The sequence below is a fragment of the Lissotriton helveticus genome, chromosome 6, assembly GCF_964261635.1.
Source record: "Lissotriton helveticus chromosome 6, aLisHel1.1, whole genome shotgun sequence".
Taxonomy (NCBI): Eukaryota; Metazoa; Chordata; class Amphibia; order Caudata; family Salamandridae; genus Lissotriton; species Lissotriton helveticus.
Window position 1 is genome coordinate 71,765,118 of NC_136067.1, and position 72,089 is coordinate 71,837,206.

The following is a 72,089-nucleotide window of genomic DNA, read 5'->3' on the forward strand; positions in this document are numbered from 1 at the left end:
GCGGATATCTGGACACTTATGTGATATCTGTGCTGGGACTCCTGGTTTACCAGGCCTTGTACGTCAATCCTGCCTCTAGGCCTACCTGTGGCAAACCAGTAATATGGTGCAGATTTCAGCCAAACTGTTCAATGCAGTGAAACACATGCAAGTTCGTAACGGACACCCCAGCAGCCCCTGGGGTGCGAGGTGGCGCCCAGCCTTCTATGCACAAAGGGGGGACCACCCCTCAGCATGTCAGCTTGAGTGTATGGGTATTGGCAGGGGTCCGCTCACCATCATTTGCATGGTAGTCCCACAAGGCTTCCTTATGCCACTGAACAGATGCACCTTTCATTAAATCACTACGGGGCAGATTTACAATAAGTGGTGTATCCCTGCATATCAGCAGGGATGCGCCAGTCATTGTGCGCCGCAGCTCCGCCACCCTGGATGCGCCGCATTTACTATGCGGCGCACCATGGGGCAAAAACAGCACAGATGCGTGATGCATCTGTGCCGTAAAAGCGGCGCATTGCTGGAGCTGCGTTGCAAGCGCGACGCAGCTCCAGCAATGCTCTGAGGGGCCATATCTCCACAATGCTGCGTCAATCCTTACGCCTGCTTCAAGCAGGCGCAGGGTTTTGACACAGGATGGGCCCTAAAGTGACTGAGTGAAATCTTGTAGATTTCACTCAGCCACTTTTTCCTGCGCCGGAACGCCCCCCCTACGATGGAACACATCCTGCTGACACAGGGCTTTACAACGTGACGCATCTGGGAGATGCGTCATGTTGTAAATACCCCTCACCATGGCGCATCTTTTGCGCCGCCGCTGCGTCACAAAAGTGACGCAACAGCGGCGTAAAAGAGGCGCAGGGGGCTTGTAAATCTGCCCCTGCAAGTTTACACAGTGAGTGAATGCCCATTCCGATGACAAGGTCGGCACAGGTCAGCACCAGCCCCTTAAGGACCCCACCTGCAAAAGGCTGCCTGTGTGCAGATATCAGGCTGAGTTAGATGGTAGTCACACATGCTTAACCTGCACACGTGTGTACACACATGCACATGTGTTCATGTGCAACCACGTGCGCCTCACCCTAGCTGTGGAGCAGCAGGCCTTATCTTAAAATACTGACACTCCCGTCAGCACTCCCAATCCATTTAACAAAGCTTACAGTGAGTGAGAATCAGTTAGTGAGATTCACTCATGCGAGAAGTGCAAAAACTGGGTAGCCTAAAAATCAGACGTGGGGGCAGGGAGGGTGAATACATGGGTCAGAACCCATTTCCAACATACAACTTCTAAAAATGTGTTTCCCTCTTGGCAAGATGCTGATGGCTTGCAGTCAGTGGTTTCCTGGCTCTTGGAATTGCCTACCTGCCTTTTTTGATTAATCTTTAATCTTAATCAATTTTGTCTATTAATCAAAAGCTGGCTGTTTGCCTCTGCCTATGCCTGGGCAGAATTTCCTGGTTCTCTACATTGCTACCCGGTAACACTAAGAAACTAGCACAACATATAACGCATAACATATAGCATAACATACACCATTGCTTATGAAATAATAACATATACCACAACATATAACATATCAAATAACTGATCATGTACCACATTATAACATATGAGTTGTAATGTTATAGCATATAAAATATCGTGTAACATATAACATAGCCTCACATATAACATAACTTATAACATGACCCTACACTCCGGGAGAGTTTAAGCCCCTCAAAGGGGCTGACCAGCAAAACCGAAGACAAACAAAACAAGTTCCAAGCCAAATGTTCCGTTGAAATGCAGTGGCCTGACTGGGTGAACATCTAAAGGATGGTAAAAATGTGATCCGGTCAGGGCCTGAACAGGGTTAATTGAGAGGCGAGAAAAGGGCATGTCACCTAGTCCAACTCCCTGGAAGTGTGACAAGATGGCGCCGAGGCAGTGTAAGGAGCCAGCACTGATGGGGAATCTGAGGAGCCTACACTGATGGGACATGTGGGAAGGGGGCACTGGTGAGCAGTGTGACAAGCAAACACCAGTGAGCGGTATGACAAGCAAGCACTGGTGAACAGTATGACAAATAAGCACTGGTGAGCAGTGTGACAAGCAAGCACCAGTGAACTGTGTGACAAGCAAGCACTGGTGAGCAGTGTGACAAGCAAGCACCAGTGAACTGTGTGACAAGCAAGCACTGGTGAGCAGTGTGACAAGCAAGCGCTGGTGAGCAGTGTGACAAGCAAGCACTGGTGAACAGTGTGACAAGGAAGCACTGGTGAGCGGTATGACAAGCAAGCACTGGTGAGCAGTGTGACAAGCAAGCACAGGTGAACAGTATGACAAATAAGCACTGGTGAGCAGTGTGACAAGCAAGCACCTTTGAGCTGTGTGACAAGCAAGCACTGGTGAGCAGGGTGACAAGCAAGCACTGGTGAACAGTGTGACAAGGAAGCACTGGTGAGCTGTGTGACAAGCAAGCACTGGTGAACGGTGTGACAAGGAAGCACTGGTGAGCAGTGTTACAAGCAAGCACCGGTGAGCTGTGTGACAAGCAAGAACTGGTGAGCGGTATGACAAGCAAGCACTGGTGAGCAGTGTGACAAGCAAGCACTGGTGAACAGTGTGACAAGCAAGCACTGGTGAACAGTGTGACAAGGAAGCACTGGTGAGCTGTGTGACAAGCAAGCACTGGTGAACGGTGTGACAAATAAGCACCGGTGAGCAGTGTTACAAGCAAGCACCGGTGAGCTGTGTGACAAGCAAGCACTGGTGAGCGGTATGACAAGCAAGCACTGGTGAGCAGTGTGACAAGCAAGCACTGGTGAACAGTGTGACAAGGAAGCACTGGTGAGCGGTATGACAAGCAAGCACTGGTGAGAAGTGTGACAAGCAAGCACAGGTGAACAGTATGACAAATAAGCACTGGTGAGCAGTGTGACAAGCAAGCACCATTGAGCTGTGTGACAAGCAAGCACTGGTGAGCAGGGTGACAAGCAAGCACTGGTGAACAGTGTGACAAGGAAGCACTGGTGAGCTGTGTGACAAGCAAGCACTGGTGAACGGTGTGACAAGGAAGCACTGGTGAGCGGTGTGACAAGCAAGCACCGGTGGGCGATGTGACAAGCAAGCACCGGTGAGTGGTGTGACAAGCGAGCACCGGTGAGCGGTGTGACAAGCGAGCACCGATGGGCGGTGTGACAAGCAAGCACCGGTGAGCGGTGTGACAAGCGAGCACCGATGAGCGGTGTGACAAGCAAGCACTGGTGAACAGTATGACAAATAAGCACTGGTGAGCAGTGTGACAAGCAAGCACCAGTGAACTGTGTGACAAGCAAGCACCAGTGAGCTGTGTGACAAGCAAGCACTGGTGAGCAGTGTGACAAGCAAGCACTGGTGAACAGTGTGACAAGGAAGCACTGGTGAGCGGTATGACAAGCAAGCACTGGTGAGCAGTGTGACAAGCAAGCACTGGTGAACAGTATGACAAATAAGCACCGGTGAGCAGTGTTATAAGCAAGCACCGGTGAGCTGTGTGACAAGCAAGCACTGGTGAGCAGTGTGACAAGCAAGCACTGGTGAACAGTGTGACAAGGAAGCACTGGTGAGCAGTGTTACAAGCAAGCACCGGTGAGCTGTGTGACAAGCAAGCACTGGTGAGCAGTATGACAAGCAAGCACTGGTGAACAGTGTGACAAGGAAGCACTGGTGAGCGGTGTGACAAGCAAGCACCGGAGGGCGGTGTGACAAGCAAACACCAGTGAGTGGTGTGACAAGCGAGCACCGGTGAGCGGTGTGACAAGCGAGCACCGATGAGCGATGTGACAAGCAAGCACAGGTCAGCGGTGTGACAAGCGAGCACTGGTGAACGGTGTGACAAGCAAGCACTGGTGAGCGGTGTGACAAGCAAGCACTAGTGAGCTGTGTGACAAGCCAACACTGGTGAGCAGTGTGATAAGCCAACACTGGTCAGCAGTGTGATAAGGAAGCACGAGTGAGCAGTGTGAGAAGCAAGCACTGGTGAGCTGTGTGACAAGACAACACTGGTAAGCATTGTGACACAAAAGCACTAGTGAGCATGGAGGAGGGTGTGAGTGATGAGGTGGGGCCTCTCAAGCTGGCTACTAGGAATAAGGTGGACGCTATGATAACATTCCCACCAACGCTAAACACCAGCTATATAGGAGTGGGTAGGGTGATGGACACTCATACTTGTACTGGATCCCCCTCTAATGTCCTTCTGCCTACTACAATCAGTGCCGCCAGAGCTGAGACTCGTAGATCCTCAATTGGGTCCTGGAATGTAGTGGGGTTGGGGTCTAAGTTAGACAACCCAGACTGGGGAGAGTTGATGGATAGCTTTGACTTGTGTTTGTTCCAAGAAACCTGGCTGCTGTTTGGCCCTGCTAGGGTGGGCTTCACAACATTCTATTCTCCGGCTGTGCAGGGCCCCAGGGGAAGACCTTCGGGGGGGGTTGTGCACCTGGGTTGCCTCACATTTGGGGTGCTCAGCTAAGATAGTAGATTCACACTCTCCGGACATTCTTTGTATTATACTCAATTTTCTGGATGGTTCAATGGTGGTAGTGATCAACATATATTTACGCCCCATACCACACCAGTTGGGTTTATCTACGCTATAGGCCCTCGAGGAACTCCTTCTTTTATTTCCCCCACCGACTCCAAAAATTATTGGGGGTGATTTTAGTTGTCATTTTGAACCGCTTGCCGGGATCCCGTCTGTAACTTCTGATGAGGATTCCACCTGGCATATTCAGGAGTGCACCATGTACCCGGGAAAGCGCCTTCCGCCTTTGACTCTACAGATTAATAAGCTGGCAGTAACTCACTCCTTTAGGGCCTGCAATGGTAGACTCCCTCCCGATGTACTTGGTACATGCACCTATAATAGACTGGGGAAAAGCACAACCATTGATTACATCTTGGTTAATGTGGAATTCTGGGCCCAAATGAGAGCCTTTACTATGGTGAACAACCGCTACAACGAAACTTTTACAACGCACTACCATTACAACGCGGTCATTACAACGCAAACCATTACAACGCATTGCGCTGGGGGGCGCTCTAGGATAGGGAATAAGTTTAATTTTCTATCCAACACCTTCCCTAGTGTCCACGGGGACTGGAGTTGGAATAGAAAATTAAACTTATCACTATCCAGCACCTCTAAGCGCTATGCGTTGTAAAGGTTTGCGATGTAAAAACCACGTTGTAAAGGCAGGCGTTGTAATAGCCTGCGTTGTAACGTCATACATCCCTTTACTATTATCCCAAGGGTAGATAGTGACCATAATCTTTTGTCACTTGAATTAATCTGTACACTGGGACACCAAAATGAACCGGGGGTATTAGAGACTCCTACTAACTCGAGTCTAGTTACAGCGGTGGGTGGCAGACGCATTAGGTGGGCAAAGGTCGCGCTAGCCCCAGATAAACTAGCCGAGTTATACCAACACGTTGCATGTTCTTTGGTGGAGGCTCGTGACCTATTGGGTCCAGATTCTGACATGGCCTATTTCCAGGACTTACAGCATATTCATAATAGGCTCCTCTCCACCTTGGCCGATTACTTCTATACCACCGATAATATGCAGCCGTGGGTAAAAAACCAGGCCCATTGGTACAACAAAAATTGTAGGGCGGCTAAAACTGCCCTTGTAAAGGAGGTAAAATCTGGATCCATGTAGAGCATTAGAATGGCTGGACAAATCTATAAAAGAATGATTACGGAGGCTAGGTCGGAGTGGGAGGCTCTAATGTGGGAAAGTATAAAAATTGCTCTGGACGGTCACGACTTCAGGGCCTTTTGGAACTTAGTTAGATCAGGATCAGCAGAGAGGTCGCCTACCTTAATTCCTAACTTAAGTGAAGAGGTCTGGCTAGCCCACTTTAAGCCCCTCTTCTCCCTCACTGACCCAGCATCCCCAGTAGATCTAGCTTTCTCAAAGAGTACATCTGAACAAGTCCCTCTGGATGCAATGGGTCTTGATTGCCCACCCTGTACCTTGCTTGAAATTCAGGCGGCCCTTAAAAGTTTGACACCTGGAAAAGCTCCGGGCCTAGATAGGATCCCCGGAGATCTATACCTGAGTGAACAGAAGGTATGGGCTCCCTATATCTGGCTTTATTTTAATGCAATTCTGCAGGGCATGGAGATCCCCCAAACCTGGTTGGGTGCAGAAATCATCCCCATCCACAAAAAGGCTTCTCCTCTCGACCCGGCAAACTACCGTCCCATTAGCCTCATCGACGTCCTCCAGAAATTATTTGCCTGCTTTTTACTATCGAGGTTGCAGAGCTGGATGGATGAGCATCACATCTTAACCTCCCTCCAAGCGGGCTTTCGAGCGAAAGTCTCCACCATCGACCAACTGTTTAGATTACAGTTGGTCTACTGGAAGAGTGTATCCTTGGGGGCTGGTAGCTTGTATTTGATCTTTGTGGATCTTCGATCCGCATTTGACCTGGTCCAGAGGGACAAGCTTTGGGCAATATTACAAGAGATGGGTGCCTCGGTTTATTTGTGTCACCTTTTTAAACGTATGCACCAAGGTACCTACGCAAGGGTATGGTACGGGAGGAATGGGGAGCTTTCGGAACCATTCCCAGTGGAAAAGGGAGTGAGGCAGGGGTGTGTGCTGGCTCCCACGCTCTTCTCCCTCTTCCTTAACAGGCTGATTGAACATCTAATGGGAGCGAGGGATCTAGACTCACCTAGTTTAGCAGGTCACAAGATACCAGCCCTGATGTTCGCTGATGATACCCTTCTGTTATCAAAATCTTCCATGGGTATCCAGCGCACACTAGAGGCGTTCTGCTCCTTTTGTAGATCGAGGAACCGGGAGATTAACCTCTCCAAAACTAAGTTTATGGTTTACAACGCCAAATCATCCAACTGTCCCTACCCCCATTTGGATGGCTCGGTGTTGGAACGAGTATCCACCTTCGACTACTTGGGGGTAACATTAAATGATAGAATGGATTGGGGGTCCCACATGGCTAAGGCAAACCTGAAGTTGGCCCAATTCTCCGTCGGTATCCTAAAGGTGTACAACAAGAGCTCTCTCAAATCATTGGGACCGCCTGTGGAAGTTTACAAAGCCCAGGCAAGGGGTGGTGCGCTCTATGGTGCAGACCTTTGGGGTCATGCCTCTGCCACTTCTCTATCCTCTACCGAGAATAGTTTTATTAGGCGCCTTTTGAAACTCCCCCAGAGCGCCCCCCTGACCCCATTACGGCTAGATCTAGGCCTGGCTCCTATACAGGAGATCACTTCAAACCATCCCCTGCTGTACTAGAGGCGACTCTGGTCCACCCCGGAGCTTTCAAGCTACAGGGAGGACCTAAGGAACCTTTTGTCCAGAAGGGGGGTGGGAAAAATCCCCTGGTTAAAGTATATTAAACAGCTTTGCCACGCACTTTGGTAGGGGAGACGTGTGGTCCTCTCCTGAGGAAACATGTGCCTTGACTACCATGAGGTTGATGAGCGTTGCACTGAAGCGCTATCGAACGGAACTTACATTAGCGAACCCCTCTTTGGGTAGGCTGACTAATACCTTTTTGGATATCAAGGTTATACCACATTTTGAGAAATTCCTGGACAATATCCAGCCCCTACTGGCCAAGAAACTTTATGTCCAGTTCAGAAATGGATCACTGCCACTAAGGGCCGTGACAAACAAGTGGACAAATGCTCCTCATACATCGAGTTCCTGCCCAGGGTGTGAGGGTAGTGAAGAGACAGATCTGCACGTTCTGCTCTTCTGCCCCTCGTATTCTAAGGCAAGAGCCAAATGGATCATCCAACTCTGCAAGTCCAGGGGCCTCAGGGATTATAGGGAGGTATTTAGAATTTTAAAATATGATACCGCCCCTTTGATTGTGTTTGCGACTGCTAGATTTCTACTGTCTATGTGGTGTACCAGAGGCGCGAAAATTAAAAATGCCAAGCTGCCTCTCCCGTGCTAGCACAAATACTGCAACATAGAAAGCACCTTATAAATAATTTGCTCAGGGACTATCCACCAATTGCTCTATCTTGAATTGCAAATGAAGTATAGGTTACGCACTCCGCAGTTGTTGGTGTGAATCGAGTTGAGGTGTGCACCAGAGATATCACTCCCCGACCAGGTGTGGTAATCAAGAACACAGGTTGCAACATTTCGTGTAAGTGTCGTCTCTCCAAGCACAACCAAATGGACGTGAGAACGCCTAGTGAATTCAATCAAAGTTTCGAAAGTGGTATGGTTTCCATCAAAGTTTTATTCCATGTTTCTTCACATGAACAAATTAAGTAGATGATTGTTATTTAAACATCCTTGAGCTTCCCATCATTTTCAAAACAACAATTGAGGAGTCACCCAATGCATTTCGGACTATTTAAGTCCTTCGTCAGGGGTAATCTGAAAATGATACAGACAAGGAAAAATATATGTACGATCTTTTCAAGTGTCATATTGTTCTACAATGTCAACAAAAAATAACATGCTATGACAACATTGCAATGGAATCTAGACTATTTAACCAGAGTTATATTCTGATCATAACTAGAATAATACAAAAGTGAAAATATAAAGCTTACTGGCCGAAGAAGTGAAAAGATAATTCCAAAAAGTCTCAATCGGAAAATGAACAGTGCGTGTTGTGCTCATCCAGATAGAAAAGCGAATATCGAAAGGTATACGTGAGTCTAGATAGACCGAAAAGCAGAGCCCAAGCGTGTCCACAGAAACAAGAGTTATCAGGTGAAACGAAGCTTTAAATTGCCGAGAATAGTGCCGAAATCAAAACCAGAATTAAAAATGTGGACCCAAATAATGCAGCACGGAGTGCACATGCAACAATGTAATCTGTTAAATGAATATGCTGACAACGAGTGAGTCAAACTTACTTGATAGCCCAAAAAGGAACAGCGTGTGAGTGCGGTTCAGCAAACAGTGCGATTGAGCGTGTTAATGGAGTCAAAGAGATAGGGAAAGGTGAAAGGTCATTAAGGGGTGAACATAGAAAGAGGATACATTGTGTAGCGGCCATCTTGTAACGGTGTATCCAACAGATGAAGGAATAGATTAATTTACCGTTCTCCCAATTGCTTCGGATTAAACGAATAGTATCTGAGACCACCAAGTTCGAAGAGCAAGCAACCACCATGATCAAACGATTTGAACAAAGAGGCTATCCGCAAACCATTCTCAAAAATGCCAAGGAACGTTGCGATAAATTGAGCCGTCAGGAGGCTTTGACATCCAAGAACAGAGACATTAACAAAAGACCTGTGGTCGTATCAAAATACTCTGTCATGTCGAAAGCATACAAAACATCTATACTCAAACATTGGTCAATTATAGGTACTGAACCCGATTTCAAGCACATTTTTCAAGGTCCACCTTTATTTGCCTACAAAAGAGGTCATAATCTCAAAGAAATCATCACCAAACCGAAACAAGCTACCTCTACCACCTAAAAGGGCAACCAACCTTGTTTCAATTGTCAAAATTGTAAAACCTCATCAGAGGCTCTATCTTGAAACATCCCATGAAAGGCACAGACATCAAACTGAAACTCAATGCTACATGTGACACTGAAAATCTGGTGTACATCATAAAATGCCCTTGTGGATTGATTTATACAGGGAAAACCTCACGCAAACTAAAGACACGCATTAACGAACATAAAAGCAACATCAGGACTCAAAACCTCAAATCTTCCGTAGCAGCTCACTTTAAAGAATTCAGACATAACATCAGCCAATTACGATTTGCTGCTGTTGAAGTAGTGCCTAAGCGCGATGACAGAGACAATAATAACTTTCTTCTGCAAAGGGAAAATTACTGGATAACATTTCTACAGACGTGCAAACCTTTGGGTTTAAATGATCGGATGGAGTTTTTGTGCTATCTATGAAGTCAACAATGGCCTGTTTTCATGATATCTGTTCTGTATATACTATATGCATCTTTCATTTATATTTATGTGCGAAATTAATCTATTCCTTCATCTGTTGGATACACCGTTACAAGATGGCCGCTACACAATGTATCCTCTTTCTATGTTCACCCCTTAATGACCTTTCACCTTTCCCTATCTCTTTGACTCCATTAACACGCTCAATCGCACTGTTTGCTGAACCGCGCTCACACGTTGTTCCTTTTTGGGCTATCAAGTAAGTTTGACTCACTCGTTGTCAGCATTTCATTTAACGGATTACATTGTTGCATGTGCACTCCGTGCTGCATTATATGGGTCCACATTTTTAATTCTGGTTTTGATTTCGGCACTATTCTCGGCAATTTAAAGCTTCGTTTCACCTGATAACTCTTGTTTCTGTGGACACGCTTGGGCTCTGCTTTTCGGTCTATCTAGTCTCACGTATACCTTTCGATATTCGCTTTTCTATCTGGATGAGCACAACACGCACTGTTCATTTTCTGATTGAGACTTTTTGGAATTATCTTTTCACTTCTTCGGCCAGTAAGCTTTATATTTTCACTTTTGTATTATTCTAGTTATGATCAGAATATAACTCTGGTTAAATAGTCTAGATTCCATTGCAATGTTGTCATAGCATGTTATTTTTCGTTGACATTGTAGAACAATATGACACTTGAAAAGATCGTACATATATTTTTCCTTGTCTGTATCATTTTCAGATTACCCCTGACGAAGGACTTAAATAGTCCGAAATGCATTGGGTGACTCCTCAATTGTTGTTTTGAAAATGATGGGAAGCTCAAGGATGTTTAAATAACAATCATCTACTTGATTTGTTCATGTGAAGAAACATGGAATAAAACTTTGATGGAAACCATACCACTTTTGAAACTTTGATTGAATTCACTAGACATTCTCACGTCCATTTGGTTGTGCTTGGAGAGACAACACTTACACTAAGTGTCGCAACCTGTGTTCTATCTTGAATTGCACAGGTCTCTGCTATGTTTGTATCACTGTATCTTTTAACCATTTTTATATCCATAGGCCGTTCTATGAATGTACCTTATTGTTGTTTAATGACTTGTTTTTATCTCTATTGTCTATTTATACGCTTTTATGGTTTTTAACCGCTAATAAAGCTTTTTGACTGACTGACTGACTAGTGATCAGTGTGAAAAGCAAGCACTGGTGAGCAGTGTGACATGCAAGCACTGGTGAGCTGTGTGTCGCCAGCACTGGTGAGCAGTGTGACAAGCAAGCACTGGTGAGCAGTGTGACAAGCAAGCACTGGCAAGCAGTGCAGCAAGCAAGCACTGGTGAGCTGTGTGACACCAGCACTGGTGAGCAGTGTGAAAAGTTTGCACTGGAAGGATGTTGGTGGAAAGTGGGAAGAGTTCGGACTGGTTAACACTTTGAGTGGCAGGTGCATGTGGGCAGTGCCACAGTCAGGCACTGATGTGAAATGTAAGAAGCTTGCACTGGTCATCATTGTGAGGATCTACCAGTGGTTGGTAGTGTGAGTAGCTGCCTCTAGCAGGGAGTCTGACAAGTAAGTATTGGTGAGAAGTGTGGATGGCACGCTCTCAAGAGCCAAATAATGAGCATGCCCTGGTGCATTGTAGCGAGATGATAATCAGTGTGAGTAGCTGGTACTGGTGACTGATGTGAGAAACATGCACTGTTGTGAAGCGTGAGCAGCAGGTGATGGTGGGCTGTTTAAGGCGAAGAAACTAGTGTGCAATGAAAATTACTACCAGTAGTCAATGCGTGGGGGGTAGCTCTAGTGGGCAGTATATAGAGGCAGCACTGGTGTGCAGTGTGGGAATCTGAAGCTTAGCAGGCAGTATGAGAGGATGACACATTCGGACAGTGTGAGCAGCTGGCATAGTAGGGCAGTGTGAGTAACTGGCACTGCTTGAACGTGTGAGCAGCTGCGACTGTTGAGCAGTTGTAGAAACATACACTGGTGAGCAGCAGGAGGGGAAGCACTACTGGGCTGTTTAGGAGATGCCAATAGTGGGCAGTGTGGGCAGTATCAGTGAAGGACAGCACGAGGTGCTCCTATTGGTAGGCAGTGAGGACCTGGCATTGATTGGCAGTCTGAAGAGCAGGCACTAGTTGACAGTTTACGGGAAAGAGAACAGTGACTGGTTAAGGAGACACGCTAGTGAGCATTGTGAAAAGGTTGCACTAGTGGGTAGGCAATGTGAGGCTCTTGCTCTAGTGGGCAGGAACTGAAGGCACTGCAAGAAGCTGACACAAAGTGGCAGTGAGGAGTTGTCACTGATGGTCAATACAACGAGGTGCTGGTGGGAAGTGCAAGTGAACAGTGGGGGCAGAAGGTGCTGGTGGGCACTCTATAGATGTGCCACTAGCGGGAAGTGTGAGAAGGTGTCATTGTTGGGCGTTTAAAAAGACGGCATTGGTAAGCGACGTGAAAGGCTTAGTCTGGTGGACCGTATAAGGAAGCTGCACTAGTGAGTATGAAAATCCTAAGTGATGGACAGTGCAAGGCTGGCATTAGTGATCAGTGTCAAAGTCATTGCTGATGAGCAGTGTGTGGCGGTGAAATGAGTGGGCATTAAGGAGCGGGCACTCACTTCTTCTACCGTGAGCAGCTCACACTTATGTGACTGGACACCCAGCGCTCCTAACTCAGCACTCTCCACAAGGCGCTACATTCACTCCTAGTCAGGTTTTTAAGTGGGATGAAAAAACTGGGGGGGTCTCTCAAAGGGGCGTGACTGACTTACTTAAGGCCGTGGCTTAAAAACGCGTAAGCGAAAAATCTGGGCTTAGCATAGTGTGCCGCCCAACTTGTTTTTTGCTGTTTCTGTCATTGCATCCCGATATATAATATAACAAGTAACATCTATTGGCTTTGTTAATGGTTGTTAGTTGCATAAGATAGAAGCGGCAACTATGGCTTGTATACAATATTGAAAATGCTTCCACTTAAAGCCCTGGTGACTCCACAACAATGTTTGCTGCTCCTGAGTTTCAAAAAGAGAAGGGAAATCCAGAGAGAAAATGATTCTCTTTAAAGGATTTCCCTTCCACTACAACGCTCACCTGGCATGACATCATGCCGTAACTTCTCCACTAGTGAGAAGTGAGCAGTGTGAGCAGCACACATCGATTTGCCTGCTGTCACTACAGTCCGGAAAAAACGGACCGCCAGGACACAAAACAGAGCCTGTTAGAGACATCCGTTTCGAGGCCCCCTTTAAAAAAACTGCTGGTGCTCAGCACCGGTGAGACCCGGCCCACTTAAAGCCCTGCTCCTAGTGTTCCCTCATATGAAGCTTTGTCCAACCCAGGACGCCTGTGAGGGATCAAAGCGCTTTCATTGGATGTTGGATCCCGACCAATGAGCTCATTCGCTGGCGAGGACACAGCATGCTCCAATAAAGATGCAGCAGGAAACCATGTACAGACCTCATCCTTTTATGGGGAACGTGAAGTTACTTTCGTGTTTTATAGGCTTTTCCTTTCTGACACAGGCGGTGATAAACCCTTTGTTCCCTCAGCGTATCCTTGCTCGACTGATGGGAACGGAGCAGGCCTGCCTCTATTGTTTGCAGGTTTTACAACTCCTAATTAAAGATGCAGTATGCACGAGACAGCCATTTACCCCTTGATCCGCTTTTAATCGTAGCTATGAAAAGGATCTTATCTAACTGGAAACAGGCAAACGAGCTTTCAGGCATACCTCGCGGGCACGAATCACGGATATCCGCAAATGCCACAATGTTATTGTATTGTATTGTATTGTAATTGCATTTATGTTTATGGCAGACAGTGGGTGGGCTGCGGGTCCTTTGCAGTATTTACATCGAGAGTCGTTACATCACAGGTAGAGTTTCAGTATTTCACTCCAACAAGCATTGAATTCAGTCGCCTGCCTAAGCTTATATGCGTATATGTATATGTGTGTGTGTGTATATATATATATGAAAATATATATATAAGCGCTATATAAATGCAAACCTTTTTTCCTCTTCTATCTCTCCACTATCCTTCAGAATCAAAATAACTGACTAAAATGTCCACCACTAAAATTACTTTCATATTTCACTATACTAATTCACCACTAATCCTTTAGGGGTTCCGGAGTAGCGTGCTACTTGCTGAAAAAGCACGTAGATGCTTGTCAGGGGTAGTAAGCATCATATGAATGCAATTACAACACAATACAATATATATATACATATTTATATGTATATATATATTCCAAACGTTTCCCCTGCTGAGGCCTTTTTCTTCTTTTTGGAGGAGAGTTGTGGATATCATTCAGCGCGATTTCCAGTGTCGCGCTTAAAAGGCCCCCGCATCACAAAGAGGCTTTGGACACGCTGGTTGCCGCTTCGGTGGATTTTTTGGGATTCTTGGGGACAGGAAAAACCAAAGCCCACCGCTTAGCCCTAGAGGAGATGGTGCGGTGTTGATGTCATTACCATCACGCTGGGCGAGGTGATATTGTAGCCTTGCCCCCGCTATATGGATTCCTGCGGCTTGGCGGTTGATGCGGTTGGGGACCCGAGGAGGTATTCAGTTTCGTTGACTCCTGGACATTGGGGTTCTGTGTAGCACTGATCCACCCCACGCATTACCTACCAGCATTGAGTGATGCATGCTGGGACCTGTAGGCGCTATCCATGAGGCGTCTGCTAGGAGGCAAAGGCGATTGGTACTTACCTTAAGGGGCGGAGCAGGCCGTCACGAAGCAGAATGGGGCAGGACATATAATCTGGGATACACACCTGCTTCCTGACAAACACACCCACGGCGCTGAAGAAGGCGAAAGACGCCGAAATGCATTGGCCACAGCGGGTGTTACGAACTTCTTTGCCATCGGTTACGAAATAAAAGTGCTTCCAAACGTTTCCCCTGCTGAGGCCTTTTTCTTCTTTTTGGAGGAGAATTGTGTATACCATTCAGTGCGATTTCCAGTGTCGCGCTTAAAAGGCTCCCGCATCACAAAGAGGCTTTGGACACGCTGGTTGCCGCTTCAGTGGATTTGTTTGGATTCTTGGGTACAGGAAAAACCAAAGCCCACTGCTTAGCCCTGGAGGAGATGGTGCGGTGTTGATGTCATTGCCATCATGCTGGGCGAGGTGATATTGTAGCCTTGCCCCCGCTATATGGATTCCTGCAGCTTGGCGGTTGATGCGGTTGGGGACTCGAGGAGGTATTCAGTTTCGTTGACTCCTGGACATTGGGGTTCTGTGTAGCACTGATCCACCCCACGCATTCCCTACCAGCATTGAGTGATGCATGCTGGGACCTGTAGACGCTGTCCAAGAGGCGTCTGCAAGGAGGCAAAGGCGATTGGTACTTACCTTAAGGGGCGGAGCAGTCCGTCATGAAGCAGGATGGGGCAGGACATATAATCTGGGATACACACCTGCTTCCTGAGAAACACACCCATGGCGCTGAAGAAGGCAAAAGACGCCGAAATGCATTCGCCACAGCGAGTGTTACGAACTTCTTTGCCATCTGTTACGAAATAAAAGTGCTTCCAAACGTTTCCCCTGCTGAGGCCTTTTTCTTCTTCTTTTTGGAGGAGATTTGTGGATGTATATATATATATATATATATATATATATGCAAAGATATCCTTCTCCATTGAAAAAGATGAGGGGACACGGCAGGGCTTCAAGGATTGATTTTTTGGCATGGCGCATTTCGGCGGTAGCCTCATCAGATGCATCAGTTGTTACACATTTCATGGTTTTCCTTCTATTTAATATGCCCCTCCTTCTGAAGTAGCGTGAGGCACACCTGCACCATATCTCGTCACAGAGCACTCGGCCAGTTCATGGTTACGGACTGCAGATCCCATCATGCAGTTGGTTCGCAGCATGGACGAATGCCCCCCACAGACGGATTTCTTTCGCCTCAAAGTGAGTGGCTGAATTTGGAGAGGGGTCGGCTTGTACTGTACTGGGCAATAATTGATTCCTGGGCCCTGCACTTCCAACCTCACATTCCCTGTGTTGGCAAAACTTGGAGACGCTGTTAAAGTAACTCCGTCTCTCCGTGTAGGTCACAAACTGTCAGCTGGCAGCAAGAACCTCTGCCTCCATTGGATGTGGGGTGGTCCGGGTTGAGCCACTGAACCCTGAACACTTTTGGAAGGGTCCCCTTTGCGTGTCACTGGCAGCACGCTATTTATGCAAAGATATCCTTCTCCGTTTAAAAAGATGAGGGGACACGGCAGGGCTTTAAGGGAATCATTTATTGATTTGTTGGCATGACGCGTTTCGGCGGTAGCCTCATCAGATGGCTCCGTTGTTACACATTTCGTGGTTTTCCTTCTATTTATTATATATATATAGATATATATATATATATATATATATATATATATATATATATACACATACATTTATATGTATATATATATATATATTCACTGAAAAAACCATAGGTTTCACACCAGTTATAGTTAGGAATTAGCATTTAAAAAACCTATTAAATTCACTGAAAAAACCATAGGTTTCACACCTGTTATAGTTAGCTGGAAGTTTTACTCGCATAAAACCATTGAAATTCCCACGTTATAGTTAGTTGGACTCACTATAACTTGCGCGTGCAATGCACTGCTGATGACGTCACATATTACATCAATCATGACATGGTCAGTGACATCACTCATGACATCACTGATGACACCATCCAGTGAATGTGTGTCTTTCTGAAAAATAAATATGTTTTATATGTGTATATGTAAAAGTTGATGGAAGAATAAACGTTTAAATAAGGTTTTAAAAAAATTGATTGGTTCACTGGCTTATTAAGTGTATCTTAGTGTATACATATATTAGTGAGTAATGATTACATATTTAAATATAAGGATTAGTGTTTCACTTTGTGTATAAGTGGCTGCATGGCTTGGTGAGTAGCTACATGTGTATGTATATGGGTTATTAGATGTTTTTCTTAGTATCAGTATGAGTGTTTGTATGGTTTGGTGGGGGTATTACTTAGCACATAGATGCATGAATGACTGACTCTCTTTGTATGTGTTTTGAAGACAGCATATGTGCAGGACTGTATGGGTGGATGAGTGTGTATGTGTGTGTGTTAGTGAGTAAATGACTGTCTCACTAGTGTCTTTATCAGTAACAACATATGTTTTAATCTAGTATATGTGAATATTGATGTATATAAGTGAGTATATGTGAGAGTGAGGGATTGTAAGAGTTCCTGTTTAAATTAGTATGTGTTTCTATAAGTGAGTATGTGTAAGTTTCCTTAGAAGTAAAGTGGTAGTGTGTGTATAGCTGTATATGCAAATAAATGGATGTTCAATAGTTTCAATAGTTTAATAGCATGTGTGAGTATGTGTGAGAGTAACTTTTGGATGACTGTCGGTGTGTAACAGGATGTATAGGTGTATCACTACATATGATGAGTGAGTATATGTATGAGTGAATATATAGAACTGTTGGTGAATGAGTGGATGTGTATGTAGATGGTGGAATTATTGAATTGGTTGTTGTAACTGGTATGGGTATCTCCATTTTTTTGAAAATTTTAGTTTCTCTTTTTGAATATTTGTTTCAAGGATTACATTACAGTGAAAGGAGGTCTGTCACTCTGTCACAAGGATGGTGTCATCAGTGATGTCATGAGTGATGTCACTGACCATGTCATGAGTGATGTAATATGTGACGTCATCAGCAGTGCATTGCACGCGCAAGTTATAGTGAGTCCAACTAACTATAACGTGGGAATTTCAATGGTTTTATGCAAGTAAAACTTCCAGCTAACTATAACAGGTGTGAAACCTATGTTTTTTTCAGTGAATTTAATAGGTTTTTAAATGCTAATTCCTAACTATAACTGGTGTGAAACCTATGGTTTTTTCAGTGAATTTCAATGTTTTTTTAATAGCAAATATCTATAGGTATAAAAAGTAAAAAATGTATAACGAATTTTATATTGTATAATTATGTAATTTTTTAAATTTTATTATTTAAAAAAAAAAAAAAATTTTTTGCCCCCGAGCGCTCCCGGGGCGCATACCGATGCGCTCACGGGTAAGCGCAGTGCTACGGCGCGCCCCAGGGCACGTACCGGTGAGCGTCCCGTTAGCGCTATTGCCGCGAACGAAAACAACATTGTGACGTATCGCGTAGTCGCGTGATGCGTCATATGACGCACTGCGTAAGCGCACCCGGAAGCACGCGAGCGCATACGATCGCGCAACGTCTCGACGCCCTTACGCTACGCGCCCCGGGGCGCGACTACGGGCGCGCCCCGGTGCGCGTAGCGTAAGCGCGTCGGGTCATGTGATCTGAAAATAACACTTTTCATTGGTGCAGATCAGTTTTGGTTTCCAAATGATGAAAGCCTGGATCATGTGACTTGAAAATAACACTTTTCATTGGTCCAGAACAGTTTTGTTTTCCAAATGATGAAAGCCCCCACCTTTTTTCCTTATTCTGACTTTGTCCTTTGACTGAGAAGTGGAGAAGTGTGGCTCACTGGTTAGAGGAGGCAGACCTGGAAGCAGAGGTCAGCCCGGGACCAGGGTTCAATTCCCGGCTCGGCGGGGTCTTGAGTCCTAAAATGTCCATGGACTCGATAATTCTCGCACCGGTGCCTACTCGATTCACGGGTTCACACTCTGCGACTCTGGGCAATAGCTTGCTTAATCTCCACAACGGCCCCTCGCGGCGGGATGCCTGGCTTTCATCTTGCGGATACCCTGCCGGGGTTATCTCACAGGGGAATACCAAGACGGGTTCCCTAAGCAAGCGCTTAGAGACCGCTTGGTGATTTGCGCTATATAAATTCCTGTACATTTACATTACATTTACATTTACTGAGGAAGACCTGTTTGGAGATCTGTCTTGAATATTTTCTACTTTAAAATGGCTACAGTAGCAGCAGCAGCTGGAGCATCTGCACCACCACCACCACCACCACCACCAAGAGGACCACCACAACAATACAATGGTGGTCAGGAAGAAGAAGAGGAGGAGGAGGATGAGGAGGGGAGAGGGAGATTCCTCCCAGAAGACAATACCCCATATAGGCCAAAGGAGCACATAGTATGGGAGTTTTTTTCTATTCCAGAGGGCAAAAAGAAAGTCAATGCACCAAAGGTGACTTGCCTAATCTGTGGCATGGAACTTTCAAGGGGGAACCCTAATAGAAAATATTCATTTGGTAATTACACCATGATTCGCCATATGGAGCGGAAGCATCCGAACAACTATGCTAGGGCAGAGGTCCGAGAAATGGCTAGGAACCCTTCTCGATCTTCACCAAGCACCTCCCAAAGAAAGCAACCCACTCCATCGGATTCAGAGGCAAGAGAGACAATGTCTGTAATTCAACCCAAGTTTGGTGATTTCAAAATCGAGTGCAAATTTTGTGGGATGACACTTTGCTATGGTGAGCAAAGTCTAAAACTTATCCTCTGTGCTGGTGATAACCACAAGTGCCCGAAAAACACCACATTTTTTCCTGATTTTTTTTTGCTCCAGTTGAGCCATTTACAATTCCCTGTTTTTTGTTTCTCCCCATGAAAAATACAAAAAAATATAAAACTGTTCAGAAAAGCCAAAAAAAGTAAAAAATGTTCAAAAAAACAATAAAAAAAATAAAACAACAAAAAGAATAAAAAAATCAGTTCTTTTTAGAACTAACTTTCATTTATAAAAATAAACCTATATTTTTAAAGAATCTCTGTCAATCTTTTTTCCTTAGGGTACGCGCACCGGGGCGCGCACCCGAAAAAAAGAAAAAAAAAATTAATGAAGCAGTTAACATGAGGGAAGAACACAGAGAGAGTAATGTTAAGAGAAAGAGAGCCAGAGGGAGCAACACAGAGGAATTGTTTATTACATAGTAAAAAACAGAGAAGGTGTAATAGGGTGAAAGTGAGAAAAGTAAAATGAATAAGGGAGCAAAAGAAGGGAAGAGAGAGGAAGAAGACTAAAGTAGAAGTAGTGGGAGAATGTGAGTGGGTGTTGAAAGAAAAACAAAGGACAGTAAAAAATGGGGAATGAAGGGTAGTGACGGAACCGGGATAAATGAACAACGGCGAGGGAGGGTGAGAAAAGAGCAAGGAGTGTAAGTAAAGAGGGGTGAAAGAGGGTGAAAAAATTGAATTAGGATAAGACAGGGGGACTGACAGATAGAAAGGACAGAAAGAGTAAAGGAAACAGTGCCTGAAAGGGTCTGAGTGAAACAGCAAAGAAAGGTAAGTAAGGCAGTGTGGGTGACTTATAGAGAGTCAGTGGGTGTAGGTGGGGGTGTGGGGGTGTAAGGTGTGTCTGTGGGTGTGGGTGTGTGGGGTGTTTCAGTGTGGGTGGAGGTGTGGGTGTGTGAGATATGTGTGAGGGGTGTGTGGGTGTGGGGGGTATGTGTGTGGGATGTGTGTGTGTGTGTGTGTGTGTGTGTGTGTGTGTGAGGAATATGTGTGGGGGTGTGTGTGTGTGTGAGGTGTGTGTGTGGTGTGTGTGTGGAGTGTATGTCAGAGGTGTGTGTATGTGTTGGGAAGGGGATGAGGTGTGTGTGTAGGAGTGAAGTAAATAATTAAGAAAAAGAGAATGAGTGAGGAAGCAAAGGAAGGAAAAGAGGGTACGTGAAGTAAAGAATGGGGACTGAAAGAAGTTGAATATAAGAGGGGAAATAGGGAAAGGGGAGTAAACATGGAGTATAAGAATAAGTGAGGGAAGCAGAGTAAAGAAACAGGAGTGAGGTTGGTTGAGAAAATATTAGTGAGGTTAAAGTAAAGGATGATGACAAACTACATATTTTTAGTTACACTTACCATATAATAAATGTAACTTTAATTACATTTTTTACTACACTTTGTATCTGTGAAAGAGAGAAGAAAAAATAAGTTATAATTAGTAAAATATGTATTTTAAATTAAAAGATACAAATGAAGAGGTTAAAAATCATAACAGAGTATTTAGAAATAAAGTAAGAGTGAAGGACACAGAAAGGGAAATAAAGTAAGGTAGAAGGACAAAAAGAGAGAAAAAGAAATAGAAGGAGAGCAAATTACTAAGAGTAAGGCATATAGATTCACTGACAGAGAGAAAGAGAAGAACAGAGAAATGAACTGAAGGTAAGAAAGATACTAAAACAATGTGAGTTAGCAAAACTAAATCAGGAAACAGTAGTAAGTAAAAAGATAATGACTGAGACGGAAAAGAGTCTAATTAAGGATACATTTAGAAGAATGAGGAATGGAAGATAACTGAGAGTAAGTGAAGAACAGTCATAGAGTGAAGGGATGAATGGAGAGAGGATAATATAGAAGGATTGAGGGAAAAGGAGTGAGGAAGTTAGTAGACAGACAGACTAAGAGAAAAACTGAGTGAAGTGGAGTACAATGAGTGAGCAAAGGAAATGAGTAAGGGAGCAAAAAAAGGAAAGAAAGGAGAAGAGGACTAAAAAGTGGTACTGAGAAAAAATTATTTGGTGATGAAAGTAAAGAGAAGGACACTGAAAGAAAGGAAATGAGGGATAGTAATGGAACCAGAGTAAAAGAAATGGGATGAAGAACGATGAGAGAGGAGCAGTGAAGTTGTTGTAAAAGAAATGATAGAAGGTAGATAAACACAAGTGAACATAACACAAGGAGAGTGAGGCACTGAGTACATAGAGGTAGTGAACGAAAAATAGAGAGAAGAGGTCAAAAGAAAGGAGCAAACAAAGATAAGCAAGGGAGAGTAGGTGATTTATAGTTATAGAGTGCGACAATACTGCTGAGTGAGTAAAGAGGAATTACTAAAAGAGCAAAGGAGGAAAATACGGAAAAGGGAAGTAAAGCAGAGAGACTGAAAGCTGAAAAGTTATGCAAGGGAGAGAGGGGATCCAGACAGTTGAAATGAGACTGAGGGGTTGTGAAAGAAGTGGAGTAAAGGAACGGGGGTGAGAGAGAGTGAGAGAAAGACATTATAAGTGAGTAAAAAGAGCTGAAAGAGGGTGGAAAAAGGAAAGTGAGTGTCAGACAATGGGAATACAATTTAAATTACACAATACAAAGGATAGAATAACTTGTACAACATGTTAAATAGTTTATTTTTGCTGTTCTCAGAATATATTGAATTTCACTTAAAACAGTGAGTTCAAATTATCATATGACAGCGGGAAAAAAAAACACAATCTAAAAGATTGTGTTTTGAAAAAACCCTTAGATACTGACAAATGACAAATGTACACTAATCTTTGATTCACTTACTTTTCCTTTAGGCCAAATAGTATATCATGAAGGTCCTTTTCTCGTTGGAAAGTACTCTGCTGTTCACTAACAAAAAATCCATTTAATCGACTTTCTAGAAGAAAAGCTCCAAGAACATCTGAAATATTTTCATTATTTTCATATACTCCTTTTTTTCAGTCAAGACTCTTTACTCATTCCTTTACTTTTCCTTTAGGCCAAATAGTGTCAGATATATGAGTATATTTTCAAATTAATTATTAGAAACTCTGAAATTACCGTTTTTCCGACGTTCTGAAAGAAAGGCTCATACATCATTTTCACAATATTTAACTATTCGTAAAACCATCTCTGACTCACTCATGTTCATCATTTTGTATAATATTGATATCAGTTACTATGAGATCCACTTACAGTACCTATATGACAAGTCAATTTTTTATATTATCTTGATCACTTTTACTCAGAATATAATTTTAAACAGCAAACTAACCTTTATTAACTGCTCCCGTTTTCATAGGCCAATTACCTTTACTTAAATTTTGGTTCTAAAAATACTAGGTATGAATTTTTTAAGTCAAAAGGCAAACGTTGTTTGAAAGTAAAATGAGTGTCATTACAGTGGGTCCAACCTTTACGACTTTTTAAATAGCATGTGTAATGCCCTGATGTTGTTGAAGGACCGTCATGATAAATAATAGCTACAGTTGTAAAAGTTCTTCATGAAATTGATAACTGAGAAGCCACAACATTTTTAATAGAAGTTATCAATTTACTTCCATCAGGTCTACATCGTTGGAACATTAAAATGACATACTGACCATAACTTTGTAGAAATAATGTAGAGAGCATTGCAGACTTACATTGAGTACACACCATATTGTGATCAGCTGCTTTAACTAGATTATTAAAAGACACTGATTTGCAGTCTGGTAAAATCAAATATATAAATCTTTCAGTGTCTATTCTAGTACTACTTGATAAACTACAATTGTCGCAATCATGCTGCCATTGGTAAGAAAGACTCAAAATATTTTTTATATCTACTCCTTCATCTTGCAATACATCAAACATATACATTAAAAATTCCTGACAATCCTGTTGAATATTCTGTGAAAATTGATTTTGACCAGAACATATCTCTAGAAGATTTCGAATTTCTGAAACACTTTCTATTTTTGCTCTATCACTGCTACATTTCTGAAACACAGAATTCAATAAACAGCAGAATGTTTCATCCCGATTTTCAACAATCTGTTCTTGTAAATTTTGAAGAAAAAAAACAACATTAAGCACTACATTAGCAAAGCAGTTGACACCAGAACTGTTTTCAAACTGAAATCCAACAACATCTTCAACAGAATCCTTTTTTTTCTGCTTACAATTACAGTTTCATCTACTTTTTGTCTTTTTGCTAGTACCTCACTGCAATTATTCTCATTTCTTCTTTTTCGGCCTACCACATGTTTTTCAAACAGAGGATATTGAGGCAAATGTGGAGCATATTCTCTTCTTAACCTATTGTATTCTTTAACACAATCTAGATCTGCACAAATCTTTGTCTCATCACACTCAACCAAGTACAATCCTGATAAAGTTCTGACTCGTGATAATGCCACATATGCCATACCTTCTTTAAACACAGAAGTTCCAATGTTCACCAGAGCACTATCTACACTTAAACCTTGAGATTTATGAATTGTCACCGCATATGCCAGACAAATAGGGAACTGTTTTCGGCGAACATATAAGTCTTTCACAAGCAAAAATCTAGCAGAACAACGACTGATTTGTTGTACTTCCTCAATGCCATCAAATTTAATTTTTAGAATTTCAATTCCATCTCTATTTCTGTAATTCACAAAATCAACAACATGACCCATTGCTCCATTTACCAGACCTCTTTCAACATGTAAATTCCTTCTCAAAATGATACAACAATTTAAACACACATTCAGAGTCTTTTCAAAACCAGCAGTTTTAGAAATACTCTTCTCTTATGAATCCAATTTGGTTTAAAAATTTCGGACAAAATAATTGTTGCTCCCATATGCTCTATTTTATCTACAGCTTCCAGTTTCACAATCTCTTCATTTTCTAACTTTAACATTTTGTTGTTGAACATAGAACATTCTTTTACAGTTGGCATCAAACATATCCCAGATTTGTTGTCAGTACTTTTCTTAAAAATATCCTCTGGAAGAATGTTTTCATCTGGATACAAGTTTAAAATTAATCGTGCATGTCAAGCTTCCTTCCCATGCTCACTTAGTTTTCCGATTCTTACATCTTGTAGAATATTTTTATAATCTTCATCCTTTGCCTGTCGCATATTTTGAAGCAGTTCTGCATATTTGAAGTTTAACCATATATTAACGTTTCCAATCCTTCCTAGGCACTTCCTGGTATCTTCATGCGTGAGCATTTTAAACACAGGTTGTCCTTTTACTGGAGTCAACTGCAGTAGATCTCCAAAAACAATAATGTGTTTTCCTCCAAATAAGACATCATAGTCTGTTCTAAGAATTTCTTGCATTCTCAAATGCACAAAAGCAAGCATTAGATTTGAGACCATGCTTACTTCATCAATGATAAGAAGTTTCATTTTCTTCAAGATTCTCGAAACTTCAGAACACGCATCTCCAGATAACTTGTGGTATTGCAATTTATTATCATGCTCAACTGGTAGCATCAGTAAACGATGTAATGTAATCCCTTTGATGTTATGTGCTGCCAGCCCAGTTGGAGCGGTTACAACACAAGACAGCGGTGATTCAGTCCTTTTCTGCAAATAAGTTGCAATTGCTTTAATCAAAAAACTTTTTCCAGTTCCCGCTTCTCCACTCAGGTACAGTCGGACAGGCTTAAATGATGTACATGAGCACTCTTTTTTCTCATGACTGAATCCATGTTCAATCTGTTCTGTGACTTCGTCATATATCTGTTTCTGCTCAATGTTTAGTTGTTTTACCAAATCTTCTAAGTTAAATACATCCTCTTCAGCTTGTTCCATAGCTCTTTCCACCTCATCCATAGCAGTGGCAGCCTCATTTTGAATAATTGGTCCTCCTAGTGGATCCTAACTCAAAGAAGTAGAACTCTGACTGCCTTGAGAACTGTCTCTAGCAATCTCTGCAGCAATTGTGGCTTCTTGCTCTATTTCTTCGTTCCACATTTGCAGATAATTTGGAAAAACAGGACATTCTATGGTATTCTTGGTTGCATTAAAAGAATCTTCGTAACAGAGAAAATCTCCAAGTAGTTCCTCTCCTGTACGCCATGGTTTAAAGAGTTGCAAAAGAGCCAAATAGTAAAATTCCCTTTTGTCTGGATTTTCGCAACTCAATTTTCGATGATTAATCAAATGACCTTTTCTCTGTTTCACTAGACATCCTTCACATCCAATGACAGCATATATTCCATTATTGATATCTTCTCTGATGTTTCTCTTATAAATATACCTTTGCAGAACTTCATAGAGACAAGCGTTCTCAAGGTGAGAACTTCTATTTGGATAGTATGTATCCAACATTTTTGTCTTCAAAATATCTGTACTTTCTGGTTCTTTCTCCGCCAAATACTCTATTTCTTCTACAGATTTCAAAACTCGGTTTCGTGTTGCAGCAAGACCTAGACTCACCGAAATGATGGTTCTAGATTTGGCATATAGACTTGCTGATGACAATCGATCAGAACATTCATATGCTCCAATTTCTCGATGTGACAACATCTTCAGACTGTGACTGTATAATTTCTTGCTTAGACTCTTTTCATGTGAAATGTCCTCCCACATTTCCTTCAGTTCTGTCTTTTCTTTTTTGTGATGTAAGACGTCACATATCGAGCCACAGCAATAGAGTTGTCAGCAACGAACTGAATATCCATGTTAGCATTCCACATGGACAAAATCACTGGGTTGTGGTCGTTGATGTACTTGGACTCTTCGTTTCTTTTTAAATTGTATGTATTTTTTGGTGATTTCCTCGTCACAGTATGTCGTAGAGAAGACATCAAATTATTTACTCTTCCTTTAGAAATCACTGGTCGTGGAAAGCCGAAACGACATTTTGTGTAGAACTTTTCCTTGTTTTTGAATTTTCGACGACAATACTTCCCACAATGATGGGATTGAAAGCGTAAAACTTGTTGCCTTAAACTGTTTTCCTCTGTAGTTTTCGGAACAGCACATGTTGAATACTCTTCAATGAAACTCATCACTGTTTCATCCGAATCTGTTCCAAATTTGGGTGCATCTTTAATCCACAACAACATATGTATGTGAGGAGCACCTCTCGCTTGATACTCCTTTCTCCAAAAGAAATCCAAAACCTCTCCAAGGGGAGGATTTTTTTTGTTGGTAATGAAAGACATCATAGCTTCAAATCTATGATTGAAAGATCTGCATACATTCACTGGATCCAAAGAACACAGTTCTCAAGGTGTTTTGAATTCTATATTTTGTATATTTGCATTTGCCTCGCGTATAAATTGAAGGAAGTCGTCCCATGCATACTCGGCACAGCTAAGAGTAAGGAACCATGTAGGAGTTCCTAAGTTTCTTAGCATACATTTCAATTCCCCATGACGATGGTACCAATACTCGTTTGTACCACGCTGACATGCCTTGAGATTGATTAGATGAGATTCTAAAATATTATCTTGCAGATTGACTTTCTCCATAAAGTCCCTTGCCGAAACATTTTGCAGATGTGCTCCACTTTTCAGTATATGGTTTACTGCATAAGAAAGCCCAGACAAGTCACTTTCATACAGTAGATGAAACAAATATGGGATGCATTGACGAAACCTTGGATCTTCAGCATATAATCTTAAAGTCCGGTATTCAGATGCAGGAATTTGAAGTGGTCGATCGTCATATCGTCCACCTCGACCTGTTGGAAATAAATGTGGAAAACAACGAGCTTCCAAACTTTCTTCCCATACACTAATGGGACTTCCTTTGGCTGATTTCATTTGAAACGATTCAATTGCATTCCCCATTACTTCTCTGGAATGCAAAGGATGAACAGTATAATGTTCATATATTTCTTCATTTCTAGACACATCAACTTTTTCAATTTGGCCACCTCTTCTGCATCTCTAGACACAAGTTTCTCTTTTTCAATCGGACAACCATCTTTCACCTCATATGCTCGACCACTGGTGTCAACTGCATGCACCAAATCATTCTCCTGAAAGTAACTCTCCTCATTAAAAAATGGCTCACAACTTGAACTATGCATCCATTCTCTAGAAAAAACTTTACAAAAATTAGTCCGATTAATTACTCTTTTGCATCTACTCTTTGATTTGAAAACATCAATTGTCTTGTTAAGTGTCCTAATTCTATTGATTACTAAAATAAATAATTTTTTCTTAACTTCAAAAGCCTGATCAACAATTTTCTCTACATTTTTCTTTTTCTTGTAAAAAGCAGCTCTCTGTTTACCTTTCTTAATGTTTTTTAACAAATTTAAAACTACCCTATTGCGAAACATTCGTTTACGAATGTCCCTAAATTGGTTTTGCCTTCTATTCCTATACATATTATTCTCTGCTCCTGCAGTATTAACATTTTTTGGGGGCCTCTCCTTCCTGTTCAAATTTGGTCTCTCCTTCTGTTTATGGACATTTTCATCAACATTTTTTTTGATCTACATATGTTCCGAAAGAAAGACTTAGTTGTCTTACCAGGAGCTTTTTTCCTCTCTTTTGAAGTATTTGTTGTAGAAGAGTGCTTTAATTCCGTTGCTGTTTTTAATTTTTTACGCTTCACATCATTTATTCTCCTTTGCCTTGACGGCATTTTTCCTTACTATGCAAATCTTGATTTCAATCTGTGATAAAACAAAAGATAACACATTTTAGACCACTATTACCAAAGAACAAAGCAATGACAATAAACAAACTATATAAACACTACTTTACACATATCTAAGTTTATATCACAACAACTATGTAACTAGTATTAAGACAGAGAAAAAGATCTAAAGGAACTAACACAAAAAGACAGAGAGAGTCATACAAAGAAACAGATAGAGGAAGAAAAACATAGAGAAGGAGTAAGACTGAAAGAGTGTATAATATGTTATAAGACAGAAAAAGGATGTAATAAGGAGAGGGAGTGAGTCAAAGAAATGGACATAGGGAATAAGTTAGAAAAAGGATATAACAGGGTGTAAGACAGACAGAGGGTGTAAGAGGATGGAAGACAGAGAGACGGTGTTAGAAGGAGACAGGATGTAAAAGAGACTAAAACACAGAGAGGCTGTAAAAGGTAAAAGGAGAGAGTAAGTTTGAGACACGGTGTAAGAGGAACTAAATCAGAGAGAGGATGTAACAAGGACTAATGAGAGAAAGGGAATAAATCAGAGACAGGGTGTAAGAGAAAGTAAGTTAAAGAGAAAATATAAGACAGTATAACACAGAATCAGGATGTAAAAAGGAATGAGTCACAGAAAGGATGTTAGAAGGGGACTAATGTAAAAATACAGTAAGTCAGGAACAGAATATATCAGAGACTTATACATTCTTCATAATAATTGGTAAAGAAACCTTGGTGCATAAAGGAATTGTATTTTATAAATGAGCGATGTTTCAGTACTGTAATGAAAAGCTTATACATATGACCTTTTCTGTGTTTTTGAAATGTTATTCTAAAAAAAGATTGTGAGGCCTAAGCAGGAGTGCAGATGAGATGAAGCCTGTCCAGAGGAGCACAAAAGGTGAGGCGTGTGTCCAAGAGTGCAGTGGACAGGACTAAACTGGAGTAGTGTGCAAAAAACAATGGGCCTCATTTATGAGGCCCTGCGTCAGTTTTGCGCTACTGATGCGTCACATTTTGTGACGCATCGGCGGCATAAAACATGTGCCTTGTTGCGCTATATTTAAAAAGTGACACATGTAGGTAGATGCGTCACTTTTTAAACCTCTGCGCCACATTATACCAGCGTCAGGTATAATGTATGCAGAGGGAGCGTTCCCCCGCAAAAAGCCTCGTAATAGTGACGCAGTGAAATCTATGAGATTTCACTGCGTCACTTTTAGGATACTGTTACATCAAAATCTTGCGCCTGCTTCACTGCAGGCGTAAGACTGAGGCAAACGCTTTCACATGAGACTTTCCCCATGTGAAACGATGCATTGCTGAAGTTGCGTCACTTTTGTGACACACTCCAGCAATGCGTCACTTTTGCGCTTACAGATACAGCAGAAATATTGACTTATCTGTAAGTCCTTGCGACATGATGCGTCATACATTAAATATAACGCATCATTGGTGTCGCAAGGAGTGCGCAGTGAAAAGTGACGCATCGCTGTTTTCATAAATAAGGCCCTCGGTGTGCTTCCTAATCTCAGGTAACACAGGTGACATGATTGTAAAAGGTTCAAATTTTTTTATGAAATCATGCACACACTATTAATTCTTTCTCAAAAATGAAAAAGCCATTGATTTGCCCCAAAATCGATTTTTGAAAAACATTTTAGAAACAGACTGCAGGTCCTATGTACAAGCATTCCATTTCAGTACTGAAAACTCACTATTTTACAAAATAAATTTCCTATCTCTTCCAAACATTCCTACCAAGCATTACCCAAAAAATGACACAAACCAACAACAAAGAAACTCAGTCTGCTTCCTAATCTGAGGTAAAACAGGTGACATGATTGTGAAACGTTCAAATATTTTTATGTAATCATGCACACACTATTTATTCCTTCTCAAAAATCTAAAACCAATTGCTTTGCCCCAAAATCGTTTTTTGAAAAACATTTTAGAAACAGACTACAGGTCCTATGTACATGCATTCAATTTCAATACTGAAACCCATTGATGTACCTCAAAATCGTTTTTTCAATAATATTTTAGAAACAGAGCACAGGTCCTATGTACAAGCATTCAATTCCACTACTAAAACCCATTGATTTGCACTAAAATCGTTTTTCAATTAACATTTTAGGAACAGAGCACAGGTCCTATATACAAGCATGCATTTTCACTACTGAAACCCATTGATTTGCACTGAAATCGTTTTTCAATTACCATTTTAGATACAGAGTGCAGGTCCTATGTACAACCATTCAACTTCACTACTAAAACCTCACTATTTCACAAAATACAAATCCTCTATCTTGCAAATATTGAAACTATGCATTTTCAAAAAGCATCACACAAACCAACAGCAAAGAAAATCAATGTGCTTCTTAATCTGAACCCTCTCTATCTAAATGAATCATAACTCACCTTTACAAATGCTTTGGGAGATTCAGAACAGTGTCAGATACACACACCAATATTTCTTTAGCAGAGCAAAAGGTATGTTATCCAGGCACTGCAACCATTAATGGCACAGAAAACCTCTAATTCTACACACATATCCCTTTTTGTTAACCGATCAAAACTCTTCTCTCTCTATTTTCAAACCAACATCCTTCCCCCCCCTCAGCCCTTTCTACCTGTTACCATAGCAACTCCCTCCTCACTGAGCTCTCAGGGTTAAAAGTTTATTCTACAATGTTGCAAATGAACTCAACAAGGATGTTTGACATCTCAATACACCAGCTTATCAGGTGCAATGTTTCTTTAATTGACTTTTTCTTAACCATTCAAATTACTTCTTTCACAGAACAGAACCATGCACCCTAACTTTCAGTTTTCAACTTTCTGAATCCACCAATCATTGCTTATGATTCAAGAGCACTGAAACTTCACAGTTTTTGTTTTGCAAACTCTTACTGTTCCAAATGCCATTTTATTCCTACACTTCATCTGACTGCACCAGAACCTCCTCTCACCATGTATTCTGTCTGAATTATTGGACATAGCTATATCCACTGGGCTCAAAGGTATGCAGCTCTCAGAAATTTTCACAACCTTGATTTACCAAATGTGCACATCAAATGGATTGGCCAAAGAGGATTGAGATGTCATTAATTGATACCATTGGTGAAAACCTTTCACCATCTGCCACACCCTGACCTTATAATTTTGCACTGTGGTGGAAATGACCTAGGCACTTTGACTGGGGTAGGTCTGGAAATGGTTTTAAAGGACACCTTTGGGCAATTGATGACACTTTTTCCACAAACTGCCTTGGTATATTCCAATATATGCCAAAGACAGAAATGGAAGTGGTCCAACCAATTTTGTCCACAATTTGAGAAAGCACGGAAACACGGAATAAATCTGTTTCTGCTTACATGAGAGACTATGGAATGGGTTCAATATACAACAATAACTTGTGTTACAACATGCAAGATATCTACAGAGGAGATGGTGTGCACTTCTCAGATGAGGGGAATAGAATATTCCTCCTGAATTTAAGACTGTGCATTGGTACCTACTTGTAGGTACCTAAATCAGCCACACAACCCAAAAGCTCTTTTCAGGGCTACCCTACCTCTGATCACTCCAAATGATTATCTTTTTCTAACTTTTTTCATTATTTTTTACCAAAGTACGCTCCCCGGTACGCGCCCCGGTGCGCGTACCGGGCGCTCACCCCGCGAAAAATCGTAATTTTTTTTGGGGGCATATATGTACCTTCTAAACTCCCCTCAGAAAACCTAGGGGGTCAGGGGTTGTCTACCGTGCCCCCTTTTACCCATTCCCAACGTTGTTTGTCCTCCATCTTGTGTCTCAAATCTACCGAAACACAAGATGGAGGACTCCCGTTGCGCTTACCGGTGCGCGTACCGGGGCGCTCACCGGTAAGCGCTCCCAAAATTTTTTTAAAGTTACTTTACATTAAAACCTCTGTAGAGAAGTTCACCAAATATAGAATAGGCAATACTACATACCAGTCCATACCATTTTCCCAAATTTGGTAGAATTTCATTGAGCCATTTGGCCTGTAGCCCTGTCTAAATATCCTGAGGTAAATTACATGACAAAAACACATCTGAAGTGTTAGAATTTACAACCAATTAAAAACTTACTTTCATTTTCCACTATTATTTCCTGACATTTGATTGGTTATGTACATGAATATATATATAAAAAAAGAGAGGGAAACACAGCCATTTTGACTACTACTTCCTAAAGTACATTTGAAAAGGGTTTTCACTGAGAACTTCAACTTCTTTCGCAAAGGTAAGTTGTTATTTTGGAAAGTGAACTGTCCCTCTGTAATAGTTATAGATTGAGATAGCCTTCTCTGTTATAGTTATGGATTGAGTTAGCCTTCTCTTGTATAATTATGAATTTACTTAGGCTTTATCACATACACTTTTTTATATTTCTACTTCCAGCCTGATACCATACACTGCCCAAAGATAACTTCACTGTTAAAAAATCAAAACTACCTGTCTGAACTTAAACCAAACAGTGCCCTATCTCTACTGATATATTTATTTTGTATGCAATTTACAGCAAGAAAATGGAAGGAGAAGCAAATATTTCTTTGGAAGGAGAAGCAAATATTTCTTTCGAAATTGTTGTGGACAACAACCCTGAAGAAAATATTGCTGAGAATGATGACATTGACTTTATGGATGAGTCTCTAGACCATGAATTATTTGAGTGTATGGAAGCAATAGAATCACAGAATAAAAATGAGGACATTGCACACAATATATTGTTAGAAGTTTTATTACATTTTGAAAAAGAATCAGAAAAATACATTTATATTTAATAATCAAAAATTGTTCAAAACATTATTCATTTTTATATGTAATTCATGAAGTAGTACCAAAATGATTATAATATAAAGTGAGACTTATAGTATACTGTGCAACTTTTTTGTGTTACATAGTAATTTTGCTCATAGTTACTTCCTTTCTCCCACTTTATTATCTCCAATGAGTATTTGACATCTCTTTTTCATCTCCTGCCTCCATGTTGTTTCTGCTTTCCTGACAGACTATAGTATAGATTCCATATACCACAATAACTTCTATAACAACATGCAAATTATCTACCGAGGAGACAGTCTACATTAAATTTAAGACTCTACATTGGTACCTACATGCTGGTACTTATATCACCCACACAACACAACAACTCTATGCAGAGCTACCCTACCTCTAAGCACTTTCAATTATTATTTTACTGTTTCACTGGGTTTTCCCCGTGGTACGCTCCCCGGTACGTTCCCTGGTGCGCGTACCGGGCGCTCCCCCCGCGAAAATCGATTTTTTTTTTTTTTTTTTTTTTTTGTCCCGCGGGGCCCTTTTATGGCCCCCACATCAAACCTAGGGGGTCAGGGGGGGTCTACCCTGCCCCCTTTTGGTCATTTCCCCCTTTGTTTTTGCCACCTCTTGTGTCTCGATCCTACCGAGACACAAGATGGCAGCCGCTCCGGACTGTTTGGAATGTTTACAGACACACGAGAGCCAATCAGCGTACCGGGGCGCGCCTATAGATATATATATTTATTTGAACCTAAATTACTCAAAATCCACTGGAGCGCATATCTTGAGACATAGCAAAGGCACATCGGGCTACCAGTCCCTACAATTTTGCCAAATTTGGTGGAAATCCATTCAGCCGTTCGGGCTAAAAGTGAGTCCAACGGCCCTATGGAAATTAACATGGGGAAAACACGTTTTGGGACCCCCCTTTTAGCTCGGCCCCCGCTTGACGAATCCCCCCAAACTTTCAGGGAAGGAGCGGAGCGGGCCATCTTCTTTGAGAAATTCGCGAACATTCGTCCACCGGCGCCAAAGTTATTCCCAATAGAATGTTGCAGATTTCCTATGGTAAGTAGATCCTAACTATAACTACCTACTGGCGACCGCCAGTAGGTAATATATATATATATATATATATATATATATATATATATATATATATATATATAACAAAACATCCCTCCACACGAAGAAGAGTCAGAGGCCAGAGGGGGAATTCAGGAACAGACCAAGTTTTAATTAGCAGCAAAAGCAATAGCGGCGAATGCATTTCGGCCTGAAGCCTTCCTCAGCGCCCTGTATTGCAGCGATTTCATCACCATACTGTCCCAATCACCCAGCTTAAGTTCGTGAGTCCTGCGAGCTCCTCCCTCCCGTTGTTGAAAATGTAACACACCTGTTGGTTGCCGCGGTTAATACCCGGACTCCAACTCCCAGGATGCAGTAGTCCGATGCATTCGGGTCGGTGGTGTGGGAGATGTGGCCAAGTTACCACCTGCGTCGTCAGGAGTATACGGGTGGGTGGCGATGTGATCCCAAAAGCACTTCCAATGTCCACAAGGTCCTCCCTGGTCCCCCTCGGACTGCAGCAGCCACCCGCACCAGGTTTAGCAAATAGGCAGGGACAGCCATACTTCGGCATAGCGTCCTAATGGAAGTGGAATACCTTGCTCCGCCTGCGCTGTCCTGGGTGAAGTGGCGGACTCCGGTCTTCTCGGTACCCCAAGACTTTAATCTCGTTGCGAAGCAGCGAAAATTGTGCCAGTTATAGACCGGGTCTCTTAAAGCTGTAGGGCCATCCGTTCTGCACGGCTGGCTGGTGCAGTAAATATAACAAAACATCCCTCCACACGAAGAAGAGTCAGAGGCCAGAGGGGGAATTCAGGAACAGACCAAGTTTTAATTAGCAGCAAAAGCAATAGCGGCGAATGCATTTCGGCCTGAAGCCTTCCTCAGCGCCCTGTATTGCAGCGATTTCATCACCATACGGTCCCAATCACCCAGCTTAAGTTCGTGAGTCCTGCGAGCTCCTCCCTCCCGTTGTTGAAAATGTAACACACCTGTTGGTTGCCGCGGTTAATACCCGGACTCCAACTCCCAGGATGCAGTAGTCCGATGCATTCGGGTCGGTGGTGTGGGAGATGTGGCCAAGTTACCACCTGTGTCGTCAGGAGTATACGGGTGGGTGGAGATTTGATCCCAAAAGCACTTCCAATGTCCACAAGGTCCTCCCTGGTCCCCCTCGGACTGCAGCAGCCACCCGCACCAGGTTTAGCAAATAGGCAGGGACAGCCATACTTCGGCATAGCGTCCTAATGGAGGTGGAATACCTCGCTCCGCCTGCGCTGTCCTGGGTGAAGTGGCGGACTCCGGTCTTCTCGGTACCCCAAGACTTTAATCTTGTTGCGAAGCAGCGAAAATTGTGCCAGTTATAGACCGGGTCTCTTAAAGCTGTAGGGCCATCCGTTCTGCACCGCTGGCTGGTGCAGTAAATATAACAAAACATCCCTCCACACGAAGAAGAGTCAGAGGCCAGAGGGGGAATTCAGGAACAGACCAAGTTTTAATTAGCAGCAAAAGCAATAGCGGCGAATGCATTTCGGCCTGAAGCCTTCCTCAGCGCCCTGTATTGCAGCGATTTCATCACCATACGGTCCCAATCACCCAGCTTAAGTTCGTGAGTCCTGCGAGCTCCTCCCTCCCGTTGTTGAAAATGTAACACACCTGTTGGTTGCCGCGGTTAATACCCGGACTCCAACGCCCAGGATGCAGTAGTCCGATGCATTCGGGTCGGTGGTGTGGGAGATGTGGCCAAGTTACCACCTGTGTCGTCAGGAGTATACGGGTGGGCGGAGATGTGATCCCAAAAGCACTTCCAATGTCCACAAGGTCCTCCCTAGTCCCCCTCGGACTGCAGCAGCCACCCGCACCAGGTTTAGCAAATAGGCAGGGACAGCCATACTTCGGCATAGCGTCCTAATGGAGGTGGAATACCTCGCTCCGCCTGCGCTGTCCTGGGTGAAGTGGCGGACTCCGGTCTTCTCGGTACCCCAAGACTTTAATCTCGTTGCGAAGCAGCGAAAATTGTGCCAGTTATAGACCGGGTCTCTTAAAGCTGTAGGGACATCCGTTCTGCACCGCTGGCTGGTGCAGTAAATATAACAAAACATCCCTCCACAGGAAGAAGAGTCAGAGGCCAGAGGGGGAATTCAGGAACAGACCAAGTTTTAATTAGCAGCAAAAGCAATAGGGGCGAATGCATTTCGGCCTGAAGCCTTCCTCAGCGCCCTGTATTGCAGCGATTTCATCACCTTACTGTCCCAATCACCCAGCTTAAGTTCGTGAGTCCTGTGAGCTCCTCCCTCCCGTTGTTGAAAATGTAACACACCTGTTGGTTCCCGCGGTTAATACCCGGACTCCAACTCCCAGGATGCAGTAGTCCGATGCATTCGGGTCGGTGGTGTGGGAGATGTGGCCAAGTTACCATCTGCGTCGTCAGGAGTATACGGGTGGGTGGCGATGTGATCCCAAAAGCACTTCCAATGTCCACAAGGTCCTCCCTGGTCCCCCTCGGACTGCAGCAGCCACCCGCACCAGGTTTAGCAAATAGGCAGTGACAGCCATACTTCGGCATAGCGTCCTAATGGAGGTGGAATACCTCGCTCCGCCTGCGCTGTCCTGGGTGAAGTGGGGGACTCCGGTCTTCTCGGTACCCCAAGACTTTAATCTCGTTGCGAAGCAGCGAAAATTGTGCCAGTTATAGACCGGGTCTCTTAAAGCTGTAGGGCCATCCGTTCTGCACCGCTGGCTGGTGCAGTAAATATAACAAAACATCCCTCCACACGAAGAGGAGTCAGAGGCCAGAGGGGGAATTCAGGAACAGACCAAGTTTTAATTAGCAGCAAAAGCAATAGCGGCGAATGCATTTCGGCCTGAAGCCTTCCTCAGCGCCCTGTATTGCAGCGATTTCATCACCATACGGTCCCAATCACCCAGCTTAAGTTCGTGAGTCCTGCGAGCTCCTCCCTCCCGTTGTTGAAAATGTAACACACCTGTTGGTTGCCGAGGTTAATACCCGGACTCCAACTCCCAGGATGCAGTAGTCCGATGCATTCGGGTCGGTGGTGTGGGAGATGTGGCCAAGTTACCACCTGCGTCGTCAGGAGTATACGGGTGGGTGGCGATGTGATCCCAAAAGCACTTCCAATGTCCACAAGGTCCTCCCTGGTCCCCCTCGGACTGCAGCAGCCACCCGCACCAGGTTTAGCAAATAGGCAGGGAGAGCCATACTTCGGCATAGCGTCCTAATGGAGGTGGAATACCTCGCTCCGCCTGCGCTGTCCTGGGTGAAGTGGCGGACTCCGGTCTTCTCGGTACCCCAAGACTTTAATCTCGTTGCGAAGCAGTGAAAATTGTGCCAGTTATAGACCGGGTCTCTTAAAGCTGTAGGGCCATCCGTTCTGCACCGCTGGCTGGTGCAGTAAATATAACAAAACATCCCTCCACGCGAAGAAGAGTCAGAGGCCAGAGGGGGAATTCAGGAACAGACCAAGTTTTAATTAGCAGCAAAAGCAATAGCGGCGAATGCATTTCGGCCTGAAGCCTTCCTCAGCGCCCTGTATTGCAGCGATTTCATCACCATACTGTCCCAATCACCCAGCTTAAGTTCGTGAGTCCTGCGAGCTCCTCCCTCCCGTTGTTGAAAATGTAACACACCTGTTGGTTGCCGCGGTTAATACCCGGACTCCAACTCCCAGGATGCAGTAGTCCGATGCATTCGGGTCGGTGGTGTGGGAGATGTGGCTAAGTTACCACCTGTGTCGTCAGGAGTATACGGGTGGGTGGCGATGTGATCCCAAAAGCACTTCCAATGTCCACAAGGTCCTCCCTGGTCCCCCTCGGACTGCAGCAGCCACCCGCACCAGGTTTAGCAAATAGGCAGGGACAGCCATACTTCGGCATAGCGTCCTAATGGAGGTGGAATACCTTGCTCCGCCTGCGCTGTCCTGGGTGAAGTGGCGGACTCCGGTCTTCTCGGTACCCCAAGACTTTAATCTCGTTGCGAAGCAGCGAAAATTGTGCCAGTTATAGACCGGGTCTCTTAAAGCTGTAGGGCCATCCGTTCTGCACCGCTGGCTGGTGCAGTAAATATAACAAAACATCCCTCCACACGAAGAAGAGTCAGAGGCCAGAGGGGGAATTCAGGAACAGACCAAGTTTTAATTAGCAGCAAAAGCAATAGCGGCGAATGCATTTCGGCCTGAAGCCTTCCTCAGCGCCCTGTATTGCAGCGATTTCATCACCATACGGTCCCAATCACCCAGCTTAAGTTCGTGAGTCCTGCGAGCTCCTCCCTCCCGTTGTTGAAAATGTAACACACCTGTTGGTTGCCGCGGTTAATACCCGGACTCCAACGCCCAGGATGCAGTAGTCCGATGCATTCGGGTCGGTGGTGTGGGAGATGTGGCCAAGTTACCACCTGTGTCGTCAGGAGTATACGGGTGGGTGGAGATGTGATCCCAAAAGCACTTCCAATGTCCACAAGGTCCTCCCTAGTCCCCCTCGGACTGCAGCAGCCACCCGCACCAGGTTTAGCAAATAGGCAGGGACAGCCATACTTCGGCATAGCGTCCTAATGGAGGTGGAATACCTCGCTCCGCCTGCGCTGTCCTGGGTGAAGTGGCGGACTCCGGTCTTCTCGGTACCCCAAGACTTTAATCTCGTTGCGAAGCAGCGAAAATTGTGCCAGTTATAGACCGGGTCTCTTAAAGCTGTAGGGACATCCGTTCTGCACCGCTGGCTGGTGCAGTAAATATAACAAAACATCCCTCCACAGGAAGAAGAGTCAGAGGCCAGAGGGGGAATTCAGGAACAGACCAAGTTTTAATTAGCAGCAAAAGCAATAGGGGCGAATGCATTTCGGCCTGAAGCCTTCCTCAGCGCCCTGTATTGCAGCGATTTCATCACCTTACTGTCCCAATCACCCAGCTTAAGTTCGTGAGTCCTGTGAGCTCCTCCCTCCCGTTGTTGAAAATGTAACACACCTGTTGGTTCCCGCGGTTAATACCCGGACTCCAACTCCCAGGATGCAGTAGTCCGATGCCTTCGGGTCGGTGGTGTGGGAGATGTGGCCAAGTTACCATCTGCGTCGTCAGGAGTATACGGGTGGGTGGCGATGTGATCCCAAAAGCACTTCCAATGTCCACAAGGTCCTCCCTGGTCCCCCTCGGACTGCAGCAGCCACCCGCACCAGGTTTAGCAAATAGGCAGTGACAGCCATACTTCGGCATAGCGTCCTAATGGAGGTGGAATACCTCGCTCCGCCTGCGCTGTCCTGGGTGAAGTGGGGGACTCCGGTCTTCTCGGTACCCCAAGACTTTAATCTCGTTGCGAAGCAGCGAAAATTGTGCCAGTTATAGACCGGGTCTCTTAAAGCTGTAGGGCCATCCGTTCTGCACCGCTGGCTGGTGCAGTAAATATAACAAAACATCCCTCCACACGAAGAGGAGTCAGAGGCCAGAGGGGGAATTCAGGAACAGACCAAGTTTTAATTAGCAGCAAAAGCAATAGCGGCGAATGCATTTCGGCCTGAAGCCTTCCTCAGCGCCCTGTATTGCAGCGATTTCATCACCATACGGTCCCAATCACCCAGCTTAAGTTCGTGAGTCCTGCGAGCTCCTCCCTCCCGTTGTTGAAAATGTAACACACCTGTTGGTTGCCGAGGTTAATACCCGGACTCCAACTCCCAGGATGCAGTAGTCCGATGCATTCGGGTCGGTGGTGTGGGAGATGTGGCCAAGTTACCACCTGCGTCGTCAGGAGTATACGGGTGGGTGGCGATGTGATCCCAAAAGCACTTCCAATGTCCACAAGGTCCTCCCTGGTCCCCCTCGGACTGCAGCAGCCACCCGCACCAGGTTTAGCAAATAGGCAGGGAGAGCCATACTTCGGCATAGCGTCCTAATGGAGGTGGAATACCTCGCTCCGCCTGCGCTGTCCTGGGTGAAGTGGCGGACTCCGGTCTTCTCGGTACCCCAAGACTTTAATCTCGTTGCGAAGCAGTGAAAATTGTGCCAGTTATAGACCGGGTCTCTTAAAGCTGTAGGGCCATCCGTTCTGCACCGCTGGCTGGTGCAGTAAATATAACAAAACATCCCTCCACGCGAAGAAGAGTCAGAGGCCAGAGGGGGAATTCAGGAACAGACCAAGTTTTAATTAGCAGCAAAAGCAATAGCGGCGAATGCATTTCGGCCTGAAGCCTTCCTGAGCGCCCTGTATTGCAGCGATTTCATCACCATACTGTCCCAATCACCCAGCTTAAGTTCGTGAGTCCTGCGAGCTCCTCCCTCCCGTTGTTGAAAATGTAACACACCTGTTGGTTGCCGCGGTTAATACCCGGACTCCAACTCCCAGGATGCAGTAGTCCGATGCATTCGGGTCGGTGGTGTGGGAGATGTGGCTAAGTTACCACCTGTGTCGTCAGGAGTATACGGGTGGGTGGCGATGTGATCCCAAAAGCACTTCCAATGTCCACAAGGTCCTCCCTGGTCCCCCTCGGACTGCAGCAGCCACCCGCACCAGGTTTAGCAAATAGGCAGGGACAGCCATACTTCGGCATAGCGTCCTAATGGAGGTGGAATACCTTGCTCCGCCTGCGCTGTCCTGGGTGAAGTGGCGGACTCCGGTCTTCTCGGTACCCCAAGACTTTAATCTCGTTGCGAAGCAGCAAAAATTGTGCCAGTTATAGACCGGGTCTCTTAAAGCTGTAGGGCCATCCGTTCTGCACCGCTGGCTGGTGCAGTAAATATAACAAAACATCCCTCCACACGAAGAAGAGTCAGAGGCCAGAGGGGGAATTCAGGAACAGACCAAGTTTTAATTAGCAGCAAAAGCAATAGGGGCGAATGCATTTCGGCCTGAAGCCTTCCTCAACGCCCTGTATTGCAGCGATTTCATCACCTTACTGTCCCAATCACCCAGCTTAAGTTCGTGAGTCCTGTGAGCTCCTCCCTCCCGTTGTTGAAAATGTAACACACCTGTTGGTTGCCGCGGTTAATACCCGGACTCCAACTCCCAGGATGCAGTAGTCCGATGCATTCGGGTCGGTGGTGTGGGAGATGTGGCCAAGTTACCATCTGCGTCGTCAGGAGTATACGGGTGGGTGGCGATGTGATCCCAAAAGCACTTCCAATGTCCACAAGGTCCTCCCTGGTCCCCCTCGGACTGCAGCAGCCACCCGCACCAGGTTTAGCAAATAGGCAGGGACAGCAATACTTCGGCATAGCGTCCTAATGGAGGTGGAATACCTCGCTCCGCCTGCGCTGTCCTGGGTGAAGTGGCGGACTCCGGTCTTCTCGGTACCCCAAGACTTTAATCTCGTTGCGAAGCAGCAAAAATTGTGCCAGTTATAGACCGGGTCTCTTAAAGCTGTAGGGCCATCCGTTCTGCACCGCTGGCTGGTGCAGTAAATATAACAAAACATCCCTCCACACGAAGAAGAGTCAGAGGCCAGAGGGGGAATTCAGGAACAGACCAAGTTTTAATTAGCAGCAAAAGCAATAGCGGCGAATGCATTTCGGCCTGAAGCCTTCCTCAGCGCCCTGTATTGCAGCGATTTCATCACCATACGGTCCCAATCACCCAGCTTAAGTTCGTGAGTCCTGCGAGCTCCTCCCTCCCGTTGTTGAAAATGTAACACACCTGTTGGTTGCCGAGGTTAATACCCGGACTCCAACTCCCAGGATGCAGTAGTCCGATGCATTCGGGTCGGTGGTGTGGGAGATGTGGCCAAGTTACCACCTGCGTCGTCAGGAGTATACGGGTGGGTGGCGATGTGATCCCAAAAGCACTTCCAATGTCCACAAGGTCCTCCCTGGTCCCCCTCGGACTGCAGCAGCCACCCGCACCAGGTTTAGCAAATAGGCAGGGAGAGCCATACTTCGGCATAGCGTCCTAATGGAGGTGGAATACCTCGCTCCGCCTGCGCTGTCCTGGGTGAAGTGGCGGACTCCGGTCTTCTCGGTACCCCAAGACTTTAATCTCGTTGCGAAGCAGTGAAAATTGTGCCAGTTATAGACCGGGTCTCTTAAAGCTGTAGGGCCATCCGTTCTGCACCGCTGGCTGGTGCAGTAAATATAACAAAACATCCCTCCACACGAAGAAGAGTCAGAGGCCAGAGGGGGAATTCAGGAACAGACCAAGTTTTAATTAGCAGCAAAAGCAATAGCGGCGAATGCATTTCGGCCTGAAGCCTTCCTCAGCGCCCTGTATTGCAGCGATTTCATCACCATACTGTCCCAATCACCCAGCTTAAGTTCGTGAGTCCTGCGAGCTCCTCCCTCCCGTTGTTGAAAATGTAACACACCTGTTGGTTGCCGCGGTTAATACCCGGACTCCAACTCCCAGGATGCAGTAGTCCGATGCATTCGGGTCGGTGGTGTGGGAGATGTGGCTAAGTTACCACCTGTGTCGTCAGGAGTATACGGGTGGGTGGCGATGTGATCCCAAAAGCACTTCCAATGTCCACAAGGTCCTCCCTGGTCCCCCTCGGACTGCAGCAGCCACCCGCACCAGGTTTAGCAAATAGGCAGGGACAGCCATACTTCGGCATAGCGTCCTAATGGAGGTGGAATACCTTGCTCCGCCTGCGCTGTCCTGGGTGAAGTGGCGGACTCCGGTCTTCTCGGTACCCCAAGACTTTAATCTCGTTGCGAAGCAGCAAAAATTGTGCCAGTTATAGACCGGGTCTCTTAAAGCTGTAGGGCCATCCGTTCTGCACCGCTGGCTGGTGCAGTAAATATAACAAAACATCCCTCCACACGAAGAAGAGTCAGAGGCCAGAGGGGGAATTCAGGAACAGACCAAGTTTTAATTAGCAGCAAAAGCAATAGCGGCGAATGCATTTCGGCCTGAAGCCTTCCTCAGCGCCCTGTATTGCAGCGATTTCATCACCATACGGTCCCAATCACCCAGCTTAAGTTCGTGAGTCCTGCGAGCTCCTCCCTCCCGTTGTTGAAAATGTAACACACCTGTTGGTTGCCGCGGTTAATACCCGGACTCCAACTCCCAGGATGCAGTAGTCCGATGCATTCGGGTCGGTGGTGTGGGAGATGTGGCCAAGTTACCACCTGTGTCGTCAGGAGTATACGGGTGGGTGGAGATGTGATCCCAAAAGCACTTCCAATGTCCACAAGGTCCTCCCTGGTCCCCCTCGGACTGCAGCAGCCACCCGCACCAGGTTTAGCAAATAGGCAGGGACAGCCATACTTCGGCATAGCGTCCTAATGGAGGTGGAATACCTCGCTCCGCCTGCGCTGTCCTGGGTGAAGTGGCGGACTCCGGTCTTCTCGGTACCCCAAGACTTTAATCTCGTTGCGAAGCAGCGAAAATTGTGCCAGTTATAGACCGGGTCTCTTAAAGCTGTAGGGCCATCCGTTCTGCACCGCTGGCTGGTGCCGTAAATATAACAAAACATCCCTCCACAGGAAGAAGAGTCAGAGGCCAGAGGGGGAATTCAGGAACAGACCAAGTTTTAATTAGCAGCAAAAGCAATAGGGGCGAATGCATTTCGGCCTGAAGCCTTCCTCAGCGCCCTGTATTGCAGCGATTTCATCACCTTACTGTCCCAATCACCCAGCTTAAGTTCGTGAGTCCTGTGAGCTCCTCCCTCCCGTTGTTGAAAATGTAACACACCTGTTGGTTCCCGCGGTTAATACCCGGACTCCAACTCCCAGGATGCAGTAGTCCGATGCATTCGGGTCGGTGGTGTGGGAGATGTGGCCAAGTTACCATCTGCGTCGTCAGGAGTATACGGGTGGGTGGCGATGTGATCCCAAAAGCACTTCCAATGTCCACAAGGTCCTCCCTGGTCCCCCTCGGACTGCAGCAGCCACCCGCACCAGGTTTAGCAAATAGGCAGTGACAGCCATACTTCGGCATAGCGTCCTAATGGAGGTGGAATACCTCGCTCCGCCTGCGCTGTCCTGGGTGAAGTGGCGGACTCCGGTCTTCTCGGTACCCCAAGACTTTAATCTCGTTGCGAAGCAGCGAAAATTGTGCCAGTTATAGACCGGGTCTCTTAAAGCTGTAGGGCCATCCGTTCTGCACCGCTGGCTGGTGCAGTAAATATAACAAAACATCCCTCCACACGAAGAAGAGTCAGAGGCCAGAGGGGGAATTCAGGAACACACCAAGTTTTAATTAGCAGCAAAAGCAATAGCGGCGAATGCATTTCGGCCTGAAGCCTTCCTCAGCGCCCTGTATTGCAGCGATTTCATCACCATACGGTCCCAATCACCCAGCTTAAGTTCGTGAGTCCTGCGAGCTCCTCCCTCCCGTTGTTGAAAATGTAACACACCTGTTGGTTGCCGAGGTTAATACCCGGACTCCAACTCCCAGGATGCAGTAGTCCGATGCATTCGGGTCGGTGGTGTGGGAGATGTGGCCAAGTTACCACCTGCGTCGTCAGGAGTATACGGGTGGGTGGCGATGTGATCCCAAAAGCACTTCCAATGTCCACAAGGTCCTCCCTGGTCCCCCTCGGACTGCAGCAGCCACCCGCACCAGGTTTAGCAAATAGGCAGGGAGAGCCATACTTCGGCATAGCGTCCTAATGGAGGTGGAATACCTCGCTCCGCCTGCGCTGTCCTGGGTGAAGTGGCGGACTCCGGTCTTCTCGGTACCCCAAGACTTTAATCTCGTTGCGAAGCAGTGAAAATTGTGCCAGTTATAGACCGGGTCTCTTAAAGCTGTAGGGCCATCCGTTCTGCACCGCTGGCTGGTGCAGTAAATATAACAAAACATCCCTCCACACGAAGAAGAGTCAGAGGCCAGAGGGGGAATTCAGGAACAGACCAAGTTTTAATTAGCAGCAAAAGCAATAGCGGCGAATGCATTTCGGCCTGAAGCCTTCCTCAGCGCCCTGTATTGCAGCGATTTCATCACCATACTGTCCCAATCACCCAGCTTAAGTTCGTGAGTCCTGCGAGCTCCTCCCTCCCGTTGTTGAAAATGTAACACACCTGTTGGTTGCCGCGGTTAATACCCGGACTCCAACTCCCAGGATGCAGTAGTCCGATGCATTCGGGTCGGTGGTGTGGGAGATGTGGCTAAGTTACCACCTGTGTCGTCAGGAGTATACGGGTGGGTGGCGATGTGATCCCAAAAGCACTTCCAATGTCCACAAGGTCCTCCCTGGTCCCCCTCGGACTGCAGCAGCCACCCGCACCAGGTTTAGCAAATAGGCAGGGACAGCCATACTTCGGCATAGCGTCCTAATGGAGGTGGAATACCTTGCTCCGCCTGCGCTGTCCTGGGTGAAGTGGCGGACTCCGGTCTTCTCGGTACCCCAAGACTTTAATCTCGTTGCGAAGCAGCGAAAATTGTGCCAGTTATAGACCGGGTCTCTTAAAGCTGTAGGGCCATCCGTTCTGCACCGCTGGCTGGTGCAGTAAATATAACAAAACATCCCTCCACACGAAGAAGAGTCAGAGGCCAGAGGGGGAATTCAGGAACAGACCAAGTTTTAATTAGCAGCAAAAGCAATAGGGGCGAATGCATTTCGGCCTGAAGCCTTCCTCAGCGCCCTGTATTGCAGCGATTTCATCACCATACGGTCCCAATCACCCAGCTTAAGTTCGTGAGTCCTGTGAGCTCCTCCCTCCCGTTGTTGAAAATGTAACACACCTGTTGGTTGCTGCGGTTAATACCTTGACTCCAACTCCCAGGATGCAGTAGTCCGATGCATTCGGGTCGGTGGTGTGGGAGATGTGGCCAAGTTACCATCTGCGTCGTCAGGAGTATACGGGTGGGTGGCGATGTGATCCCAAAAGCACTTCCAATGTCCACAAGGTCCTCCCTGGTCCCCCTCGGACTGCAGCAGCCACCCGCACCAGGTTTAGCAAATAGGCAGGGACAGCAATACTTCGGCATAGCGTCCTAATGGAGGTGGAATACCTCGCTCCGCCTGCGCTGTCCTGGGTGAAGTGGCGGACTCCGGTCTTCTCGGTACCCCAAGACTTTAATCTCGTTGCGAAGCAGCAAAAATTGTGCCAGTTATAGACCGGGTCTCTTAAAGCTGTAGGGCCATCCGTTCTGCACCGCTGGCTGGTGCAGTAAATATAACAAAACATCCCTCCACACGAAGAAGAGTCAGAGGCCAGAGGGGGAATTCAGGAACAGACCAAGTTTTAATTAGCAGCAAAAGCAATAGCGGCGAATGCATTTCGGCCTGAAGCCTTCCTCAGCGCCCTGTATTGCAGCGATTTCATCACCATACGGTCCCAATCACCCAGCTTAAGTTCGTGAGTCCTGCGAGCTCCTCCCTCCCGTTGTTGAAAATGTAACACACCTGTTGGTTGCCGAGGTTAATACCCGGACTCCAACTCCCAGGATGCAGTAGTCCGATGCATTCGGGTCGGTGGTGTGGGAGATGTGGCCAAGTTACCACCTGCGTCGTCAGGAGTATACGGGTGGGTGGCGATGTGATCCCAAAAGCACTTCCAATGTCCACAAGGTCCTCCCTGGTCCACCTCGGACTGCAGCAGCCACCCGCACCAGGTTTAGCAAATAGGCAGGGAGAGCCATACTTCGGCATAGCGTCCTAATGGAGGTGGAATACCTCGCTCCGCCTGCGCTGTCCTGGGTGAAGTGGCGGACTCCGGTCTTCTCGGTACCCCAAGACTTTAATCTCGTTGCGAAGCAGTGAAAATTGTGCCAGTTATAGACCGGGTCTCTTAAAGCTGTAGGGCCATCCGTTCTGCACCGCTGGCTGGTGCAGTAAATATAACAAAACATCCCTCCACACGAAGAAGAGTCAGAGGCCAGAGGGGGAATTCAGGAACAGACCAAGTTTTAATTAGCAGCAAAAGCAATAGCGGCGAATGCATTTCGGCCTGAAGCCTTCCTCAGCGCCCTGTATTGCAGCGATTTCATCACCATACTGTCCCAATCACCCAGCTTAAGTTCGTGAGTCCTGCGAGCTCCTCCCTCCCGTTGTTGAAAATGTAACACACCTGTTGGTTGCCGCGGTTAATACCCGGACTCCAACTCCCAGGATGCAGTAGTCCGATGCATTCGGGTCGGTGGTGTGGGAGATGTGGCTAAGTTACCACCTGTGTCGTCAGGAGTATACGGGTGGGTGGCGATGTGATCCCAAAAGCACTTCCAATGTCCACAAGGTCCTCCCTGGTCCCCCTCGGACTGCAGCAGCCACCCGCACCAGGTTTAGCAAATAGGCAGGGACAGCCATACTTCGGCATAGCGTCCTAATGGAGGTGGAATACCTTGCTCCGCCTGCGCTGTCCTGGGTGAAGTGGCGGACTCCGGTCTTCTCGGTACCCCAAGACTTTAATCTCGTTGCGAAGCAGCAAAAATTGTGCCAGTTATAGACCGGGTCTCTTAAAGCTGTAGGGCCATCCGTTCTGCACCGCTGGCTGGTGCAGTAAATATAACAAAACATCCCTCCACACGAAGAAGAGTCAGAGGCCAGAGGGGGAATTCAGGAACAGACCAAGTTTTAATTAGCAGCAAAAGCAATAGCGGCGAATGCATTTCGGCCTGAAGCCTTCCTCAGCGCCCTGTATTGCAGCGATTTCATCACCATACGGTCCCAATCACCCAGCTTAAGTTCGTGAGTCCTGCGAGCTCCTCCCTCCCGTTGTTGAAAATGTAACACACCTGTTGGTTGCCGCGGTTAATACCCGGACTCCAACTCCCAGGATGCAGTAGTCCGATGCATTCGGGTCGGTGGTGTGGGAGATGTGGCCAAGTTACCACCTGTGTCGTCAGGAGTATACGGGTGGGTGGAGATGTGATCCCAAAAGCACTTCCAATGTCCACAAGGTCCTCCCTGGTCCCCCTCGGACTGCAGCAGCCACCCGCACCAGGTTTAGCAAATAGGCAGGGACAGCCATACTTCGGCATAGCGTCCTAATGGAGGTGGAATACCTCGCTCCGCCTGCGCTGTCCTGGGTGAAGTGGCGGACTCCGGTCTTCTCGGTACCCCAAGACTTTAATCTCGTTGCGAAGCAGCGAAAATTGTGCCAGTTATAGACCGGGTCTCTTAAAGCTGTAGGGCCATCCGTTCTGCACCGCTGGCTGGTGCAGTAAATATAACAAAACATCCCTCCACAGGAAGAAGAGTCAGAGGCCAGAGGGGGAATTCAGGAACAGACCAAGTTTTAATTAGCAGCAAAAGCAATAGGGGCGAATGCATTTCGGCCTGAAGCCTTCCTCAGCGCCCTGTATTGCAGCGATTTCATCACCTTACTGTCCCAATCACCCAGCTTAAGTTCGTGAGTCCTGTGAGCTCCTCCCTCCCGTTGTTGAAAATGTAACACACCTGTTGGTTCCCGCGGTTAATACCCGGACTCCAACTCCCAGGATGCAGTAGTCCGATGCATTCGGGTCGGTGGTGTGGGAGATGTGGCCAAGTTACCATCTGCGTCGTCAGGAGTATACGGGTGGGTGGCGATGTGATCCCAAAAGCACTTCCAATGTCCACAAGGTCCTCCCTGGTCCCCCTCGGACTGCAGCAGCCACCCGCACCAGGTTTAGCAAATAGGCAGTGACAGCCATACTTCGGCATAGCGTCCTAATGGAGGTGGAATACCTCGCTCCGCCTGCGCTGTCCTGGGTGAAGTGGCGGACTCCGGTCTTCTCGGTACCCCAAGACTTTAATCTCGTTGCGAAGCAGCGAAAATTGTGCCAGTTATAGACCGGGTCTCTTAAAGCTGTAGGGCCATCCGTTCTGCACCGCTGGCTGGTGCAGTAAATATAACAAAACATCCCTCCACACGAAGAAGAGTCAGAGGCCAGAGGGGGAATTCAGGAACACACCAAGTTTTAATTAGCAGCAAAAGCAATAGCGGCGAATGCATTTCGGCCTGAAGCCTTCCTCAGCGCCCTGTATTGCAGCGATTTCATCACCATACGGTCCCAATCACCCAGCTTAAGTTCGTGAGTCCTGCGAGCTCCTCCCTCCCGTTGTTGAAAATGTAACACACCTGTTGGTTGCCGAGGTTAATACCCGGACTCCAACTCCCAGGATGCAGTAGTCCGATGCATTCGGGTCGGTGGTGTGGGAGATGTGGCCAAGTTACCACCTGCGTCGTCAGGAGTATACGGGTGGGTGGCGATGTGATCCCAAAAGCACTTCCAATGTCCACAAGGTCCTCCCTGGTCCCCCTCGGACTGCAGCAGCCACCCGCACCAGGTTTAGCAAATAGGCAGGGAGAGCCATACTTCGGCATAGCGTCCTAATGGAGGTGGAATACCTCGCTCCGCCTGCGCTGTCCTGGGTGAAGTGGCGGACTCCGGTCTTCTCGGTACCCCAAGACTTTAATCTCGTTGCGAAGCAGTGAAAATTGTGCCAGTTATAGACCGGGTCTCTTAAAGCTGTAGGGCCATCCGTTCTGCACCGCTGGCTGGTGCAGTAAATATAACAAAACATCCCTCCACACGAAGAAGAGTCAGAGGCCAGAGGGGGAATTCAGGAACAGACCAAGTTTTAATTAGCAGCAAAAGCAATAGCGGCGAATGCATTTCGGCCTGAAGCCTTCCACAGCGCCCTGTATTGCAGCGATTTCATCACCATACTGTCCCAATCACCCAGCTTAAGTTCGTGAGTCCTGCGAGCTCCTCCCTCCCGTTGTTGAAAATGTAACACACCTGTTGGTTGCCGCGGTTAATACCCGGACTCCAACTCCCAGGATGCAGTAGTCCGATGCATTCGGGTCGGTGGTGTGGGAGATGTGGCTAAGTTACCACCTGTGTCGTCAGGAGTATACGGGTGGGTGGCGATGTGATCCCAAAAGCACTTCCAATGTCCACAAGGTCCTCCCTGGTCCCCCTCGGACTGCAGCAGCCACCCGCACCAGGTTTAGCAAATAGGCAGGGACAGCCATACTTCGGCATAGCGTCCTAATGGAGGTGGAATACCTTGCTCCGCCTGCGCTGTCCTGGGTGAAGTGGCGGACTCCGGTCTTCTCGGTACCCCAAGACTTTAATCTCGTTGCGAAGCAGCGAAAATTGTGCCAGTTATAGACCGGGTCTCTTAAAGCTGTAGGGCCATCCGTTCTGCACCGCTGGCTGGTGCAGTAAATATAACAAAACATCCCTCCACACGAAGAAGAGTCAGAGGCCAGAGGGGGAATTCAGGAACAGACCAAGTTTTAATTAGCAGCAAAAGCAATAGGGGCGAATGCATTTCGGCCTGAAGCCTTCCTCAGCGCCCTGTATTGCAGCGATTTCATCACCATACGGTCCCAATCACCCAGCTTAAGTTCGTGAGTCCTGTGAGCTCCTCCCTCCCGTTGTTGAAAATGTAACACACCTGTTGGTTGCCGCGGTTAATACCTTGACTCCAACTCCCAGGATGCAGTAGTCCGATGCATTCGGGTCGGTGGTGTGGGAGATGTGGCCAAGTTACCATCTGCGTCGTCAGGAGTATACGGGTGGGTGGCGATGTGATCCCAAAAGCACTTCCAATGTCCACAAGGTCCTCCCTGGTCCCCCTCGGACTGCAGCAGCCACCCGCACCAGGTTTAGCAAATAGGCAGGGACAGCAATACTTCGGCATAGCGTCCTAATGGAGGTGGAATACCTCGCTCCGCCTGCGCTGTCCTGGGTGAAGTGGCGGACTCCGGTCTTCTCGGTACCCCAAGACTTTAATCTCGTTGCGAAGCAGCAAAAATTGTGCCAGTTATAGACCGGGTCTCTTAAAGCTGTAGGGCCATCCGTTCTGCACCGCTGGCTGGTGCAGTAAATATAACAAAACATCCCTCCACACGAAGAAGAGTCAGAGGCCAGAGGGGGAATTCAGGAACAGACCAAGTTTTAATTAGCAGCAAAAGCAATAGCGGCGAATGCATTTCGGCCTGAAGCCTTCCTCAGCGCCCTGTATTGCAGTGATTTCATCACCATACGGTCCCAATCACCCAGCTTAAGTTCGTGAGTCCTGCGAGCTCCTCCCTCCCGTTGTTGAAAATGTAACACACCTGTTGGTTGCCGAGGTTAATACCCGGACTCCAACTCCCAGGATGCAGTAGTCCGATGCATTCGGGTCGGTGGTGTGGGAGATGTGGCCAAGTTACCACCTGCGTCGTCAGGAGTATACGGGTGGGTGGCGATGTGATCCCAAAAGCACTTCCAATGTCCGTAAGGTCCTCCCTGGTCCCCCTCGGACTGCAGCAGCCACCCGCACCAGGTTTAGCAAATAGGCAGGGAGAGCCATACTTCGGCATAGCGTCCTAATGGAGGTGGAATACCTCGCTCCGCCTGCGCTGTCCTGGGTGAAGTGGCGGACTCCGGTCTTCTCGGTACCCCAAGACTTTAATCTCGTTGCGAAGCAGTGAAAATTGTGCCAGTTATAGACCGGGTCTCTTAAAGCTGTAGGGCCATCCGTTCTGCACCGCTGGCTGGTGCAGTAAATATAACAAAACATCCCTCCACACGAAGAAGAGTCAGAGGCCAGAGGGGGAATTCAGGAACAGACCAAGTTTTAATTAGCAGCAAAAGCAATAGCGGCGAATGCATTTCGGCCTGAAGCCTTCCTCAGCGCCCTGTATTGCAGCGATTTCATCACCATACTGTCCCAATCACCCAGCTTAAGTTCGTGAGTCCTGCGAGCTCCTCCCTCCCGTTGTTGAAAATGTAACACACCTGTTGGTTGCCGCGGTTAATACCCGGACTCCAACTCCCAGGATGCAGTAGTCCGATGCATTCGGGTCGGTGGTGTGGGAGATGTGGCTAAGTTACCACCTGTGTCGTCAGGAGTATACGGGTGGGTGGCGATGTGATCCCAAAAGCACTTCCAATGTCCACAAGGTCCTCCCTGGTCCCCCTCGGACTGCAGCAGCCACCCGCACCAGGTTTAGCAAATAGGCAGGGACAGCCATACTTCGGCATAGCGTCCTAATGGAGGTGGAATACCTTGCTCCGCCTGCGCTGTCCTGGGTGAAGTGGCGGACTCCGGTCTTCTCGGTACCCCAAGACTTTAATCTCGTTGCGAAGCAGCAAAAATTGTGCCAGTTATAGACCGGGTCTCTTAAAGCTGTAGGGCCATCCGTTCTGCACCGCTGGCTGGTGCAGTAAATATAACAAAACATCCCTCCACACGAAGAAGAGTCAGAGGCCAGAGGGGGAATTCAGGAACAGACCAAGTTTTAATTAGCAGCAAAAGCAATAGCGGCGAATGCATTTCGGCCTGAAGCCTTCCTCAGCGCCCTGTATTGCAGCGATTTCATCACCATACGGTCCCAATCACCCAGCTTAAGTTCGTGAGTCCTGCGAGCTCCTCCCTCCCGTTGTTGAAAATGTAACACACCTGTTGGTTGCCGCGGTTAATACCCGGACTCCAACTCCCAGGATGCAGTAGTCCGATGCATTCGGGTCGGTGGTGTGGGAGATGTGGCCAAGTTACCACCTGTGTCGTCAGGAGTATACGGGTGGGTGGCGATGTGATCCCAAAAGCACTTCCAATGTCCACAAGGTCCTCCCTGGTCCCCCTCGGACTGCAGCAGCCACCCGCACCAGGTTTAGCAAATAGGCAGGGACAGCCATACTTCGGCATAGCGTCCTAATGGAGGTGGAATACCTCGCTCCGCCTGCGCTGTCCTGGGTGAAGTGGCGGACTCCGGTCTTCTCGGTACCCCAAGACTTTAATCTCGTTGCGAAGCAGCGAAAATTGTGCCAGTTATAGACCGGGTCTCTTAAAGCTGTAGGGCCATCCGTTCTGCACCGCTGGCTGGTGCAGTAAATATAACAAAACATCCCTCCACACGAAGAAGAGTCAGAGGCCAGAGGGGGAATTCAGGAACAGACCAAGTTTTAATTAGCAGCAAAAGCAATAGCGGCGAATGCATTTCGGCCTGAAGCCTTCCTCAGCGCCCTGTATTGCAGCGATTTCATCACCATACTGTCCCAATCACCCAGCTTAAGTTCGTGAGTCCTGCGAGCTCCTCCCTCCCGTTGTTGAAAATGTAACACACCTGTTGGTTGCCGCGGTTAATACCCGGACTCCAACTCCCAGGATGCAGTAGTCCGATGCATTCGGGTCGGTGGTGTGGGAGATGTGGCTAAGTTACCACCTGTGTCGTCAGGAGTATACGGGTGGGTGGCGATGTGATCCCAAAAGCACTTCCAATGTCCACAAGGTCCTCCCTGGTCCCCCTCGGACTGCAGCAGCCACCCGCACCAGGTTTAGCAAATAGGCAGGGACAGCCATACTTCGGCATAGCGTCCTAATGGAGGTGGAATACCTTGCTCCGCCTGCGCTGTCCTGGGTGAAGTGGCGGACTCCGGTCTTCTCGGTACCCCAAGACTTTAATCTCGTTGCGAAGCAGCGAAAATTGTGCCAGTTATAGACCGGGTCTCTTAAAGCTGTAGGGCAATCCGTTCTGCACCGCTGGCTGGTGCAGTAAATATAACAAAACATCCCTCCACACGAAGAAGAGTCAGAGGCCAGAGGGGGAATTCAGGAACAGACCAAGTTTTAATTAGCAGCAAAAGCAATAGCGGCGAATGCATTTTGGCCTGAAGCCTTCCTCAGCGCCCTGTATTGCAGCGATTTCATCACCATACTGTCCCAATCACCCAGCTTAAGTTCGTGAGTCCTGCGAGCTCCTCCCTCCCGTTGTTGAAAATGTAACACACCTGTTGGTTGCCGCGGTTAATACCCGGACTCCAACTCCCAGGATGCAGTAGTCCGATGCATTCGGGTCAGTGGTGTGGGAGGTGTGGCCAAGTTACCACCTGCGTCGTCAGGAGTATACGGGTGGGTGGCGATGTGATCCCAAAAGCACTTCCAATGTCCACAAGGTCCTCCCTGGTCCCCCTCGGACTGCAGCAGCCACCCGCACCAGGTTTAGCAAATAGGCAGGGACAGCCATACTTCGGCATAGCGTCCTAATGGAGGTGGAATACCTCGCTCCGCCTGCGCTGTCCTGGGTGAAGTGGCGGACTCCGGTCTTCTCGGTACCCCAAGACTTTAATCTCGTTGCGAAGCAGCAAAAATGGTGCCAGTTATAGACCGGGTCTCTTAAAGCTGTAGGGCCATCCGTTCTGCACCGCTGGCTGGTGCAGTAAATATAACAAAACATCCCTCCACACGAAGAAGAGTCAGAGGCCAGAGGGGGAATTCAGGAACAGACCAAGTTTTAATTAGCAGCAAAAGCAATAGCGGCGAATGCATTTCGGCCTGAAGCCTTCCTCAGCGCCCTGTATTGCAGCGATTTCATCACCATACGGTCCCAATCACCCAGCTTAAGTTCGTGAGTCCTGCGAGCTCCTCCCTCCCGTTGTTGAAAATGTAACACACCTGTTGGTTGCCGCGGTTAATACCCGGACTCCAACTCCCAGGATGCAGTAGTCCGATGCATTCGGGTCGGTGGTGTGGGAGATGTGGGCAAGTTACCACCTGCGTCGTCAGGAGTATACGGGTGGGTGGCGATGTGATCCAAAAAGCACTTCCAATGTCCTCAAGGTCCTCCCTGGTCCCCCTCGGACTGCAGCAGCCACCCGCACCAGGTTTAGCAAATAGGCAGGGACAGCCATACTTCGGCATAGCGTCCTAATGGAGGTGGAATACCTCGCTCCGCCTGCGCTGTACTGGGTGAAGTGGCGGACTCCGGTCTTCTCGGTACCCCAAGACTTTAATCTCGTTGCGAAGCAGCGAAAATTGTGCCAGTTATAGACCGGGTCTCTTAAAGCTGTAGGGCCATCCGTTCTGCACCGCTGTCTGGTGCAGTAAATATAACAAAACATCCCTCCACACGAAGAAGAGTCAGAGGCCAGAGGGGGAATTCAGGAACAGACCAAGTTTCAATTAGCAGCAAAAGCAATAGCGGCGAATGCATTTCGGCCTGAAGCCTTCCTCAGCGCCCTGTATTGCAGCGATTTCATCACCATACTGTCCCAATCACCCAGCTTAAGTTCGTGAGTCCTGCGAGCTCCTCCCTCCCGTTGTTGAAAATGTAACACACCTGTTGGTTGCCGCGGTTAATACCTGGACTCCAACTCCCAGGATGCAGTAGTCCGATGCATTCGGATCGGTGGTGTGGGAGATGTGGCCAAGTTACCACCTGCGTCGTCAGGAGTATACGGGGGGGTGGCGATGTGATCCCAAAAGCACTTCCAATGTCCACAAGGTCCTCCCTGGTCCCCCTCGGACTGCAGCAGCCACCCACACCAGGTTTAGCAAATAGGCAGGGACAGCCATACTTCGGCATAGCGTCCTAATGGAGGTGGAATACCTCGCTCCGCCTGCGCTGTCCTGGGTGAAGTGGCGGACTCCGGTCTTCTCGGTACCCCAAGACTTTAATCTCGTTGCGAAGCAGCGAAAATTGTGCCAGTTATAGACCGGGTCTCTTAAAGCTGTAGCGCCATCCGTTCTGCACCGCTGGCTGGTGCAGTAAATATAACAAAACATCCCTCCACACGAAGAAGAGTCAGAGGCCAGAGGGGGAATTCAGGAACAGACCAAGTTTTAATTAGCAGCAAAAGCAATAGCGGCGAATGCATTTCGGCCTGAAGCCTTCCTCAGCGCCCTGTATTGCAGCGATTTCATCACCATACTGTCCCAATCACCCAGCTTAAGTTCGTGAGTCCTGCGAGCTCCTCCCTCCCGTTGTTGAAAATGTAACACACCTGTTGGTTGCCGCGGTTAATACCCGGACTCCAACTCCCAGGATGCAGTAGTCCGATGCATTCGGGTCGGTGGTGTGGGAGATGTGGCCAAGTTACCACCTGCGTCGTCAGGAGTATACGGGTGGGTGGCGATGTGATCCCAAAAGCACTTCCAATGTCCACAAGGTCCTCCCTGGTCCCCCTCGGACTGCAGCAGCCACCCGCACCAGGTTTAGCAAATAGGCAGGGACAGCCATACTTCGGCATAGCGTCCTAATGGAGGTGGAATACCTCGCTCCGCCTGCGCTGTCCTGGGTGAAGTGGCGGACTCCGGTCTTCTCGGTACCCCAAGACTTTAATCTCGTTGCGAAGCAGCGAAAATTGTGCCAGTTATAGACCGGGTCTCTTAAAGCTGTAGGGCCATCCGTTCTGCACCGCTGGCTGGTGCAGTAAATATAACAAAACATCCCTCCACACGAAGAAGAGTCAGAGGCCAGAGGGGGAATTCAGGAACAGACCAAGTTTTAATTAGCAGCAAAAGCAATAGCGGCGAATGCATTTCGGCCTGAAGCCTTCCTCAGCGCCCTGTATTGCAGCGATTTCATCACCATACTGTCCCAATCACCCAGCTTAAGTTCGTGAGTCCTGCGAGCTCCTCCCTCCCGTTGTTGAAAATGCAACACACCTGTTGGTTGCCGCGGTTAATACCCGGACTCCAACTCCCAGGATGCAGTAGTCCGATGCATTCGGGTCGGTGGTGTGGGAGATGTGGCCAAGTTACCACCTGCGTCATCAGGAGTATACGGGTGGGTGGCGATGTGATCCCAAAAGCACTTCCAATGTCCACAAGGTCCTCCCTGGTCCCCCTAGGACTGCAGCAGCCACCCGCACCAGGTTTAGCAAATAGGCAGGGACAGCCATACTTCGGCATAGCGTCCTAATGGAGGTGGAATACCTCGCTCCGCCTGCGCTGTCCTGGGTGAAGTGGCGGACTCCGGTCTTCTCGGTACCCCAAGACTTTAATCTCGTTGCGAAGCAGCGAAAATTGTGCCAGTTATAGACCGGGTCTCTTAAAGCTGTAGGGCCATCCGTTCTGCACCGCTGGCTGGTGCAGTAAATATAACAAAACATCCCTCCACACGAAGAAGAGTCAGAGGCCAGAGGGGGAATTCAGGAACAGACCAAGTATATATATATATACTCAGCTCCTTTTGCATCACAGGCGGGGCACTTCAAAGGCGGGTGCCGGTAGCGGTGATGCACCGCATGGAATCTTGTCGCTCTTTCTCTCTCCTATTCGCGGAAAAAGTAAAACAGCACTCGCAGGGTCAGTTGCAGCAGCAATGGTTTATTACACAGACGCGTTTCAGAAGATTTCCTTCGTCAGTGTGTTTACAAAAGCGTGCTGACAAACGCCATCTATAAAGAATGCTTTCATCGAAATGAAAAGGGGACTGGCGTCTGACGTGCAAGCATTACACGCGCCATCTTTAAATGAGCTCCATTCTAATAGCTTCCACCCTAGGAATTTGGTCAACAGTATTCCTTATGGAGAACTGTTACGTGCAAAACTTAACTGTAGCACGGAAGCCGGTTTCCTAGAAGAGATGGAGGCCATGTCCACACGTTTTGTGAAAAGAGGGTACCCTGAGAAGATTGTAAAAGAGGCATGCAAGAAAATCCTACTGGTAGATAGAAAAGAACTGCTAGTGGATAGAAGAGAGGAAGTTGATGTCAACGCCCCATTACGTTTCATTACAACGTTTAGCAGCCAAGCTTGGGAAGTGTGGCGTTGTTTGAAAAAGTTCTGGAGCGTGTTACAAACTGACAATACCCTGGAAAAATGGATAGGCGATAATCCCAAAATTACCTATCATAAATGCAAAGCTCTAGGTGATCTCTTGTGTAGCAGTGAGGTTCGGGACAAGCAAGACAAAACACCAATCAAAGGTTTCTATACCTGCAGAGCTTGTAAAGCCTGCAAGTATAGTAACAATATGAAACAAATTGAGCTGTCGATACACCAAAAACCTTTTGTGATAGACAAACACTTATCATGCAAATCTGATTATTGTGTCTATGCCCTGATCTGCCCCTGCCCAAAAATCTATATAGGCAGCACTATACATGAAGTCAAGAAACGAGTCCTAGAGCACAGACGAGCTATCGTTAATGAAGACAAACAATACCCGATAGCTCTGCACTTTAAGGAGAAACATAATAAAAATGTAGATCTCCTTAAATTCTGTGCATTAGACCGAGTTTCAAAGGATGAAAGGGGAGGGAATCGCCTGAAAGAACTTAGACGTAGGGAATCCAAAATGATCATTAAATATGAAAAAAGTGTCCTGTAGGATTGAATAAGGACGAAGAACTTGCGGTCCATCTAGGATAATGTGTTAACTGTTGCATGAACTAAAGTAGCCTGTATTGATTTTATTTGTTTAGTATGAAATTTTAAGAAAACTATGAACTCACTTTACGTATATGTATATTTTATCATAGGAGACGGAGACACCAGCATCTGTAAAAATGGACATTATTGAGGAAGCCAGTATTGCCATATACAACAGCCCACTGGGGCAGAATTGTACAAAATATTTCTTATTCTGGTACTAAGCACAAAGTGGTTAATGAATTAGCCCACTGGGGCAGAATTGATGAAAATAATATATAGTGCCAATACCTTGGACCACCAATACATTAATTGGAAAAGATTGTAATTTTCCTAAAATTCTGAACATTAGATGTAAAGAGTATCATTTTATATTGGTCATATTATTTGCTTGAATTAATTTCAAACAATGAGTTGCAATTATGTTTAACCAATTATGAAAGTGTAATATACATTACTTTTGAATAAGGAATGTAATACTACAAAATGGCGCCCATGTTTCCTTACCTATTGATGTGGTGCAGTAGTCCTATGTTGATGTTGATTTTTTGTGATGTCCACACCTATGTTATTTTATATATACTTTATTGAAACAAGAAAATAATGACCCGTGACCAAGGAGCTGGGCTCCGAAACGCGTCGTGCAGGGCTGCCGATTTATGACTAAATAAATCCTTTTTTCACACGCAAAACGGAGTTTGGGCTCGGTTCTTTCATTCTTTATCTGAAGGAATTCACGAAGGAAGTTGGAGTTATATATATAAATATATGTATATATATCAAATAAGGAGTACAAAAATAATACCTAATAACCTAACTGGGAAGTAAAGGCATGCCAGAAGTAAAAAAAAATGCAATGTACAGGTACTCCTGCTGTACTTAGTCCCAATATAAAGACCATCAAAGTAATGTACTTCCTTCCAAAAAAGATGTTGTCTTTGATACACCAGCAAGAAAGCGACTGAACCAGCTGTAAACACGCTCAAAAGCACACAGTACAAGTTTGTCATGTGTGCTTGACAGGCGTGCAAACTATTTCTATGTGACTAAGATCCCAAAAGAAGAGATAGTGACTTATTCTTTTACTTTTTTTCATGCACCTGATTTCCTTTCTCTCTGCTTCACTCTGACTTTATTTTTCATTGATTTTATCCAGGAGCTCAACGCTTCTATTTTAAACAGCATTGTGTGTATCAGTTAATGTAGAAAACGTTGTTACATCCCAATTCCACCTAATGGTACTACTCTTACTCTGATCTATATTTATTTATTGTCTCCTGTACACTCCTATTTTAGGTTTTGCTTACACAGTGCTTGTGAAATCTCTTGTATTTGATATATCTTTAAAGGAGTACAAAAATAATACCTAATAACCTAACTGGGAAGTAAAGGCATGCCAGAAGTAAAAAAAAATGCAATGTACAGGTACTCCTGCTGTACTTAGTCCCAATATAAAGACCATCAAAGTAATGTACTTCCTTCCAAAAAAGATGTTGTCTTTGATACACCAGCAAGAAAGCGACTGAACCAGCTGTAAACACGCTCAAAAGCACACAGTACAAGTTTGTCATGTGTGCTTGACAGGCGTGCAAACTATTTCTATGTGACTAAGATCCCAAAAGAAGAGATAGTGACTTATTCTTTTACTTTTTTTCATGCACCTGATTTCCTTTCTCTCTGCTTCACTCTGACTTTATTTTTCATTGATTTTATCCTGGAGTTCAACGCTTCTATTTTAAACAGCATTGTGTTTATCAGTTAATGTAGAAAACGTTGTTACATCCCAATTCCACCTAATGGTACTACTCTTACTCTGATCTATATTTATTTATTGTCTCCTGTACACTCCTATTTTAGGTTTTGCTTACACAGTGCTTGTGAAATCTCTTGTATTTGATATATCTTTAAAGGAGGCTCTTATCAGTTCCCAAATGCCGAATAACTTTGTAAATTCGCTTTTGTGTGGACTTTTTTTTGTTAACTTCCCCAAGCTGCACGCATTTATGATACTTCTACTAAAGCTTTTCACATTGTAAAAGCTACATTCACTGTCAAGAAAAGATCTCTTCCCTTGGACAAGGCAGACAGCTTCTAACAGTATGTTAAAATGCTTGCTTTTTATTACTTAGTTGTGTAAAGCAGATGATATTGCCTTAGAATGTTTGTGGCGTTTCCTATTCATGCTTCAGTACCTTTCTTTGCCCTTTGTAGGCATTATGGGATTGATTTTTCCCACTTAATCTATTTGATCATTATGATCAAATTCTAAATGTTGTATAAACATTGCGTGTTAAAAATAAAGTAAATATACAAGCGCTATGCTATATTTTATTACTAAACAGGCAGCCACAAGTGCCGTTACCTTGCAAACAAAAGGGTCATAATTTGAATGGTACAGCAAGTGCAGAGGCACCAGGCCCAAAAGTTTGCAGAACTCCTCTAAACACATAATATTGCTATCAGTGACATGACAGCCTGCATGGAGAACATGCCCATGCAATGCAGCATTTTCAAGGTCAAGGGAGCCTGGCTGTGCTTTCTGTTCCTCGAGTCAAGACAATGAGAGCAGGAGCAGAGACGCAGGACCTGTCGGTAAGGTAAGTGTTTTTTTTTTTACACTAACCACAACCTATCCTCCCCACCTCCTTCCCTGTAAACCCCCCCCCCCCCCCATGAGCCGTGCCAGCCTCCACAGGTTGCTATATTTGGCTACTAAATAGGGAGTCACAATTGCAGTTACCTTGCAGTTAATGGGACCTGATCTGAATGGTGCAGCAGGTACTCCATGTTAATGTGCACTGCGCCTTGCATGCAAACCAATGGAAGTCCTGTTTGGCAGAACACGGATATGTGAAGCTTCCTCTGACTTCCTGCTCAACGGTTGTCAAACCTGTTTCAGTAGGTCATGGGACAGGCAGGTGCGACTAGGCCATAGCTGTAATGGTTGGGGTCTTTTGACTCTAGTGTCCTAGGGGTCCATTTTACTGTGGAACTGTGAAATGGGCCAACCACTCCCCAGGGAGCTTGACTCTCAGGGTAGCGAGGATGAGTAGTCTAAGACATCTCAAGGAAGCAGTGTGGGGAGCAGACACCCAGAAACCAAGCAGTTAAAGAATAAACACAATACGTGAAAGTCCAGCCGAATACCATAATTTTAAAAAGAGAAGTACTTTAATCACATTACAGTTCAATATCATAACCTTATACCGTAGCGGGCTATATATACTGGTCATTAAAGGTCAGCTCCAGTGTTAAAGGCCTGAAGGAAAGGACCTTTAACAAGGGCACGGGCCCTTAATGGCCGGTTTAGCGCATATAATGCTATCAGAACCTTCTGCATAATGGAATGTATTGTATGACCCTTGAACTTTATTGTGATGCTGTAATGATACCTCTATGCTATATCTTAATAAAAATAGTTTTTTTTTAAAAAAGAACCTTCTAGAGGACATGACATTCTAACAAATAAAACAAAGGCATTAGTGAGCCTGAGGAGATTTAAATTAGCTAGCGCTCCATAAGGCCATTGTTCACAGCAAGAGGTGTGAACGACAAACGTTGGAATGTTGTAGCTCCAGGCTTCTACCAGCATTAGAAGCCCGTAGCACTCCATTGTCTTGAATGGAGCTCCCAACATTCCAATGTTCTAATGACGGAATATGCGACTCTACAGAAAAAGGTATTTTACAGCTTCAAATGGGGTTGCTAGCCAGACTAACAGAAGCTTTAGACTTAAGTACAGGTGCAGGCTCAGTATGGTGAAATGGACCAGTTCTCTTGAGTAATGTGACCCATAGGTCATTCTGTATGCTGTGACTAGGTGGGTTGCAATAATCTCAACAAAGACCCACCATTACCTTTAGTCAAGTTCTCAGTTAGTGTTGCAATCAGGCTTCACCGGAGGTGAATCGCAATCAGATTTCCAAGTACAGGTTTGCAGTATTCAACTGCACAGCATGAGTAGTGGCAGTTATAGGGGCTTGTTGGGGCAGCCCCCCCTTCTTCTCTTTGTGTAAGGTCAATGGATGCTGCAGCGGCACAGAGAGGGCGCAGGTCCCGAGTTCACAGCTAGGGGATTCCTTTCTCTATTTTGTGGTGCAAGGTCTCAGTCTTCGGGATGCAACAAAGGGAGATTTGGTCTTCCTATGTGGTGGTCACGCTTATATGCACTATTTACAAACAGCAGGTATGGATCCACTGTCTAAAGCCAAAGAATTAGGGGGTCATTAGGATGTCGGGCATCCTTTGCCCGCCCGCCATCTTCACGGGGATTGGGACCGCCCGCCATAAGGGCGGGGGTCCCGTGGGGGGTATTAGGATGTGTCCGCCACAGTGGCGTGCACATCCTGCATTTATAGCATTGTGGCCCCCGCCACAATGCTAAAAATGCATTAATGCATTTGCATAGACAAAGCAGCAGGCACTGCGTGGTGCCTGCCGCTTTGTCTATGCAAATGCAGGGGGGTACCACAGGTACCCCCCGTGTGCACCCCCACCTCTCCTTCACTCTGGGGGCCTGCAGGGGGCCCCCAGAGTGAAGACCGCATGCCTTTCCGTGACGGCACCGCTGCCGCGGAAAGGCATCCACAGCAGCCCATCATAATATGGCTGGCGGTGTCTATTAGACAACGCCACCATATTAAACCTTTTCCGCCCCGGTCGCCTTGCGACCGGGGCGGAAAAGCGGTGGACGGCCTTTCCGTCCGCCGCGATCCCCCCCGTCATCATAATATGGCGGCGGGAATTTAGGTGCGGATGACGGGTGGATTGCCCCCGCCAGGCTGGCGGGTGCAATCCGCCTGCCATCCTAATGGGCCCCTTAGTTTGGGTTGGCCCCTTTTCACTTTTCAGCTTGTACGGCAGAGAAAATTTGTGTGTAAGGTGATGGTTCACCTAGCAGGTGATTGAGAGCCTGGCACAATGCAGGATTATCCATAACATGAGCAGAGCAAATGCGAAGCTCTGCATCTGGCTGTCATTAGCCTTCCTGACAGGCCACTCAAGGGGATGACAAAAGAACCACCCTCTGCCCAGAAACTTCTAAGAAGTGAAAATGCAGACTCACCCCACCCCCCACCATTAACTGAAGCTGTGAAACCCAGTGGCAAAGTTATAAATAATTAAATTGTTCAATTTCATATATACTAAATTTTGTTTTACAGGCCTCAGATTCTAATACCTCAGGGACACAGAACATGTCTGAGACAGTCGTCACGTGTCAAATGGGCCTGGTTTGAGAGTAGGTGTAAAGGCCAGGTTATAGTGGATAAGAGTGTGAGAAGGAAAGTAGTACATTGAGATCTGCCCATGTCTGCTTCCCAATCCGTGACAGAGACCTTTGTAGGTGTGATCAGGTATCTGATTCAGGCCTATCATATTTTGCTTTCCAAGATAGATCCCATAGTTATCAGCCCACCACTGCTCTATCCATATGCTTCTCGAATTGACCAATCAGCAATACCATGCAACCTTGTCACCCTGTAGTAGACCATGAAGTCAACGGAGCATCTCTGAATATCCCCACGTACAGCCTACAGCAGAGGAGTGAAGTGACCCTTATACACATCATCCGGATTAGGAACTATCTGAATTCCTGTTGCTGAACCTCGGAAAGGTAAGTCTGTGGTGCAGTCAGTAAGACCAGGACATCATCAGCAAAAACGGTTATCTTATGCTCTACCTTACCAAAGGTAATTCCCCTTATCTGTGAATCTGCTCTAATTCATGCCTGCAAGTGCTCTATACTAAGAGCAAACAGAAGAAGAGACAGGAGAAATCCCTGTTTTATGGTCCGTTATCTCCTTCCATTCACATGACCAGTGATGTAGGGGTCCGATTGCTAGCCCTCACCGTTGCTATGAACACTGGGCCAAACCCGAACCTGAGCAGAATTTGCAAAAGGGAAGACCATTCCACCCAATCAAAGGCGTATTCAGTGTCCAAAGAAAGTAAAATAGCTGGATTCTTTATTTAGTTTGCTTTTTTTGATCAGGTGGACAGTCGTGCATGTGTTGGTCGGCCTTTGATGGAGCTGGACTGATGTATCAGGTCGGCTAGAATGGAGTCTATTCTGTTGGCCTAAAGTTTTGTGTATATTTTAGCCTCTATATTCAATAAAACTATTGGACTATAGGAGGTGTAGTTTATTGGGTCTTCCCCAGCTTAAGAATGTAATGGATAATAGCCTCCCTGGATGTATGATGTTACAACGCATACTTTTACAACGCATACCTTTACAACACATTTTTTACAACGCAACATCCATTACAACGCATTCCATTACAACGCATGCCATTACAACGAATTTTTAAAAACCACCTGTACAACGCAGTCCATTACAACGCATACTACCTTTACAACGCATACCATTACAACGCATACCATTGCATTGCATGTATGGTAAGTATTGGATAGTGTAGGGGTAAAAATGACTATTCTAACTCCAGGGGGTGCAACAGTAGGGTAAGTGTTGGATAGTGTAGGGGTAAAAATTACTATTCTAACTCCAGGGGGTGCAACAGTAGGGTAAGTGTTGGGTAGTGTAAGGGTACTATGCGTTGTGATGGTATGGGTTGTAATGGTATGCGTTGTAATGACTGTGTTGTAATGACATGCGTTGTAGTGTCATGCGTTGTAATGGCATGCGATGTAATGGATGTTGCGTTGTAAAAGTTTTGTTGTAATGGTAGTGTGTTGTAAAAGTTGCGCTGTAAAGGTTGTTTACCGCCTCCCTCATCGAAAAGGAGACCGTACTGCCAAATTCTACCAGATAAGGAGTTCCTTGAAGAGAGGAGCAAGGAAAAGGCTCCTTTGTATTTTTGCCACAATCCACAACAGCTTGAAGTTGTGATTATGCTGTGTTACCCTGAGTGTTTTGAAACAGTCATAAATGATATCTGGAGATGGGGTTCACTTCTTAACTAAATAATGGGTACAGAATCTTTCCTTGCACCATTGGGGTTCTCCTAGACAACATAGTATGGTGGTGAATATTTGCTCATTTTAAGGAGCAGTAATCTGTCCACGTTTGTGCTATGTTGATGGGTGCAATGGTCAGGGACCCACATATCTTTCTTACTATTATTGCTACTACTGCTTGATGACATCATCAAGGTACTAGTGCCTTTGTCACCCTCCTCAACTTATTCTTTCTCGGGGATCACACTTTTGGAGTTCCCCCTGAGCTCCAAATGAATAATATTAGCCAGGTGGACCCTCAGTTGCCTTTAGTGTCCTTATTGCTGGTGACTAGAGGCTCAATCAGGAATACTGAGCGAGAATAGAGGCTCACTCAAGGATGAGTTGTAGGGTTAGAGGATCACTCAGGGATGTGGCGTGGGGTTAGAGGCTCACTCTGGATGTGGAGTAGGGTTAGAGGCTCACTCTGGATGTGGTGTAGGGTTAGCTCACTCTGGATGTGGTGTAGGGTTAGAGGATCACTCTGGATGTGGTGTGGGGTAGAGGATCACTCTGGATGTGGTGTGGGGTTAGAGACTCTCTCAGGAAGCTGGTGTAAGACTAGAGGCTCAATCAGGAATATTGAGTGAGAGTAGAGGCTCACTCAGGGATGTAGTGTAGGGTTAGAGGCTCACCCGGGAGGTGGTGTGGGGTTAGACAATCACTCAGGGATGTGGTGTGGGGTTGAGGCTCACTCTGGAGGTGGTGTGGGGTTAGAGCCTCACTCTGGAAGTGTTGGGGGGTTAGAGGCTCACTCCCGATGTGGTGTGGGGTTTGAGGCTCACTCTGGATGTGGTGTAGGGTTAGAGGCTCACCTCACTCTGGATGTGGTGTGGGGGTAGAGGCTCACTCTGAATGTGGTGTGGGGTTAGAGGGTCACTCCGGATGGGGTGTGGGGTTAGAGGCTTTCTCAGGGAGCTGGTGTGAGACTAGAGGCTCAATCACGAATACTGAGCGAGAATAGAGGCTCACTCAAGGATGAGTTGCAGGGTTAGAGAATCACTCAGGGATGTGGTGTGGGGTTAGAGGATCACTCAGGGATGTGGTCTGGGGTTAGAGGCTCACTCTGGATGTGGCATGGGGTTAGAGGCTCACTCTGGATGTGGTGTGGGGTTGGAGGTTCACTCTGGATGAGTTGTAGGGTTAGAGATCACTCAGGGATATGGTGTGGTGTTAGAGGCTCACTCTGGATGTGGTGTAGGGTTAGAGGCTCACTCTGGATGTGGTGTGGGGTTAGAGGCTCACACTGGATGTGGTGTGGGGTTAGAGGCTCACTCCGGATGGGGTGTGGGGTTAGAGGCTTTCTCAGGGAGCTGGTGTGAGACTAGAGGCTCAATCAGGAATACTGAGCGAGAATAGAGGCTCACAAAATGATGAGTTGTAGGGTTAGAGGATCACTCAGGGATGTGGTGTGGGGTAGAGGCTCACTCTGGATGTGGTGTGGGGTTAGAGGCTTACTCTGGATGTGGTGTGGGGTTAGAGGACCCCTCTGGGTGTGGTGCAGAGTTAGAGCAGAGGTCTTCAATCTGTGAGGTGCGACCTCCGGGGGGTCATGCTGTTCTAGGAGGGGGGTCGCAGATTCCACAGCTTCACTTGTTCCTACAAAAAGACAGCTTTCCTGGGGCAGATAATTTAGATCGTTATCTGCTGCTTGCCTGAATGAAAGGCACATGTGCCTTATCAGTTAATCTGCAAGTGTAAAGGATGCTTGGAAGCAGTTCTGGCTCTTTGTGATGACAAAGATTTGTTTTTTTGAGTGGAAGTTCACAACTGGGCTGTGAAGGTCTTGCTTTTCATTTTAACTGCATTCACACACAGCCCTTAGTGTTCCTAAAGAGGTGTTGAAGGTACAGTTCTGTAAAAAACAAAGTGCACTACATATGTATTTGCTGTGGTAAATGGGGACTGTTAGAAATATGGGTAGCTAGTTAGCAATGGTTTGCACCTTTGTCCAAGTAGGAACCCCTCCCTCTAGTCAGGGTAAGAGGGATATACTAATGAACTAACCCCTGCTCACCCCCTTGCTAGCTTGACACGAGCAGTCAGGCTTATTTCAGAGGCAAGAGTAATACAGTGAAAACACTAAAAAAGGACACCACACCAGTTTAGAAAAATATCCAATACTTTATATATTCAAAACAAGACTGAAACGATAAAAATCAAACATACAGTACTTAAAAATATGCACTTTTCAAAAATAACCTTAAAATGCAGTTCCTTATAGTCGGTAGTCGTTGCGGTGCTGACAGATCACGTGCAGGTGACAGTGCCGGTTGCGGTGAGCTGGCGTCGGTCGGTCTGGACTGCGGTGTGGGATGGAGGGGCCCGTCGCAAGACTGATGAGCGGTGCCCCCAAGCCACGGTGCGGGTACGGGTGTCGAAGTCAGCGAAAGCATCGGTGAGACCAGGGCGGCAAAGTGAAGTGAGGCGGTGCGGAGTTTGGTACGCACAGGTCACGGTGCAAGCAGCAGATCGGCAGTGGCGGTCATCGTCAGTGAGATCCAGGGTTGCGGTTCGAGATGCGGTGGTGCCCTCTTTGGTGCCTTCAGGACATGGAGCCAGCGACGGAGTTGGTTGCTTTCCCCCCTCTGTGCCAACTGAAACCACGGTTCTAGAGGCAGTACCCAGAGGACGTTGAAGTCGTTGCGGTCCCTGAGACTTCAGGACAGGAGGCAAGCTCTACTTCAAGCCCTGGAGATACTCAGCAACAAGGAAAGAAAGTTCAGTCCAGTCCTTTGACTGCCCAAGGCAGAAGCAGCGACTGCAGGCCAACCCAACAAAGCAACAACACAGTTAAGGGGCAGTACTCCTCTTGGCAGTTCTTCCAACTCTTGTTCTTGGCAGGTTCCTTGATTCCAGAGAGTTCTAATGTTCTGGGGTCTGGGCCCCAATAATACTCAGTTTCTCTTTGTGCTTTTGGACAAAGAGTGTTTATAGCCCAAACCAATTCCATCCTCTCTGGCCCCGCGTCCTGGTAAGAGGTGGAGACAGAATTGTCCAATGCAGACCAGGCCCATACAGGTGCAAGGAAATGTCCTCCCACTACTATAAATACAGCCCAGGTCTATTCAGGTCTAATATCTGTTTGTTCTGCACATTCACCTTGAGCACTCCCCCTCCTTAGAGCTGCTCACAGCCACCGCGCAGCCGATCTTAACGCTGCCGCGGGACTGACAACAATTGCCGCCATTTGCAAGGGAAGTGAGGCCACGCCCACCGCCCGAGGCCACGCCCCTTCCCACTTCCCCTAAAAGGATGTGCATCGGCCGGACGCGCAGCGGACGCGCGCTGCGGGCACGCCGCCAGCGCGCCGAAGGCGCGCCAAAGGTAAGCCTGTCTGCGCCCGTCCGCGCCAGTACAAGCCCAGAGCCCAGCCCCCTGCCCCTCTTGTCTCATTACCCATTAGCTACTCATCAGACACTCTTCAGAAACTTAGAACTCGGGCCCTGGACCCCTGCCTTCACTCAATCTCTCCTGACGAGCATCATAACAAATGCAACCATTGCTCATTCAAACTCACTCCGCACTCTTCTCCCAAAGGGAGGACAATCAAAATGGCCCTGCTTAACCAGAGATCCCTCCCCAAGCACAGCACTGAAATAAACCTCCTAATATTGAATAACGACATAGAAGTGCTGTTTCTCACGGAAACGTGGATCAACTCAGTATCCGATCCAGATATAGTCCAAGCCCTCCCTCCGGGCTATACTATTAAACACTAGGACAGACCTCAAGGATTAGGAGGCGGATTAGCAATAATCACCAAAGCCCATTTCACCTGCCATCTCAAGGACAGTCCAGTCCTCAACTGCAAAAACGCTCATTTTGCCCTACATCTTTCCCCGGAGAAAACTGTCGGGTCTTCTCATATACCGACCCCCGGGACCTCTTGGACAGTTCCCTAACTCCCTGGTAGAGACTGCCACCTCCCTAGCCTGTTTATCTTCAAACTTTACAGTGCTGGGAGACCTCAACATCCACTTCGATGACCCAGGTAACAAAATAGCGGGAGACCTCAAAGAAGATCTCTCAGCACTCAGCCTCTCTCTGAAAAAACCCTTATCCACTCATAAAAAGGGCCATCTTCTTGACCCTATCTTCTCAAATATCCCAGATCTCTCTACATCCTCACCCCTACCCATCCCCTGGACAGATAATCACGTTTTCTTCCTCAACATCCCAATCTCTAGCGAAATCAGCCTCAGCCCTCCACCCCAAGCGCCTTCGCGTCCGTGGCACAAATTAAACACGGATGCCTGGTCCAACCAGCTCATAGCCTCCACCCCTGCCTTGAATCCGGATCCCTCACTAGAAGACGTCCAAATCCGTGATTGGATAGAATCGTCCCTGGACGCGGTTCTCCCTGTCAAACAGCTCCCCAGTAAGAGGGGCTCGTTCAAATCTCCTTGGTTCACTTCGGAACTACGAGATCTCCGGAAAAAATGCAAAAAACTGGAAAGTCGCTGGAGGATAGATTGGAACCCAAACAACAAAGAAATTTACAAATCAGCCATGAAGCAATATAAAATTCTTATAAAAAATACACAAGCCTCCTATTATGAAGGGAAAATCCTGGCTGCCTCCAACTCTTCCAAGGAGACCTACCGCATAGTAAAATCTCTCATGAAAGTACCTGAACCGCAGCTGGCTTCTAATCCCACTGGTGCCAGATGTACCCAACTCGCTGAGTTCTTCTCTTCCAAAATCCTCAAAATCACAATGACTTTCCCCAATACCTCCCCTCTAACCGACCACCCAGCTGGGCCCATCGACCCAGATGCACCAGCCCTAAAATCCTTCCTCCCCGTCTCCATCGAGAGACTGTTGGACATTCTCATGCGGGTGAAGAGTGGCTCCCCGGACGACCCAGCCCCCATGAGCAAACTCCATCTAGTAGCCCCCACTATCTCCCCCCTTCTTACAAGGCTGATAAATGCCTCTCTGTCCAGCGGGATAGTCCCCGTCAACTGGAAAAGCGCGACAGTCCGGGCACTCATAAAGAAACCTCATCTAGACCCCTTGGACCCTTCAAACTTCAGACCCATCTCTCTCCTCCCAGGCATCAGTAAAGTGGCAGAGAGAATTGTAAATGAACAGCTCTCAACATTTCTTGAGACTAACAACCTCCTTCGCCACTCTCAGACAGGGTTCAGACCTGGACAGGGGACTGACACCGCCCTTCTGGCCGTAACAGAGGAGACAAGGTCCATCCTGGACGCAGGAGGATCAGTGGCAGTGATCCTCCTGGACTTGAGTGCCGCCTTCGACACGGTGGACCACACCATCATCCTCCTCCACCGCCTTGGGAAAACTGGCATTTCGGGGACCGCCCTTGGCATGGCTAAAATCATTCTTGGAGCACAGAACCTTCCAAGTTGCCGACAACCACGGACACTCCGAACCTCTCCCCCTGAACTGTGGAGTCCCCCAGGGCTCCTTCCTGAGCCCCACACTTTTTAATGTTTACATGGCCCCCCTGGACAACATCGCCGCACCATTCGGCATAAAGGTGGTCATGTACGCCGACGACACACAATTAGTCGTCTCCATCAACCAGGCCGATCAATCAATGGGGAACCTACTCACCTGCCTGCACAATATATCCATATGGATGGGCGACTCCAGACTCAAACTCAACGGAGAGAAATCAGAAATTATGCTTCTTGGCGACCCAAACAAACTCCCCAAAACCCTTGCCTGGCCACCTAGCATGGGCACACCCCCCACACCAAAACAAGAAATTAAAAGCTTAGGCTTCTGGATAGACCAGGACCTTAGCTTCAGAGCCCAAGCAAGAAAAACAGCCGGTACTTAATTTGGGCTCATGCGAGCAGCCCGTAAGATTCTTCCTCTTATCCCCCCCAGTCTAGGAAAATTCTGATCCAGGGCCTTATCATATCGAGATTAGACTATGGAAACGCCCTCTACCTAGGTGCACCAACAGCTGTCACAAAAAACTTCAGCACGTCCAGAACGCGGCAGCAAGACTACTCACGGGAATGAAATCCAGATGCTCGGCTAAACCATCCCTCAAGGCGCTTCACTGGCTTCCCATCCAAGAGCGCATTACATTCAAGGCCTTATGCATCACCCATAAAATCTTACAAGGCAAAGGCCCACCAATATTAAGACCTCTCATCAAGCTTCACAAATCAATCCGACAGCTCAGGTCGGACACCTTGTTTCTGGCGAGCGTCCCCAGAATAAGGAAAGCACACTCAGGCGGCCGTCGCTTTTCTTACAACGCTCCCAAGCTCTGGAACAGCCTACCCCTCAACATCCGCACAGAAAACAACCTCCTCTCATTCGGTAGACTGCTGAAAACCTGGTTGTTCCCCCAATAATCCATCCCAGGAGCACTGTCAAGCTGTTACGATAGCGCTGGGACGCCTGAGGGTAGCTACGCGCTCTATAAATCCTTAAATAAAATAAATAAATAAAAAAATAAAATAAAATTCAGCCCAGCCCTGACTCATCCAAGAAGGGCAGGACACACCTTGTCACCCCCCTCCAGTGGCCTTCTGATGAAAATGCACATTCCCACCCCCTGTCCCTCCAAAACCAGGCAGTCAGTCTACAAACCCAGCAGAGGCACACAGGATGGCTAAGCAAGAAAATACCAACTGTCTAAAAGTGGTATTTTCAAACACAGAACATAAAAATCATCTTTACTAAAACATGCATTTTTATATTCTCAGTTCAGGCATACTAAACCCCATTTCTCCAACTTGTCCAAATGGGAAGATATGCTTATAAGATGTTATAAGTAAACTCCCATTCTATCCTATAGGACAGATAGCCTTTCCATAGTGAAAAATAAAACACACTGTAATTCGCTACCAGGACATGTCACACACACCAGTACATGTCCTACCTATACACGGCACTCTGCCCACAGGGGTACCTTGGGCCTACCTTAAAGGTGACTTACATGTAAGAAAAATGAAGATTAGGGCCTGGCAAGTGGGTGCACTTGCCAGGTCGACATGGCAGTTACAAAATGTGCACAGACACAGCAGTGGCAAGTCTGGTAACCCTTTTCAGGGCTGCATGAGTGAGTGGCACAATCAGTACTGCAGGCCCACCAGCAGCATTTGCTTTACAGGCCCTGGCACCCTCAGTGCACGTTTACTAGGGACTTTCTAGTAAGTCAAACATGCCAAGCATGAAAACACCAATCCATAGTACAATTTACAATAGAAGCACTTGCACTTTAACACTGAACAGCAGTGAGAAAGTGCGCAGAGACACTAAACAAGAAAAAACAGAGTCAAAACTAGGAGGTCAGAAAGGAAAAAAAACAGGGGAAACATGCCAAAAGATGCCAGTCCTAACAGGGGCATTTATGGTTGTCG